The sequence below is a fragment of the Cryptomeria japonica genome, chromosome 2, assembly GCF_030272615.1.
Source record: "Cryptomeria japonica chromosome 2, Sugi_1.0, whole genome shotgun sequence".
NCBI classification, from domain to species: domain Eukaryota; kingdom Viridiplantae; phylum Streptophyta; class Pinopsida; order Cupressales; family Cupressaceae; genus Cryptomeria; species Cryptomeria japonica.
In genome coordinates this window covers 386,189,646-386,261,734 of record NC_081406.1, presented here as the reverse complement: position 1 = coordinate 386,261,734, position 72,089 = coordinate 386,189,646, and the positions used below count along the sequence as shown (strand labels likewise).

The 72,089-nt window shown below is 37.5% G+C and overlaps 1 protein-coding gene across 4 annotated transcripts; it reads left to right on the top strand.

The window, feature by feature from the left end:
- Window positions 1-32,919: 32,919 nt before the first annotated feature.
- Window positions 32,920-57,364, top strand: LOC131026888 (uncharacterized). 4 transcript variants are annotated; one of them, XM_057956918.2, is made up of 5 exons: window positions 32,920-33,147; window positions 53,441-53,548; window positions 55,889-56,428; window positions 56,537-56,743; window positions 56,841-57,364. In XM_057956918.2, exons 3-5 carry the CDS (start codon window positions 56,171-56,173, stop codon window positions 57,135-57,137), a joined length of 762 nt encoding a protein of 253 aa, XP_057812901.1. In that variant the 5' UTR covers window positions 32,920-33,147; window positions 53,441-53,548; window positions 55,889-56,170; the 3' UTR covers window positions 57,138-57,364. The 4 variants fall into 4 exon arrangements, with proteins under 4 accessions (XP_057812901.1, XP_057812892.1, XP_057812883.1 ...); XM_057956909.2 differs by lacking the exon at window positions 53,441-53,548 and adding an exon at window positions 35,090-35,464; XM_057956900.2 differs by lacking the exon at window positions 53,441-53,548 and having other exon boundaries at window positions 55,895-56,428.
- The last annotated feature ends 14,725 nt before the right edge of the window (window positions 57,365-72,089 follow it).

Below are 72,089 nucleotides of genomic sequence, written 5' to 3'. Positions count from 1 at the left end.
TGAAGTATAAGTTACCGAGGTTGAATCTGTTGATTTTATGGAAGATTAAGTTTGTATGATTCACCCGCCCCCCCCTCATCTTGTTAGCTATTGGCATCAGAACTTTACACCACATCCCTGCCTCACTGTAATTGCAACAACTCCACATCTATCTATGAATTGGGAATACATACCACCACATCCCTGCCTCATTGTAATTGCAACAACTCCACATCTATATATGAATTGGGAATACATACCACCACATCCTTGCCTCACTGTAATTGCAACAACTCCACATATATCTATGAATTGGAAATACATACCACCACATCCCTGCCTCACTGTAATTGCAACAACTCCACATCTAATCACCACGTTGTAATGCTGACAAGGCAATCACTGCTAATATAATTTATTTGACTACACACTTTCATTAAGATTCTAAATTACTTTGTTCGATCTAGCAATATGGTTTCCTTTGCTACCTAATGTGGCTATCTTCTTCGCTCATCGATAAGACCATATATCATAGATGGGATTCTTACTCCTTTAGCCATGGGAATTACAAGATGGGCCCCACACATCTTTTAAGCCTACACTACTTCATTTCTCAATTGGACTTCTTTGATTTGTAGAATTATTTTAAATGAATTCCCATTTTATCTTCCATACATATAGTCCCCCTTGTTTAATATTGTCAACTATAGAAATGATGACAAATTTAAATCATTTTAAAATTATTTGAAAGATTTTTTCTCTTTTCTCTAATTTTTTTTTAATATTATCCCTTTTCAATTTTGTGAGAACAAATATAGAGCCAACATGTCTTTAAACATACTATTATTTAAATCCAAATGATTTAAATAACAAAGCTTTGGAATTGAAATTAAGATTGCCTTCACACGTCATGATGTATGTCGGCCTCCCCTATGGACCCAACTATTTTTTGTTTTTGTTTTTGAACACTTGGCCCTAGAGATGCTTGAAACCAAAACTTTACACCCTCTGGATTCAAAATATTGAGTGAGTTGTCATTTAACTTGACATTTTACTCTGTGAGGGAAAAAAAGCGAGACTAGGCTAACATGTCCTAATCCTACCTTCTGTCACACATTACGAAATACGAAAGAGCCTAGAGGTATCGCACAATTGGCTACTTCTTTTTGGTGAAAGAGAGAGCCACGGCCTACCTATTAGGGTTTCTATTCCTTTGTTGTAATTGAAAGGTAAGATTATGCAAGTTCAATTCCTAACCCCGAAATGCAAGTATGAACTAATAACAAGATTGCAGAATTGAACTTAAACAATGAAAAGCTGCAAACACAAGGACAAGACAAGAATACAGATGCGTACCTGGAGCCAAAATCTAAGTGAAAATGTTCGAGACGAGGGCGCGGGCGCCACTGTCCTGATTCTGAACCTGAAACTGCACCTGAAACTGCCACTTTGCAACCTGGAAAACTGTCCGAACTGCTAAAAATTGTTGTCTGTCAGGAGGACCAAGGCGCCCAACGCCCCTGTCCCAGGGACCAGGGCGCCTAGCGCCCCTGTCCTAGCAGGACTAGGGTGCCCCACGCCCCTGTCCTGGTCTTCTGCTCTGAAACTTGGTGTGTGGTTCCATCTTCGTCTGCTTCTTTCGGATATGCAACTTGCGGCGTCGTCTGAATCCCAAAATCTGCACTTATATCTGAAAAAGGTGTTTGGGCAGCTATATAGGGTTTTGCCTTAGTCAAACCCCCGCTTCGGTGATTTCCACCTCCACGAATAGCCAAGTTGTATTGTAAAAGTAATGTGTGTGCAGACCTTGTGTGTGTGCAAGATCTAAAATGCAAGTAAGCAAACTAGAGCAACCTAGGAAGTAAACCCTAATTGCTTGTTAATGATAATGTAAATGCTCCAAATCAAGATGCCAAGTGATCTAAAGCATGAATGTAAGTGACATAATGAGGCTTACGCAAAGACATGAAAACAACATGAAATCATACCCAACCCCAAGGGAGGGGTACAAGCCAATCTTCAGTCGGTGATCCCTTATTGCTCTTCAATGCCTTCAAAGCCCTAAGTGAATGAATGGCTTTGATGAATGCTTGGAGGATGAATGTTGAGAGTGGTTGAAGTCTTCAAAGATCTGCTCATTCGCTACATATGAGGTTCCTGAAAACAAAATTCGGATCCTTTCTAATGAAGAAAGAGAGCTCTTATGTACGAAACCCTAGGTCTTAATTCCAACTTTTGGCCGACCTAGAGATTGAATATCCCGCCAATTTCTTGGGGTTAAGCTTTATTTTATGATTGGATCGTGCTCCTAAAAATTCGAGAAAAATGTCCAGGACCGTGTGCACTCCGGACGCCATGGTCCTGGCAACTTTTCACCAAATTTTCAGGGCCGTCAGATATGATGATTTTAGAGAGAATCCCGAAGTTACAAGTGATTTCGAGATGTTTTGACCCCCGAAATCAAGCCCCCAAGCTCAGAATAGGGCCTAATTAGGGTTTTTGATTAGATGATGCATTGGAGGAATAAAATGAAAGGGGCACGCTTTAATGGAAGGGCCCGACTTTATGATGTGGAAGATGATGGAATAGAACCTTTAGACCCAATTAATTTGATTAATTAAGTGCTAAAGGGGAAATGCAATGCAAAATGCAACTGCACCAAGGCGGGTGCTAAACTAGGTGTGAAATTGTACTGCTTTAGCAAGTGCATACAATTTATGACGTTACATTTACATCTCTACACTTTGACCAAAACAACCCAGGTAGCCTCCAGAACTACCCTAAAAAATTGATCAAATATTATCCTTGGGTCCCAAAAACTGACATAAATACTAAACCTTGCTCTCAAAAGCTGCCATTGGAGGAATTGATTCATTTAGGTACAAAGAGGATGTGTGCCAAGTAGATATTTCTAACTCCACCAAATTTGCAAAATATTAATTGTCAAAGTTGGGCTCTCTAAAACTTTTTGGAAGTGTTGATGTCAAATCCATGCAAAATTTGTTTTCTTTTGGCTTCGAAAAAATATCAAACTAAGTTCTAGGGTGTTGCAACCAAGCGAGGGAATACATGAATATACAAAAAATCACCAGGATCAATCCATTTGACATGTAGGTCATTTTGTCCCAAAATATTAATCAAGATGTAAGGTCACTTTGGTAGATTCAACAATGTACAAGCAATAAATCTAAACAAATCCCATTTGCTTTTGGCTTGGAAAAAATACCAAATGAATTACTTGTTGTGACGTTTTCACACATCGCCCCATTGCAAATGGAGACCCCCTACTTTTTAGGCCCTTCTGGTCTTTTGGCTTTGTTTTTTGGGTCCTTTTCATAGCAATCTCGTTAGTCTCTATGCTTTGCAAGTCTTTGGGGGTCATATTGATTAAGTTTGCTTTTCGTTTGAGCAAATTTGGTTAAGTCTAGGACTCGTTTCGTCAATTTAGGGTTTCTGCCTTTAATACTAGATTTTAGGGGTTTCTGTTAGGGTTTTGGAAAACTAAGCATACAACTGGAATTAGGACCCTTCAAGGAACCTCCCAGTAAAATTTGAGCGAATGTTGAGCACTTAATATTTTTAGTAAGTCTATTTTTAGTAAGTTTCACTGCCTCCCGGATTGGTCTAATTTTGCCAAAAATCAAACTTACTATTTTTAGTAATTTCTATTTTTAGTAAGTTTCTATTTTTAGTAAGTGCTTTTCTGACCTATTTTGCCCAAACCTTGACATTTTGAAACACTTACTATTTGGTAAAATCCTTTTTTGGCAGGTTCTTCACAGGAAAACACTGAAAACTAAACATCCCTGAAGACGCTAAAGGAATGAAAGTATATACCTTGAAAGTGACATTTGCATTTGTCACTTTGTTGATTTCTGAATATTGTTTATTGCAGCGGAGCCCACATAGCCATCATCATGCCTTCACGACGACCAGAGCGTCCCACGAGGATTAAGATCATGCGACAGGCCGTGATCGACGACGAGCCACTGGACGAGGTGAGTTGACTGAACTTTGACTTTTGATTTTCTGCATTTGACTTTTTGTGATCATTTGCAGGCCCTGGAATCTGACTCTGGGTCCCACCCAGGGTGCCATGGTCCCTGTGGGGCGCCATGGTCCCTTCAGGGCGCTATGGTCCCTGTGGGGCGCCATGGTCCCCTCAGGGCGCCATGGTCCCTGACAGGGCGCCATGGTCCCATACAGGGCGCCATGGTCCCAATCAGGACTTGGCGAGAGATGTTAGGGTTAGCATACGATGTTCGACAGTTTGCATGAATGATTTTGATGATTGAGTACTGATTATAGTTATGTTTTTGTGATGCAGGGTCTCCCGTACATGAGAGAGCACATGACGGGGCAGATTCTTTGCAGTTTGCGTGATCAGATTCCCCGACTTACTCAGGCGGAGAGAGACACATTGTCGATAGTAGGTTTGTGGTCTATGATTCTTATGCCGGCCATTCGATTTCATCCCGCGATGCTAATGGCACTCATGGAGCGATGGGCACCTGACACATGCACGTTCCAGCTTCCAGTAGGGGAGATGACGGTGACACTTGAGGATGTGTACCGCATTATTTGCCTACCGATTAGAGGAGCTACCGTGACATATGCGACTGATCGGTCAATAGAGGATCATCAGAGGGAGCAGGTATATTACATAGGGAGAGTCATGCCGAGTGAGACGAGAGGTTGTATCATGGTCAGCTAGCTCTTACATCCTATAGGAGAGGTGCCCCTCATGAGACGTCTTATGATAGCCATCATTGCACTAGCTGTCTGCCCTAATGGGCGAGGTACACACATGCATGGGGGTCTCACATGGTGCATCAGGGCTATGGAGAGACACAGGAGAGTATATGCCTGGGGTCGGAGTATGCTTGCACATCTCTATCATGACCTTGAGGAGTATGTTTTCGGACAGGGTTGTAACTTGATGACATGCACACTTCTGCAGGTGTGGATATTTGAGCACTTTACATGCACCAGGCCTGTCGGCTATTCGATGAGTGCGGCTAGTGAGCGACCTAGGGTATTTGCTTATCCATTTACCAGGGAGTGGATATTTGGGGATTTATTGTATTGGAGAGTGATGGTTGACAGATTGACAGCTGAGGTGACTGTGTGGAGACCATATCTGTGGATGCACAGATGGGATGGAGAGACAGTTAGCATGCCTACAGAGGAACCGCCTACTGAGAGGGCGATATCCACACATCATAGTCCCATTCTACTTTGACCGAGTACGGAGGCAGTTTGGGCTAGAGCAGCGTGTTCCAGCCGATGTGCCCATCTACACTCGACACTCATGAGTCCTTCCCAGACCCAGAGCAATAGCGAGACCCACGATAGATGATATCGAGATCATAGATATAGAGGGGTCCAATCAGGATGTGGTCGCTAATTATGCTGCAGACCCTGAGGCACAGCGCAGGTATCTCTCATGGTTTATGAGATCATACCCAAGGCCTATCTTTCCACCAGATCACCCGACAGGCCATCCAAGCCCATGGAGACATGGAGACCGAGATGAGGATCAGGGATCCAGGTCAGAGGAGCCAGAGGAGGGAGAGGGTCATGAGGAGGCAGGAGAGCCTGATCCACCCATAGGAGATCAACCTAGTGCCAAGGAGGAGGAGGACGAGGATGACGATGAGGAGGAGAGAGATGATGATGAGGAGAACGAGGATGCAGATGAGGATGAGGATGCAGATGAGGATAGAGATGAGGATAGAGATGATGAGGAGGAGTCAGATGCAGCTCCCCATCATTCAAGGGATGATACCGTAGCCTTAGATCCTCCCGTTATTCCCCAAAAGGGGGAACACGAGGCAATACGGAGACCTGTACCCATCGCCCACAGATCATTCGAGCGTGGGGAGCCTAGTAGTTCCCAGTCACAGATGCTACCATATCACAATCCCTACTGGCGTGAGGGAGATCCAGGTATAGTAGGTTTATATTGATTGATTGATGTTTTGATGATATAAAATGGTACTAACACAAAATCTGTTCTACTGGTACAGCTAATGTGCAGGAGTGGCGTTCCCTGATCCAGCAAGCAGTGACAGATATCTCCACGACAGCGCAGATCCCTAGTTCCTCACAGGTTGCTTATAGACCTCAAGGGAACGCGGGTCGGCATGATGATTTGTTTTCCCCATTTCGAGTACAGGTAGAGATATGGAGGGAGAGAGAGCGAGCATTATCAGAGGACCTTCAGCGAGCACAGCGTGATCTAGCAGCAGCTCAGGTCGAGGCTACCTCGTATCGCGCGATCCTTATGGATAGGGATCGTAGGAGTTCCTCTCGGAGCCATTCATGATCTATATCACGATATATCCCTATGGGTCCACCTGCACGGCTGGATCAGGAGGGAGCATCTAGTCATCACTCTCCAGCCACCAGCCCTAGGGATAGGAGATGATTTTATGATGTAGGGTAGGTCACATTTTGGATGTATAGTGACCTACCTTTGTATATTGATCCACACACACACACACACACACACACATATATATATATATATACATGCTTCTTTGTCTCAAACGTGTTATCTTTAATGCCTAAACAATGTGTATTGTGATTAAAGTTAATACATTTGGTAGATGTACATGTATGTCTGAATTTAATTTCCATGTGATTGATTTCTCAATGCTCCATGATTAAATTGATTAAAATATTTGATCAAGTACTACATTGATGATAAGGAAGAAAATATGTATTAAGCCTACGAATCATATAACTAATGTGATTTAATTTGAGTTTAAACACAACATGACATGATTCAACTTAACACATAAAGATATTGTATAATATGTCAACATAATGAAAAATGTAAATCTTTTGCAATTTACATAAATGAATTCAAGACAAATCATAAAGTAAAGAAACACGCTTGTCAGGAACGAAGCAACATAGATTAAACAAAACGTCATTTAATTCTATTTGCTCTAACAAAGATATGCTAACATATTATCCAATTTTGAGGAAATGAGAAAGGAAATAGATGGATGATAAGGAATGAGGAATTAAGCATAGTATCTGCGCAGATGCATAGCGTTTATAGGGTCTTTAAGAGGCGTACCGTCTACATCCGCTATTTTGTAAGCACCTGATCCATAATCTTCAATAGCGACATACGGTCCAAGCCAATTAGGACTAAATTTTCGCTTTTCTTCAGGTAAGGCATTCACATTGCGCTGATTCTCATAGAGCACTAAGTCACCCACTGAGAAGGAACGTTGATTAACCTTATCATTATAGCTTCGTTGTAGAGTTTTGTGATACGCTTGAATATGCTCAAGAGCATTTATACGCTGTTCATCAAGCATCTCAAGCTGTTGAAGCCTTTTTTCTCTATAAGATTCATCATCTACTATACCTTTGAGAGAAACTCTAAGTGATGGAATCTCTAATTCTAAAGGCATAATAGCATCAGCACCATAAACAAGATTATAAGGGGTAGTTCCTGTGGCAATTCGTACACTCGTTTGGTAGGCCCAAAGAGCATAGATTAGCTGAGTACTCCAATCCTTACCATGCTTATTCACGGTTTTGCGAAGAATTTGTTCAATTATTTTATTGGATGATTCGGCTTGACCATTTGATTGAGGATAGTATGGTGTAGAAAATCGATGTTTGATATGATATTTCTCGAGGAATTTCTTCACGTATTTGTTTTTAAATGATGTCCCATTATCAGAGATTATAGTGGAAGGTATCCCAAATCGAGAAATAATGTTTTCTAGAAGAAATCGACAAATCACTTCAGCAATAGTGGAGCGAAGAGGAACAGCTTCTACCCACTTTGTAAAGTAATCTGTCGCAGTTATAATGAAAGTATGTCCTTGAGATGAAGGAGGAGAGATTTTACCAATGAGATCCAACCCCCATGCAGAGAAAGGCCAAGAGGCTACCTGAGAACGGAGTTCTTGGGCAGGAGCATGAATCAAATTATTGTGTTGTTGACATTGATGACATTTCTTAACAAATGAAAAAGAATCCTGCTGCATAGTTTGCCAATAATATCCCATACGAAGCAATCTTTGAACCAAGGATTTGCCTCCGAAATGCCCCCCACAGGCACCTGAATGCGCCTCTTCAAGAGCAATAGGGATTTCTGATTTGTTAAGACAACGAAGAAGAAGACCGTTAAAACCCCTTCGGTAAAGAACATTAGAAAGAATGATATATCTAGCAGACAACTTGCGAACTCTAGCCCTGGTGTTCCTATTGGCAGAATCAGGAAAAGTACCATCAGTCAAGTATCTTACGATATGCGAGTACCATTCATCTGAGTCTATAAAGTCGCAACATGTCACCAGGCTGGAATCATCTACAATAGCTGGTGAAACGAGGTTGTGAATAACGAATTTAAGATCAACCACGGGGTCCTCTAAAGATACAAGAGAAGCCACACATGCCATTGCGTCTGCATGTCGATTATCTTTTCGAGGAACAGGTTCTATGGTGTAAGAATCAAATTTTTGTAACAAAGAGATAGCAAGGTCTCTATATTGTGATAATTTGTCTTGTTTTGCTTGATACAGTCCTGTTACTTGTCTTATAATCAGTTGAGAATCTCCAAAAATATGTATGTGTTTTATATTCAAAGCCAAGGCTGCCTTTATTCCTGCTATAAGAGCCTCATACTCAGCAATGTTATTGGTACATAGGAAATTGAGACGGTAAGATAAGGGAATGGACTTCTTTGTAGGAGAAATCAGAACAACACCTGCCCCCGATCCCGTACGACACTTAGAGCCATCAAAGTATAACTCCCAAGTTTCATCTTTCTCTGTACAAAGGATGAAGTCGTCAGGAAAAGACTCAGGGTTAGGGAAGGAGAAAGGTGAAGGGGCCTCAACTAAGTGATCGGTCAACGCTTGCCCTTTAATTGCCCTTTGTGAAACAAATTTAAGGTCAAATTCAGTTAACATCATAACCCACTTAGCTAGGCGTCCTGATAAATCAGTTTTAGAGAAAAGATGCTTCAACGGATCAAACTTTACCATGACGTGGACTTCTGAATTTAAGAGATAATGTCTCAATTTCTGAGTCGCAAACACCAAGGCCAAGCATTGTCTTTCTATCGCAGAATATCAGGTCTCATAATCGAGTAAGGTACGACTTATATAATAAACCGGACACTCCTTACCATCTTTATCATGTTGTGCCAATAATGTTGCAAGAGCATGAGAGGAAGTAGCTGTATAAAGAAGGAAGGGTTTAGAAGGTTTGGCCGGTCGAAGGATAGGAGGATTAGCCAAATACATTTTTAAATCTTCAAATGCTTGCTGACAATCTTCATTCCATTGAAAAGTGATATTCTTTTTGAGAAGTTGAGTGAAAGGAAAAGTACGATCCGCAAGTTGAGATACAAACCTACGAATAGCTTGAATCTTTCCTTGTAAGCTTTTGAGTTGACACACATTTCTAGGAGGTGGCATGTTGACAATAGCATCTATTTTCTTAGTATCCACCTCAATCCCATGATGCGAAACTATGAATCCTAATAGTTTTCCACTATCCACACCAAAAACACATTTTCGGGGATTCAAGCACATGTGATATTTACGAATCCTTTCAAAGATTTGACGAAGGATCTTAATGTGATCTATGCGGAGAACGGATTTGGCCAAAACATCATCAACATAATCTTCTAAAATCTTATGCATGTAATCGTGAAAGATAAGGTCATCGCTCATTGATAAGTTGCGCCAGCGTTTTTAAGTCCGAAAGGCATCATTACCCAACAAAACGTACCCCAAGGAGTGGTGAAAGCAGTTTTGAATTGATCTTGAGGATTAATGAAAATTTGATTGTATCCTGAAAAACCATCCATGAAGGATAACAAAGCATGTCCTGCTATAGAATCAACTATCATGTCAATGTTTGGGAGGGGAAAATCATCTTTCAAAGAAGCTTTATTTAAATCTCGAAAGTCGGTACACATTCTTATTTTATTATCTGATTTAGCCACAGTGACAATATTTGAAATCCATGGGGAATAATCAATAGGGCGGATAAATCCAGCCTCCAATAATTTTTCAATCTCAGCCTTAACAAGCAAAGCCACCTTAGGATTCATTTTTCGAATCTTTTGTTTCACAGGCTTAGCATCGGGAACTAAGACAATATTATGAGTAACAATCTTAGGATCTATACCAGGCATGTCAGAATATGTCCAAGCAAAGATCTCGAGGAATTCCCGCAATAAATCTTTATATTGTTTTTGTTCCTCTTCGTCCAGACATTTTCCAATTTTAATAACTTTTTCTTCATTGCAAGGATCCATCTTAACATCAATGGTGTCACTTATAAGAAGATTACTTTGTTGAGGAGTATCCTTTAACTGAGGGAATTCTTTCACAATCTCATCGTTATCAGTCTCTTTTCCAAAATAGGCTTTAGTGTTCAAACAATAAGGGAGTCCCCTATTGTGATGATAACGAGGAAGAGTATCATATGCTCCTAAAAACTCAGCTAAAGCATCATCGGTAGGAAAAACATCCAAAGCACAGGCATGCGAAGGATCAATATACTCAGGATGTCTCATTGGTAGAGATGTAGAAATAACATTAACACTAATACATGGTCTTCTAGAAGCTTTAGTGCACTTGCAGGGATTATAGCCAAGTCCAAAGGCATAATTGTGAAGATTATTCTCTAGAGGAACCTTTATCCCTTGTTCATGAGCACCACAACCATTTCCATGATACCCATGCTTAGCAAAAATGCAAAAACCACGACCATAACGATCAGCCATTTCAGAAAGAGAAGGTGGTTTTTCATAAGACAAAGAATCAAACCCTTCAGAATTGGAAGTGCGGGGAGAAGAAGTTTGAGAAGCGGCCATGAAGTTATTACTCATAGGTTCAGGTAGTGTTGATTGATTTTTAGCTTCTTCCTTCTTTTCAGCTTTAAGCTCTCTAGAAGGAACCTTATATTCACCTACAAAGGTGGGATTAAAATCAAGAGATCCCCAATCGTCTTCTGCGAGAACCTTCTCAGGATCAAAATCCTTCTTATGTGTAGTTTCAAATCGAGAAGAGTCTTCTTCAGGAGCTCCAGACTCATCCAAAGAATTTTGATCATTAGAGAGCGAGGATTCATCGATAGGTATCTTGTTTAAAGAGTCATCACTAGACGAGGATGGCTTAGAAGAACCCCCTTTGGAAGTAGATGTTTGTAGACAAGCTTGGAAGTTAGTATCACCTATCAAGGTATATGTCTTATTGTTATAAATAAATTTAACTTGTCTATGCAATGTAGAGGGGACAGCTTGCATACTGTGAATCCAAGGTCTCCCTAATAGCAAGTTGTATGTTAGATTTCCCAACATAACATGGATAGGAGTAGGCAAAGTAACAGGCCCCACTGTGACGGGTAAGGTGATAATACCTAATGAAGTTTTAGCCACATTATCAAAGCCTCGAATAGGACGCGAGTCAGGCTCAATTAGGGATGTATCCACATTCATCTTATGCAAGAGATTAATGCTACACACATTAAGACCAGAGCCATTATCTACTAGTGTTTGTCTTATAGCAGTATCATTTATGATAACCACAATCATCAAGGGATCATATTGATGTTGAATTTCACTAGTGGGCAACTCATCTTGAGTAAACACAATATGAGCTTTAGGATTCATCACAGTTTTAACCAAAGACACTATATTACTAGATGTATTCGGTGGAGGAACATTCGAATCTTTCAAAGCATCTTGTAACATTCCGTGATGAGCAGAAGAAGTTTGAATCAAATCCCAAAGGGATATCTTAGCAGGGGTAGCTTTAAGTTGTTCTATGAGATCATATTCCTTGCCAAGAACTTGTGAAATACGCGGAGCTTGCGGAAGAGTTGGTTGAGGATTAGGAAGAGAAACCGGAGTAACCGGAGGAGGATTAGGTTGCCTATTATTTCTAGTATGATAAGTATGGGCAACTGCATGATAACTCTCTCTAGTTAATTGCTTGGCATAATTATAAGGACTTATAGGTTTTCTTCCTTGCACAGCGATGATAGGTTTATATGGAGTAATAAAGGAATCATACCCTCCTTGGACAGTAAGGAGAGGTGATTTAGGAACTTGAAAGGTGGGAGAAGGACAAGCACCTTGGACTTCAAAGAGAGGCTTATTATGCTCATTCAGGTTTATCATGTTAACTAATTTAGAAGTTTTGTTCTTGTTTAGAGATTTCGATAAAGCCACAAAGTCATCAAGAGCATCATCCAACAAAGCATGATCATATCTATTAAAAGGTTTATCTTTTGATTCAAAAGGAGACATCTCCTCATAGAGGGGATTATTGAAAACAACCATGTTACTAGATTCAGTGGAAGAGTTGATAGGAATGTACTCTTGAGAGGAATCATTCAACTTATCTTTCTCACCACAACGAAATGGCATAGTAACAAGGTTCATGAGTTTTTGGTAAAATGACGGTTTGGCCTCTTTAGGATTCAAAAACTCATCTAAAGTTTCATCTAATTCATCTTGGCTATACTCACAATCAACATAATTGCATACATCATCATAAACATGAACATCTTGCAAATAGAAATCTGACATTTTGAAATAAAAGTTGCATAAAACTTAGACACACAATGCAAAGGAACAAAGAAACACACTCCTTTTTTTTTTTTTCTTTTTATGAAAATGAAATGAAAACACACTAAATCTAGATCTAGATCTAACAAATGCAATGCAAGAGGAAGCAATGATAGATTCACGTCGGGTTCACCAAAATGTGTGAGGGAAAAAAAGTGAGACTAGGCTAACATGTCCTAATCCTACCTTCTGTCACACATTACGGAATACGAAAGAGCCTAGAGGTATCGCACAATTGGCTACTTCTTTTTGGTGAAAGAGAGAGCCATGAGCTACCTATTAGGGTTTCTATTCGTTTTTTGTAATTGAAAGGTAAGATTATGCAAGTTCAATTCCTAACCCCAAAATGCAAGTATGAACTAATAACAAGATTGCAGAATTGAACTTAAACAATGAAAAGCTGCAAACACAAGGACAAGACAAGAATGCAGATGTGTACCTGGAGCCAAAATCTGAGTGAAAATGTTCAGGACGAGGGCACAGGCACCACTGTCCTAATTCTGCACCTGAAACTGCCACTTTGCAACCTGGAAAACTGTCCAAACTGCTAAAAATTGCTGTCTGTCAGGAGGACCAGGGCGCCCAGCGCCCCTATCCCAGGGACCAGGGTGCCTAGCGCCCCTATCCTAGCAGGACCAGGGTGCCCCACACCCCTGTCCTAGTCCTCTACTCTGAAACTTGGTGTGTGGTTCCGTCTCCATCTGCTTCTTTTGGATCTGCAACTTGCGGCGTCATCTGAATCCCGAAATCTGCACTTATATCTGAAAAAGGTGTTTGGGCGGCTATATAGGGTTTTGCCTTAGTCAAACCCCCGCTTCGGTGATTTCCACCTCCATGAATATCCAAGTTGTATTGTAAAAGTAATGTGTGTGCAGACCTTGTGTGTGTGCAAGATCTAAAATGCAAGTAAGCAAACTAGAGCAACCTAGGAAGTAAACCCTAATTGCTTGTGAATGATAATGTAAATGCTCCAAATCAAGATGCCAAGTGATCTAAAGCATGAATGTAAGTGACATATTGAGGCTTATGCAAAGACATGAAAACAACATGAAATCATACCCAACCCCAAGGGAGGGGTACAAGCCAATCTTCAGTCGGTGATCCCTTATTGCTCTTCAATGCCTTCAAAGCCCTAAGTGAATGAATGGATTTGATGAATGCTTGGAGGATGAATATTGAGAGTGGTTGAAGTCTTCAAAGATCTGCTCATTCGCTGCATATGAGGTTCCTGAAAACAAAATTCGGATCCTTTCTAATGAAGAAAGAGAGCTCTTATGTATGAAACCCTAGGTCTTAATTCCAACTTTTGGCCAACCTAGAGATTGAATATCCCACCAATTTCTTGGGGTTAAGCTTTATTTTATGATTGGATCGTGCTCCTAAAATTTTGGGAAAAATGTCCACGACCGTGTACACTCCGGGCGCCATGGTCCCGACAACTTTTCACCAAATTTTCAGGGCCGTCAGATATGATGATTTTAGAGAGAATCCCAAAGTTACAGGTGATTTCGAGATGTTTTGACCCCCGAAATCAAGCCCCCAAGCTCAGAATAGGGCCTACTTAGGGTTTTTGATTAGATGATGAATTGGAGGAATAAAATGAAAGGGGCACGCTTTAATGGAAGGGCCCGACTTTATGATGTGGAAGATGATGGAATAGAACCTTTAGACCTAATTAATTTGATTAATTAAGTACTAAAGGGGAAATGCAATGCAAAATGCAACTACGCCAAGGCGGGTGCTAAACTAGGTGTGAAATTGTACTGCTTTAGCAAGTGCGTACAATTTATGACGTTACATTTACATCTCTACACTTTGACCAAAACAACCCAGGTAGCCTCCAGAACTACCCTAAAAAATTGATCAAGTATTATCCTTGGGTCCCAAAAACTGACATAAATACTAAACCTTGCTCTCAAAAGCTGCCATTGGAGGAATTGATTCATTTAGGTACAAAGAGGATGTGTGCCAAGTAGATATTTCTAACTCCACCAAATTTGCAAAATATTAATTGTCAAAGTTGGGCTCTCTGAAACATTTTGGAAGTGTTGATGTCAAATCCATGCAAAATTTGTTTTCTTTTGGCTTCGAAAAAATATCAAACTAAGTTCTAGGGTGTTGCAACCAAGCGAGGGAATACATGAATATACAAAAAATCACTAGGATCGATCCATTTGACATGTAGGTCATTTTGTCACAAAATATTAATCAAGATGTAAGGTCACTTTGGTAGATTCAACAATGTACAAGCAATAAATCTGAACAAATCCCATTTGCTTTTGGCTTGGAAAAAATACCAAATGAATTACTTGTTGTGACATTTTCACACATCGCCCCATTGCAAATGGAGACCCCCTACTTTTTAGGCCCTTCTGGTCTTTTGGCTTTGTTTTTTGGGTCCTTTTCATAGCAATCTCGTTAGTCTCTCTGCTTTGCAAGTCTTTGGGGGTCATATTGATTAAGTTTACTTTTCGTTTGAGCAAATTTGGTTAAGTCTAGGACTCGTTTCGTCAATTTAGGGTTTCTGCCTTTAATACTAGATTTTAGGGGTTTCTGTTAGGGTTTTGGAAAACTAAGCATACAACTGGAATCAGGACCCTTCAAGGAACCTCCCAGTAAAATTTGAGCGAATGTTGAGCACTTAATATTTTTAGTAAGTCTATTTTTAGTAAGTTTCACTACCTCCCGGATTGGTCTAATTTTGCCAAAAATCAAACTTACTATTTTTAGTAATTTCTATTTTTAGTAAGTTTCTATTTTTAGTAAGTGCTTTTCTGACCTATTTTGCCCAAACCTTGACATTTTGAAACACTTACTATTTGGTAAAATCCTTTTTTGGCAGGTTCTTCACAGGAAAACACTGAAAACTAAACATCCCTGAAGACGCTAAAGACTGAACGCTCCTCAAGATCATTTCTAAATCCGGAAGAGTCAAAAGGCAGACAAGTTAGATAAAAAAAAAATTTCAAGTGTTGGCATCAAGTCCTGAAGTGGAACGCTCAAAAAATCATCCAAGTCTAGAAAACAACATAAAAATCCTTCATAAAATCAATTTGACATCCAAATGAAGGAGTCTGACATCAAGGAGGGAAGAAAAGATGAATTTCCTTCCCTCAAGCAATCCAATGCCCAAGCTAGGAAGAGGGCGCCAACAGTAAGGGGTCATGGAAAGATCAAAATGCATTGAATTCCAAGCCTAAGTCAAAATTTTGCCCTAAGAAAGTAATAGGGCGCCAAAACCACCCTGTCATGGAATTCATGAAAAGTCAGTATTCCTTCCTCCTAGCAAAATTCTGCCCTAGGCATGGCAAGGGAACCAATTTCACATAGTCTTGGAAAGAGTGCTCAAGGAAGGAAAACCTTGCCTTGGTCAAAATAGCGCCCAAGAAGGTCATAGGGCACTAAAGTTGAGGGTCCTTGGAATGCTTGGAAATATGATGAATCCTTGGCAATGATAAAAATCCACCCTAGGCATGGTGAAGGCACCAAATCCAAGGGATGGTGGAAAGTCCAAACGAAGTATGAATTCCTCCACAAGCAAGAATAACGCCTAAGAAGGTGATAGGGTGCTAAAGAAGGTAATCCATGGAGAGCATGGAAAATTCCAAGTTCCATGCACAATTAAAAATGGCACCCATGTCTTGAGATAGGCACTAAACTAAGGCACTCATGGAGAACTTTGAAAATGGTGAATTCCTCCCCTATGAAGAAATTCCGCCCTAAGAGTTGAAAGGGCGCCAAAGTGAAGGATGCAGAAAAAAGGTCAAAGTTGATGAATTCCTCCACACATGAAAAATCAGCCCTACTCCACAGGAGGGCACCAAACAGGGAGATAAGGGAAAGATTGCAAAATGAGTGAATTCCTTGACAGGCACAAAATTCCGCCCAACACTCAGGTAGGGTGCCAAAGGGAGGTGGTGAAGGAAAAGATGAAAAATTGCAAAATTCCTCCTTCATGGATAAATAGTGCTCAAGGAAGGATTAAGGCATTAAAGAAGGAGCATCAATCCAAGATGGAAGGAATTACATCACAGGGGAGAAATAGTGCCTAGGAATGATGAGGGGCACTAAATTATAGTGTTCAGGAAAAATGCACAAGGCATGGAATCCCTCCTCCAATTCAAAAATCTGCCCAAGGCATTTGCATGGCACTAAAGGAAGGTAAATGTGGAAGGTGGAAGGAATTATGAATTCCATGACAAGGTCAAAAATCCGCCCCAAGCCAAGTCAGGGTGCCAAATGGAGGTAGGAATGGAAAATATGAAAAAAGGATGAATTCTTTGCCTTATGAGGAATTGCACCCTAGGGAAGATTCAAAATCTAAAACTCCATTGTCATGGAGAATCAAAGAAAACCATGATATAATGAAATCCACAAAGATGAGCTTCAAAATGACTAAGGCATGGAAGAAGTGCAAAATGATGAAATTCCACCATGCAGAGTGAATTCCATAGCCAAGCTGAAAAATTGAGGAAATTGTCTAAGGCATGAAAATCCAAGGGGTCAAGGATAGGGATAACTTTAAGAAACCACCCCCCGGGCAACTATGTAAAATCCTGGCGAATCAAACATTATTTTCGGGGGGAAATTTTCATCTTGATGGTGAAATTTTTTTTCAAAATAGGGAAAAAAATTATTTTGTATTGGCGATTTTTTTCTAGGGTACAAAAATTCCATAAATTTCTGGCGAATGATACCTTGTTCTATGGGGAAAATATATATTGTAGGAGGCGAATAATTTTTGTTAAAAGGAACAAAAATATAATTGTATGGGTGAAAAATTTTACTCCGAAGGAAAAATTATTTAAATGTATCGGTGATTTTTATCCACTACTTGAAAATTATTTAATTTGTTTTGGCGAATATTTTGTTATTTATGGAAAAATATATAATTTATTGGCAATTTCATGAATTCATTGCCATTAATAGACAAGGCACATCACATCACATTGAGTCCAGACTCTACACGATGTATCAATAAGTGCCACCTCTTTGACACGTGAAGGGTGAGACATACCTAAAATCCATCAATGATTTTAATCTGTTCAATGATCGTAGATCAATGGTTGAAGTTTTATTTCGGCCCAATTTTCTGAAGAGAACATAGCTCACTAGAAAGTGCTCGAAATGGAATTGGATTCAATAGACATGTATCAAATGTCACAAATCACGATCGATAATTTCAGTCATTTAATATATATCTATTCACTTACTGCAATCCACTTCGTCCCCATGACTTCCAATGTGGTACTTGCCAAGTTGGTACTAGTTTATAGTTGTTTCCAATTTCGCACACTAGTGCATTTATAGGAAAGATTTGCAGAGATACAAAAGATTTAAAAAAATTTAAAGCAATTAATACGGTAGAGAAGTAATTATTACAATCAAGAGCTTCAACTATTTATATACGATCTCTGCTTCTTTCATCTTTAATTAGCTTTTGCCATTTAGTAGATAAATCGTCAGAGCTCATGGTATTTAAATTCTTCCTCTGGTTTAGGTTTATAGGCTTAGGTTGTTTAATTTGTTAATCTGATTTCTCAAGATGGACACTCCCATCCGCTTGAGAAGCATTTCTGCAGAGGACCAGAGGGCCTTTTTGGGCTCCGTTAGAGATCCAACCCTCCAATCAGTCTGCAAGGAGGTTGGGTCGTTCACCAATGAGATTGTGCAGATGGTGTTGGGCAGAGAGTTTCTGTGAAACGAAAATAGATACCATGTTAACACAGACATTACATCCCGGTTCTTGGCGTCTCTTCTGGACCTCAGAGGAGACAAGGTGGATATGCTGATGTTGTTGAGGAAGGTTTTTAAGGAAGACTTCCTTGGAGACGACATTACTGTTGTCGTCCTTACAGAAGTAGGGGTGGGGATCCCTTGGGCGAGTGAATTATCCAAGCTTCTCCTCCCTGATCAAATAGTGCCAGTGGCCAGGCGACCGTTTCTCCTAAACCTAAATGCGGAGCACTTGACGTGTCACAGGAAATGGGCGTGGATTGAAAGGGACTTCCTCTGAAAATGGTTGCTCCTGGACGACTTTCCAAACTACATGTGGCCTGAAGAATTCTCTCCGCTTATGCTGTCTAAAGAATTCTACATGGAAGGAGGGCCAGATTCTTAGGGCAAAGTTGTAAATCATCCACTACCTGTGCCCTAGCCTCGACCCCCTAGTAGTTTTTTTTTTGCCTATGTCCTCAAAACCTATCAAGCTCAATGGCTCACTCATTTTGGCTTTTAAGTTTTTGAGGGACTCAAGTATTAGATGTAAAAATTGTAAATTTCCAAAGCATAAATATTAATGATAATTTTTCAAATTCCAGTTTGTTTCAGTTTGCCTCTTAGAGTCTTATGGATATAAAAATGCTTTCTATAATTCTATTTCATTTTTATTAATGAAAGTTTTTCAAATGTTTTTTGTCTATGAGCTATGTTATTTCAATATTTTGTTAAACAATGGAAATAAATTTAATACTATGATCTTTTTTATGTAATGCTTCTTCCTCTATATTTAATATATATTAAAAAAAATTCAGTGTGTTCCATTAATTATTTGTACATTGATTATGGTTTATTACAATTTTATAAATATATATAAAAAAGAAGTTTATCTTGCGAAAAACAAGTGAATTAAAACTAAAAGACCAACTTACTTGTTGTTAAAGTTTTGAACTAGTGCATGTGTGGGTTGGTACTGGGTACATGCTATGATTTATAGTTAAGATTTTGTCATAATGAAGAAATTTGAGACATTTATGAAGGGTAGATGGGATCGCTTTCATGGAAGAGAACCAAGGGCAAGGATGTCCCAACTTCACACAAAATTAATTTGAAGTAGGTTTTAGGAATGATAGAAAAAATGGCATCTAAGCACTTAGTACCAACCTTAATGGGAAGAGTAATAGAACCTATAGTAGGACAAGAGAAACCATCTAAGATCTTAACCACTAAATCAAATTTATCATATCAATATGTTACTTCATGCAATTGTAAAGTACAAAAATATTCTTAACTTATTACATTCACCATACATGTTGTATCAATCATCAATGAGAACCCCTTGTGAGAGTATGTATTTGATCTTTGGAGGGTATCTATAGACTTATAGTGGGCCATCAGGTGTTTCAAATTTCAATAGTCTCACTAGGAATCTAGGATCAAAGGTAATGCATGTTGCATAGGTCCTTAGGAGGTGCAGGTTTATCAATAAGATTCACCACATTATTTATCAATAAAATTATATTAAATTAAAATTTATATTAAACTAAATTTATGTTTAACTTTTATATATATTTTTAGTATTTTATTATTTATTAAATTAAATTAAATTAAAATTTATATTACACTAAATTTATGTTGAACTTTTATATATATTTTTAAACTATTTTTTAAAATTATATATCGTAAACGTATTTTTAAAGAATTTTGTTAAACTTTAAATTGATATTCTAGATTTAATATTGAATGTTTTCTTTTTTATATTAAACTTTTACCTTTCAAATTGTATATCAAATTTTATATTTTTATTTAGTTATTTTTTTATTCTAGAAACTAAGTTTCAAGTTCTATACTATTTTTGAATTTCATATTTTTACAAATAATATTAACATTATATTTAATAGTTATCTCAAAATATTGCACATCTTTAAATGTCTCTTATTATGGGACCCACGACATCTGACAACAAGTACAATCGTTCGTTGGATGAGAAAATATCAACGGCTTAGAGTGGATTTCGGTCTGAATGTGGGAAGTGAACACATTTGTGAGAACTTCACCCGGAATTGAACATTTTAAATTTAATTAAATATAATTAAGTCTATAAAGCTCTTTTTGAGCAAAAGTTTAAAATTTTAAATGATTAAACAGACTTAAAAAATAGTCTCGAAAAGTGACACGAGTATGGTGACATGCCCGAAAAATGGCAGAAGTCGTGGGACCCACGACATCTAACAACATGAACCATCGTCCGTTGGATGAGAAAAGATCAACGACTTAGGGTGGATTTCGACCCGAATGTGGGAAGTGAACACATTTGTGAGAACTTCACCCATAATTGAACGTTTTAAATTTAATTAAATATAATTAAGTCTATAAAGCTCTTTTTTGGGCGGAAGTGTAAAATGATTAAACAGACTTAAAAAATAGTCCCGACTCCTGAAAAGTGACTCGAGTGTGGTGACGTGCCCGAAAAATGGCAGAAGTCATGGGGCCCACGACATTTGACAACAAGTACCATCGTTCGTTGGATGAGCAAAGATCAACTACTTAGGGTGGATTTCGGCCCAAATGTGGGAAGTGAACACATTTGTGAGAACTTCGCCCCGAATTGAACGTTTTAAATTTAATTAAATATAATTTAGTCTATAAAGCTCTTTTTCGGGTGAAAGTTTAAAATGATTAAACAGACTTAAAAAAAAGTCTCGACTCCTGAAAAGTGACTCGAGTGTGGTGACGTGCCTAAAAAATGGCAGAAGTCATGGGACCCATGACATCTGACAATAGGTACCATCGTCCGTTGGATGAGCAAAGATCAACGGCTTAGGGTGGATTTTGGCCCGAATGTGGGAAGTTAACACATTTGTGAGAACTTCGCCCAGAATTGAATGTTTTATATTTAATGTCCTCAAAATTTAGACTGAAAGTGAAGTAATGAATGTTTTGTCCTTCGGTGGCGAACAACATGATTCTAGATATTTTGCCCTAAGTATTACTTTTGTACTTTTCAGAGTTTTCAAAATAGGGGACTCAAATCATAATCGTATTTCATTTCACGGACAAACCAGTAAATCGAGGGAGATTTTGAAATAGCTACTAGATTGAGGAATCCAAGTTACAACAAAGACTGTCTGCGCCAATCTAGTGAAATAGAAAATTCGGGTAAAATCTAGAACACATCCCGCCTTTTTAAATTTTTTTAATCTCGTGGTCCAATTTGAGGGTTAACATTTTCAGGTTTGTATCTAGCATTATTTTGAATTATTAACAATAATAGCGATGGGGAAAACAGGAAGCAGTAGTTCAACAAGAAGCCAAGTGAATAAAAAAATGTACCTAACCAAACTGATTAAAACACCAAGTTTCATTGATGAATACCATGATATTTATGACCCTGCTATCCATGGTGAAAAGCGTATCATAGATATTAGATATGCATTATCCAATAAGACGGTAGATCCATCCAGGGCAAAATTTACTGTTTTCAACTCAATGTTAAAACTAAGAACAAATAAAATCACATCGTGGGATGCTGGATTGGGAAGCATGGTGTTACCTGAAGTATTCCCTTGCCTTGATTTTGTCATGCTCTGCGCCGAAAATTATGATGAAGATAAAAACACAATTGTCAATAAAAATACAAAAGAGGAAATTCTATCCATAAACGTGGGAGAATTTGCTCATTTGTTGAACCTAGGGTTTGAAGCACAAAACTCAAACGTTCAAATTGACCTAGGAAAGATGGCAGGGAATTATGAGAGCCTCGATTCAAGTCACAGAGATTCATTTATCAAAGCTCTAATAAAGTATTGTACTCAGTTGGATCAGAATCATAAACCTCCTTATGATTCTAACATTTTTGTTCCATGGGTTGGGGATACTATTTCCTTGCTATTGTTTTGCCTGGGATTGGAAAATGATAGGGAAGTGGGTGCAAGCCTTCTTGAAATGATTTTTAGGATCCATTGTGTAGGTCATCCAGTAAGATATAATTTTATTGAGCATATTGTTCAATCCATGCAAAAACAATTACTAATGATAAAAAAAGGTTCCTGTAAGACATTTAGGTTCTCATCCTACTTGTGCTATCTCCTTCTATCCAAGTATCATGCAATATTCAAGACCAACAATCTTCAAATTGTGAACTATAAGATTAATGAGAAGACTCAGAACAGAACAGAGTGTCCAATATATGAATGGACACCAAAGATAAGGATGCATGATAACAGAAAGAGCTACAACCATTTTGTACACTTCTTTTTGGCATCAATGTATAATGAAATTACAAGCACTCCAATGCCTAGATTGCTTGTGTCTTGTAGAGATTGCATTCAACTCAGAAGTCAAATACAATTGGCTAACTGGTTCTTTATGGAATAATTCACTGTGTTAAGGTTTTACGTATCAATAGTAAAACCATATAGACTTCCAATACATGTGACAGAGAGGGTATTTGCATTGGAATATGTACGACAGTTGGAGAGCACAGATAGGAACTTCCATGGTCAGCAAAAGAAGAGCATATTTCCTTCCTTGCTTTTCTCATGTGGAGTGTTCACATTTGAGAGAAAAGCATTCAACATGGCACATGATTTTTTGACAGTTTTTAGCTTTGGTGATGAGGGTCTCCGGTAGTATGATCCAATCAGTGTAGTTCAAGCAAGGCTTAAGAAAAATGGGAACTCTTTAGCATTATGTCAACATGAAAGTAAACCATTGCTAGAAAAGCTTAGAAACGTGGACTCTTGGGATGAGGTAAGAAAAGAGATGGAGAAAATTGCCTCTGACAATAACATTTCAACAGTAGAAATGTCATCACAAATTATGGCATTGCACATATAGAGGACAACAGAGGATGGCTAGGGCATCGAAAATAGGAGGTCTTACAATTTCTACCAAAAATCTGCTAATCCATCTAACAAATCTATTCCCAAATCAATTCTACAAGAATGTAAAGAGAGTTATTGGACTCAAACCAAAATAAATGATTTTTGGACTATGAGGAAGAATCTCGATGAACCAAAGACCAGTGCAAAATTTGAGACCATCGACGAGGATGAAGAGTTTAGCAAATTGTGGAATATGGAGCATCCCACAAAAACATATGACAGGAGTGAAGATGATGATGAGTATGAGGTTGAGCCCACTCCAACAACTACTACATTCCCTAAAATATTAGGTGGAGTCAATGAGTCCATGAGAGAAAAATATAGCAAAGGGGCAAACATTGTGGAAAAAATGGGTTTTAAAGGTGGTGGTCTAGGTCCTAGAGGAGAAGGCTTTTGGTATCAACTTGAGGTACAACTTCCATCATATTCAAAATCAAAAGCTCCTGTTAAACCAGTCATTGGACTTGATTCTTCAGATTCATCATGGAAAGTACTACTCATTACCCTCAGGGTCCACCTACATTTGTTTCAGGTTCAAATCCACAACCACCACCACATCATGGTATTCCCATTGGTGGTGAATCAAGTGCCACTGCCACTGGTGGAGAATCTGGGGATAGTATTCCTATTATTGTTCAGTCAAGTGCCGTTGTGATTGGTGGGGTTGGCATGGGTACTACTATTGGTACTAGTTGTCTTGGTGTTGGACAAGGGCTACAACAAAATATCTCTCCCAAGAGGCCACTAGTGGTAGATACTCAATCTTATACTATTGAGAATCCCATATCAAGTGCCACTGACACTACAAATCAATCATTTGCAGCTTCAGATCACAAACCTCAAAAGATTATGAAAAATACACATGAAAGCGTCAGTGGGACAGGATCAGGAAAGGTTGTTGGTAATCCTAGTAATGCATTAGTTAAAACCACAGGCATAAGTGGAACTGGAGCCTCTGTTATTCCTATGTCACCTTCAAACATTCAATTGCTTCAGCAAGCCCAGATTTTCAATTTCGTGATTACTATGAAAATTTTGAACACACAATAAATGCAAATAAAGAAAAAAAGAGAGCATTTCATAGGGTTGCCCTGACTGAAGTTTTAGACGAACAACCTGCAAGGAATAGGGTATTTCCAACATATGACCCACACAAAGATATGATGGAGTTCATGGTTGTTATGCCCTCAAATAAAGATAAAACTCCACCACACAGTCATATAGATCCCTCTGAAATTCAAGTTAGCACCCTCCAAATGGATTTTTCCAAAGTACATAATGTGGAGAAAATTAGTGTCACAAAGGACTAATGAAGTGGTCTACACTTCACTGCTAAAGGTGGAGAGAGAAAAAAATAAACTGGATAAACAAATAGAAAAGTTACAGGTAGACCTAAACGAAAAATCAAAGAGGAAAGCAATAGATAACAAGTGCAATGATTTACAGAAAAGGATAAAAAATTTAGGCTCTGCAGTAGAAATTGCAGAGCAGGAGAAGATGGATGCAAAATTGAAGGACCTAAGAGAAAAACTAGCTAAAAGCAGTAAAAAAATTGATGAGGAAAGAGCCAGTTTTCAAAAATTATACAAAAGTTATGAGTCTGCTACTGCCGAAATAAGAAAAACACAGGACCTGTTGGATCATGAGAAGGAAAAAGAAAAACATTTGCAAGAGGAAGTAGAGGAAGAAAGAAAAAAATGTGCACAAATGAAAGAAGACCTGCACAATGCAAATGATAAAATTAAAAATTTGGAGGATAGATTGAAAGATAATATGAAAAATACAACAAAGTATATACAAGAAAATATTTGGTGGCAAATAATGTAGAGGAGTGACAAGTTGTGTGAATGGTTTGAATTGAATGAAAGTCAGAGTAATTTATATGAAAATCAAAGGGAACTTTGAGAAGAGCATACATGTTTATTCAAAAGAGGATATGACAAAATATATTTTGCAAGTAGTCTACAGTACCAATGATAGCTACTTGGCATCCAAGGGAAGTAAGAGCCACATTGATGCCACAGTTAAGACATCATCTATCATTCAAAAATGTCAGAAACTAAGGGAAACATTAGAAGTTATGGATAAATGTGGCAAAAAGATATTGAAGCTGCAAGAAAAGAATACTAATTTGATTAAAGTTGGTTTGCCTAAGACCATTGACCCATCAAATAAATTCATTGGAAAAGAAGCTTACAAAAAAAGCATGGAGATTAAAATGAAGTCTGATTTAGACTTGCTTCCTAAGGACACAACTCCCCAACGCTTTTTGGAATTCATCCAACCATTTACAACTCTGAATTCAGTATTGGGTGAAATAGTGATGTCAAGTCACTCTTCTAAATATGGAATGTTGACGAAGTTGCAGTTGAGTTTCCATAGTTTAAAGAATATTGACCTTCCATCAGACGAAGAGTGGAGCACCCTACAAAAACTAGCACATAAATCTTAAGAATCATAGTATGTATTGCACAGTTTTCTTCTTTTACTCTTAATTTCAAGGTTTTATGTTTTTTTTGTTTGGAATTTGGCATCGCTTGAAATAACTTTGTTTTATGAATAGGAAAAAACCAACACTCGCTATTGCTAAATTGCTAATCCAGCCTATGAATCTATGATGCACAGTGCAAAACTTTAGCCTATAAATTTGTATTCTCAAATTCTCCCAAGCTTTAACATTTCTGCATTTCTCTATTTCTAATTACTAGGTTTTGGGCACTGTTATTATCTATATTTAATTTGTCATGGCGTGAATTAATATTTAATTTTGAACTCTATTTTTTGAACATGAGACATCACACATGTAGCAGTTTTTAAATTGCTAATCTAGCCTGTGATGGCCATGTAAATTTGTACCAAGTTTGTGATTTTGATGTTGAGTCTTCACATGTTGTAATTCGACCTAAAGTTGTTGTTGCTCCCTTGTTTCTATAAAAGAGAATTCAGGGTCATTTGCAAAGGGTTCTGAAACTTTGTATTGACTTTTGCATGGAGAATCACACAGATTGGTGTATTACTATTGAATGAATTGTATCATATGGCTATATTTTGAAAGAATTAATGAAAATCTAAGTTCTCGACATGTTACATTACCAGACATGGTTCTTAAATGTATTACTATTGAATGAATTGTATCATATGGCTATATTTTATTACCAGACATGGTTCTGAAATGTATTACTATTGAATGAATTGTATCAAGGGAGTTTGGTTTTGCATGGAGAATCACACAGATGGGTGTATTACTATTGAATGAATTGTATCATATGGCTATATTTTGAAAGAATTAATGAAAATCTAAGTTCTCGACATGTGTATTACTATTGAATGAATTGTATCATATGGTTCTGAAATGTATCACACAGATTTGAGACTCAAACATGTCTAAATAAACAATAAACGTCTCTGTATCAATAAACATATTATGGTCTTTTATTATGCTATTTTAAATCTAGAAATAGAAAGTTGAAAAATACAATTACAAATCAATATTAAATTCTAATTGCAAAAAGTAATATGCTTTTGTAATATGAATGATGAGATACAGTAATAAGATTAATAAATACCAATCTCTTACAGTTGCCATCCATCCTCATCAAATTCAGAGCTTTCTTGATTCTTGTCTGTGGTTTCTTCACTCTGAGTATGCATACCTTCGTTGAACTGCATCTCAATGCTACCAGTAGGTCCAATACATGAGTCAATAGTCTCACTGACACTTTGGTTTGAAGTGTTGCCCAAACCTCTTCTTTCACATTTGGACCTCCAGATTTGCAGTGCCCTATCGTAAGGAAAAGCGTGGACATCATACCTAGATGTATAGAGCCTCAAGCAATTTTCCAAATTTTTGTCTAGTTTGTTTCTTAGCTTTGATTTGAGGAACCCCAAAACACTGAAAATTCTCTCATCTTCCACCGAACCCAATATCATGGTAAGACATGAATCAACAAGCTTCAAATATTCTAGCATTGAATCATGCAACGCTGTGTTCTCAGCTATATATTTCCAAAGCCTTGTTACTGATCCCTCTTCGCGGGGGTTCTCCATTTTGCCATATTGTTCTCTCATAGTGTGTGCAAAAAGAGATGATTGCTCTCGAAGATGAGTTTCGTCTAATATTCCATTTATAGTTACTCCATTCAATTCTCTGGATATGCAAAAATGTTTTATGAAAGTCAGTAGCTTACTTCAAAAGTCAGCTGCATTGTTGAGGCTTCAATAATGAGGAAACACAATAGACATGGCTTCGAGTAGGTTGTCAGGAGGGAATCTGCTTCAAATTTGTGAGGAAAGATCATACACAATTTTCTTCACAGAAGTAGTTAAAGTCTCAACAATCTTGTCAAAATCTTCCCTTGTAACTCTTGCTAGTTGCTTCCTGGGGCGCTTTCCTGGTTCCTCGAGGTCGACCATGGCATAGAAGTGCATTGGTATCTCAACTCCCTGTACATTGGCACATACCTCCCCGTCTGCACCAATTTGTAAAAAGTTATCAAGATTGTTCAAATCTATGAGTGTCTGCCACTTAACAAATTTTTCATCAGATAGTGTTGGTTGATTTCAATAGAGATTGTCGAGGGTCATGCACGTCATCTTACACAATGTAGCATATTCTGCAATATATAGAGCTCTTTTTTGGGCAGCCTTCATAATATTCCTCATTTCCTCTAGCATGGGCATAAGAGCTTCTAAAGTTAAGAGTGTCTTTAGATTACTTAACCTCCGAAGAAGGTCAGGAAATTTTGGTTGATCTGATTCGTTGCTACTTGTGTGAAATAGTCCAATCAAGGATGGATATTCTAAAAAAAAATCAATGCGCTGGACCATCCAAAGAGATCCATCTGGTATCATTATCCTTGAGAAGATTGTTCCCATCAATTATTCCATCAGCAAAGTGTTGAAATTCCATAAATCGCTTGGGACTTTGAAAGAAGTGTGAGTAGAGCTCTCTGATTAAAATTTCAATTTTTTATTGAAGCAAACTTGCTCACAATTCCAAAAGCTAGATTCATTCTGTGAGCCATGCAGTGAATTGCAGTAATGTACGGTGCAAATGAAGTTTCAATCTTTGTACAAAGACCGTTCATGTGACCTTGCATTACTGAAGCTCCATTTGCTCCAACACAAACCAATTTTTTGGCTACCGTCATGTCATCCATACCTCCATATTCAATTAAACTTCTCTTTACTAGTTGAAATAAATTTTCTGCTGTCGCACTCTCCTTCATTTTAGCAACAAATAGTAGATGAGGTTGGTGGGTATGATTCTCTACAGTATAAACATGCATGCATACCCATGAAGTATTGTCTACTGCCATAACTTTGTCTAAAGAAAATGCAATAAAGTTTGACTCTCTTATTTTTTTCTTTACATCTTCTTTTTCAACCTCAGCAAGACAACTTGCCCATTCTCATCCACTGTTTACTAACCAGTGTATATTAGGATAGTTAGGAACTTTCAAAAAGTGTAATAAACCACTAATTGATGGGAAATCTATCATAGCACGCCCTCTGCTCAAAATATAAAAAACAACGCTTAACTGAACAACTTTTCCTTGTTGTTCTATTTGCATTGCTTTTCCAAAACTAGCTTCAATAGAACCTTTAACTTTAGCAGGCTTCGTCTATATTTTCTCATGAAAATAATACTCTTCGGCATTCCTCACATGCTTACATTCCTCCTTTGTTTTCCATCTTATCACTAATTTTTCAACCCCATCTATCATTTGTTTTTCATAAACTTTACCCATATTCTTTTCTATGGTGTCAAATTTTAGTTGCAACCTAATTTCCTTGTTATGTTTCCAAGTGCAAATCTTATACCTGCATTCTATTGGAGCCTCGCCTTCAATTGGATTCTCCACTGGTTCAATGAATGGATACTTTGATGCCCAATTAATTTGAAAATTCCTCAATGATGTATCACACTCTCGATCCTTTTTTATTGTGGTTCATCCTTTTTTGATCTGGCTTTTCTTTTCCCCTTCTGTGCATTGTCATCAATGACATTATCACCCAAGTCGATTATATCATTCCGACTAACTTGGGCATCTACCAGATAATCTTCTTCAAGATCATCCTGATCTGAGATATTAGGTTCACCACCATCTTCAACATGCGATGTAGGTTGGGAATTTTGTACTTGTACTTGTAATGATGTACCTTCCTGATTTTCACCACACTCTTTTCCAAAGCTAAAGTACAAAGACAACGTTCTACTTTTTGTTGGCCTCTCATGGCCTTCCCCACATTCAGGTTTCTTACCCTTCTTCTTGTTTGACATCTCCAACGAAATAAAGGCTACCAAAAAAATATCAATTTGTTGAAGAAGCAATAATAGACTATAAAGTATAATATATGTTTCATTGGCCCTACGACCTACAATCTAGATGTCTGAGATCTTAATGTCCCGACTGACCACTTGGCACTGACGGGTCGCCACTGAATAAAAATGAACTCAACAGTGAAAACAAATATAGATAAATTCAGAATAACATTATAACACTTCAAAAATATGATCGCTCACCTTTAGGTCACTAGCAGTCGCCAATGCAGTCAACAACAATGATTTTCCTTAGTCTGAAAAGTTCTCTATTGATTAGAATCCAGAGCCTAGAACCCACCAGATTGTGTAGAGATAGATCTGATCTTTGCATGTATTTATACCAATCCTTATATGGCGAATTTCATGGGACTTTATATGGTATACAAATATTTGGTGAATCCCACGTAACTATAACACGACTTATGTAATTTTCGAGGCGATTATGGGTCGTCCAAATAATTGGCAAATACAATATAGTTGGCGAAAGTTGGGGTGAATGGAGACACGCGCCGACAAAATGCCGGGCGAATTGGGTCCTCCCAGCTAACAAATCTTCACATGCCTATAGGCAAATTATGGTCATCTATTAAGGCAACCTCGGAGAGTGTAGGCGAAAAAATTAAATTTGCCATGTGTCCACCGTATATTGTATTGGCAAAATCCTCGCATAGAACCATTTAATTACATAAAACATATGGCGATCGGGCCGTGAATTTGACGGAAATTGATAATGTTCTGGCGACATGGCCACCCCCAGTTGGTACAAAATATTCGCCATTTCCCAAGTCGCCGACGTGAAAAATTCGCCATTGGTGAATATTCGCCACTAAAGCAATCGCTGGTCAAGGAAGAATGGAAAAGCGGAAATCCCCTTAGAAAAAAAAATGAAATTTCCATTTTTAGACACCAAATCTTGTCAGAATCCATTTTTTTTTTACAAATTTGGAATCATGGGAGAATTCTCTCCCTCCTGGACTTGAAACCCTAATTTGTGGAAAATTCCTAAAAAATAGGAAACATGCAAAATTGATGAAAAATCTTCTCCAAGGCAAGGAAAATTCAAAATCTTAGGAAATTCTTCCCAAATGAAGTTTTCTCCCTCCAAGGTTTTCTCGCCAAGTGGCAGTCGAGTCAACGCACATTGAATTGAAAAAGCATCTCTTTGCATGTAGCCGTCACATATATGGCATTATGGTAGATTCCTTTTGCATGCAACCGTCACGTTCAGAAGATGATGGTACATTTATGGCATCATGGGCAATTCTTGCATGAGGGTACATTCATTGCATAGTGGGCACTTTTTGAATGTAATGGTTAATGAATGCTTTGTGCGTGCCATTTCTAGTAGGATTGTAATTAATTGTATATGGGCTTTATGGGGTATTTATTGATGATTCCCACCTTGTTGCATCTTGAGTGGGGAATCTTCTAGGGAGAAACCCTAATTAGGGTTTGCATGTAGCAAAGGCTTGAGGCCTATATAAAGGAGTGACCCCCCTCATTTGTAATAGGAGGGAGACTTGTATGAAATTTTTGCAATAAGTTTTTGAAATAATAACAGTGAAACATTGTTCTTTGATGGTGTCCACTTAAGTTATTTTTTAAAACTTGCATGGTTTCACCTTCCTCACTTAGATTAGAAATAGTAAAGTGCTTTGATTTCAATGGAGAATGTAACGGTGTTTGATGAATTTCCATTTTTCATACTTTTGGCATCTTGTTGATTATAAGATGCTGTGTAAAGTTAGCCTAAACCCCTAAATTTGTGCTAAGTTCGATTGTGGATAGTCATTTGGATTGCACCATTTTTGGGTATTCAAATGCACTTTCTCGATTTGAAAATCCTTCAACATCCTCAGAAGATTGCACCGGTTCTTGTAGAGTTGCGGTTAAACTTGGCAAAGCAGAGTTTGGTTTATTTGGAATTCGTCCATCAAAGCATTAACTGTTGATATCACTGCCCTTAGGAGTAGATTTAGATCCTTCTAAAACCTTTTTCCCTTTAATTTCAGTTCATTCCAATTTCGTTCGAAGCAAAAGCATCACCAAATTGCTATATCTGATGATAAAGTTACAAGTCACAGTAAAGAAGTGAAAGAACGATCAAGCGTAAGGCCCCTTGGATTACCAACAATCACATCAGACAACTGAGTCGCGTCCACACATTGAAGGAACCTTGGAGTTAGCCGTTTGAATTTTTTGTGCAATCTTAGCATACAGACAAATTTTGATCAAGAGAGAGTAAGGTGACCGTTGGTAACTTTATTATGTGTTAGACGTAGTCATAAAAAACACGTCAACATTACTGAAGTTACCCAAATGGGCATGAGAGCACATTAATATGAGGACAATCACATGAAATAATTGTTTTGACATGACAATCAACTGGTAGCAAAATATCACTCTCTGGAAATGGCTACTCTGGCAAATTTAGTAGTGTGCAAAAAACAAACTTTCTCAAAACCCCCAAACTAGGTATTTCAAAAACTCATCATATTTGATTATAGGAAGTTGCAAATGGTCAGGGACATTCACCAACAGTAGATGAACATGGTCTTAAAGTGATTCATCATCATAATCAAAGGGGGTCAAGTTATTCACCCTCAAAGTGGGCTATCCAGAAAGAATTTGCAAGGGTATTTCTGAGTATTACAATCAATTTCCTTATCATGGGCCCTTCAAATCTTGCCAAATTTTGAAGGTCCCAACAAACCTGTTGAAATTGACTTTGATCCATCCCTCTCCTAGATACTCCCATTTTACATTCCTCACTTTAGTTGGAGTTAGATGAACCCAAGAGTGCCCATAAATAAGATATGATGATGCTTTTATATACATAACCCTAGGCATATAATTCAAACATTTGATGCCCATGTCTACAAATAATTATCATATCCAACATTGTTGCCTTAAAATTTGGGATTTAGAATTTAAGAAAATGAAGATGTGATGATGCCCTTATCCTTTTTATAGGATAGAATCATAAGCTAATTCAAAATATACAAGCTAATGAAAATTAGATTTTAAATATTTGAATAGAAATATTATATATCAATATATTGGATTCAAGCTTAAGATTGAAAAACATGTCAAAAGATCAAATTATTTACTAAAACTAATAATATAAGAAATGTAAGAATATTTATTTTCCTCAACTTATCATTTAAAAATTAAAAAGAGAATAAAATCTTTTATCTTGTCTTGTTTCTAGATTGAATAAAGTTGATTTTAATTAATAGTGGATTATCTCTCCTAAATGTGAAATTGGTAAAGATGGTTCACAAAAGGCCCATAAAAAATCAAATCAAACTCTAAAGGTCAAGCCCAATTACATTAAACTACTAAAATCAATAAAAAAAAAGTTTAACTACTCATTAAGACCGACAAAACCACTTCAAGACAGAAAGGAGAATGCCTTGTTCCCCTAGAACGGCGGTATCATGTTAAATCCAGGCGGTATGATTGATTTAATGTTTTACGGACAAATTTCTGGGTAGCTCCCCAAGTTTTTCGTCGTCCACAGTTTGGAGGATACAAATTCCACATTACCTATAATGTTCCGCTCTTGTTCAGCAATGAGAGAAAGAAGTTCGCTGTGAGAGAGAAATGCAAATCAGGTACGCCTGTCGCCGAATCCAAACCCTTAATCTTATCTAAATATTTTTTTAAATCTGAAACATTTGGGAAAGTATTGTTATCGTATAATATGCTAGAATGCAGAGTTGAGGCATCGGATTCTTCTCTTTCTCTTCCTTTTCTATATGTCCAATTCTGCATCTGATTTGATTTGATTATTAGTTATCAAATTTTTAGACAGGAAACGAGTTTAAACGAAAAAAGAAGAAAATGTTAATGTATACCTCTGAATGCTTGCAATAATGGTATATGATTGCCCATTTTAAACAGATATTTGTAAACGTTCACAGTGTCTTAATTCGCAGGGCAATGGCCTAGCGGCTATGTGCCTTTTTTCATATTGTAGATGGCATGACTCAAAATCTTGGTGCACTGTAGTATATATAGTATAAATCTTTACGCCAATGTTGCTGATACACAATACAAATTACCCTCTTATAACTAATGGAAGTGGTCTTCTTGCCATTAGATGAATTTCTACAGTTTATATTGTTTTTACTCTCCTGTTTGAGCGTCGCCCCCCCAAAATTTCTCTTTCATGAACTTGTAAAGCATACTTTCTGCTGAAATCTTATATGCTTAAGAAGATGTGTATATTAAAATTGATTCTAGACTAAAATATTTCATATGCAACGAACTTTAAATAAGGATTTTTACCCAAATGCGAGCTTTGCCTTTGCCAGGACGGATCCTTATATTTCAGTTGCACGCATTGTAACCATGATGAGAAAAATATCTAGGTAACTCCTTAAATGTGGGCCTAATATTGATCTTAAATTTTTTGTCTTGCCACCTATACAGGATTGTCTTCTGTTTGTCGCACAATTCTTGTGGGGACAAGTGTGCCTTGCTGATCCCTATTAACCTTGTAATCTCTTATTTGAGTATAGGTGTTATCCAACATAACTTATGCTTACTATGAATTTTGTTTGTAACTGCATGGATTGTGCTTCGATTGCTAGGAAGGAATTTAATGAGATTTCTTTTTTTATCATAAGAGCCAATCAAAGTTGCTTAATATGTAATAACACTGCTTGGGATAAAATTTTAGAATTTGAGAGTATCAGTGATTCATTAAGACAAGAAGGATGGCTACGACAGTAAGTCTAGCCAAAATGAAAATATATTTGGCACTCAGCTAACATTTTAAGTATCTCTTGATTGGAAATTTATCAAGACCTTAAAACTCATTAACCTGCAAATCGCCTCATGCAGATGATTCTATTGGTTAGTCTGTGCCACACCATTATTTCAAGTGTCATACAATTGGATAGTATTGTGGAGCATTTCAGTACCTCTCTAAGATAGCATATATCCCCATATGTACCAAGAAGGAAGATATTAACTGTTTAGGTCAACAAAATGCTAAGCTTCTTAGAGCAAATCCCAAGCTACCTTTGTTAGTGAACGCTTATCATTATCAACAAAGGTTTGATCACGAAAATATAAATGCTTTAGAACATGATCATAGTACTCAAATAGGATTTTAAATTTGCTCAATCTCTCCCGTAGAAATATGCTGGGAATCAGGCTCCCAATGGAATCTATATATTCTGATTGGTGTATAAATATTTTATATTTCCATGTTTAATAGCTGGGATGTAACTAGGAATTTTGTAGGTGTTATTTTAGGTTTTTTTGTTTCGCTCATTTTTTAAAGAGTTCATGTGTATCATTTCCATGATTCATGCGTTATGTAAAACCACTTTGAATGTCCCTATTTATATCAGCACATACTTAAGGGTAAAGTAAGAGAGATTCAGTATTTGAGAATGGCAGAGTTTTGGCAGTAATAATTTTTTTTACCGTTTTGGGTATTTTATCCGAAAGGACTTTTCTAAGTGAAAACACTGCATATTGTTGTTGCTTTCTATTTATTCTAATGTTATTTCAGACTGCATATGTGCTTTTTCTATTATACAGGTTAATTGGGCTTGTTTTTCTCTACATTGATGGTCCTTCTTGGCTGAAGAAGAGATGCTACTGCCATATGCTAATTTTCAGCTGGCAGTTAGCTCCATCCTTCCTATAGAAGCTAGATTGGAACTGCTACTATTTCTGAGGAAGGTTCCGAAATTCTACCTGCAATACATGTGCAATGATGTGATCCTGTGTGTCCAGAAGTAAAGAATAAATCTGAATCTCTGTAGAGTAGGTTTAATCTATTTATATGTTCTGCTCATTGATGGGATCATATCTACCACAAGGATGAGTAGGCAAGCTGCTAATTCAAGTTTTGGGCTCATTTTATGGCAATGCTGAACACCTTTGGTTGACAATACCATGGATATATCTTGGGTAAGAAGTGTCCTAGGACTAAAAGATTGAGGTGTTGCGTGCAGCAATTTCTTCAATACAAATATGGTATTGGTAACCCTTTTGTTATCCTGCACGGATTGGAAATATTTTAGAAATTAGTAATTACCATCTTCTGCTCAGTGTTATTGTGAATCCTGCTATCTTGGTTTTCATTTCTTTGTCTGCATAGATGGTATTTAATTTTTTGTTTCAATTCCCAGGCTTCATTTGGAAGATGCCACATTGAGTCTTGACGTTTCTTTCAAAGTAATATTGAATCATTAAGTTACAGTCTTCGAGGAGAGAATTTGCTAGCCATCTGATTTTTTTTAATTTTTTGGCATGTTGCATGCATACTTATGCGTGTGTGCATGTGAGAGAGAAACCTCAAACACTGATTATCAGTACCCTGCCACATCCACACCTGCGTTGACACCAACTCTGTCTATAAGGGAAAACACACTGACAAAGTAATTCAGTACCATTAAGGAGAGGAACTGTCCATTGCCCCATTGAATTGCAGAAGAGTGTTACAATGATTTTTGAGGCAGTGCTTTTATTTGGACTGATCTAGTTTACTTGGAGAATAGCAGGAAGCTAAGGTTTGATGCTTCCTGTCTCTTTGACTTCATTTTGCTTCTAGCATAGTAACCAAATCCGGCTGGATTTGGATTTTTTGGACGTGCTAAGTTTGTCTGATTCGGTCTGGACTTTTTAATTCTTGTTAAAATTTTAATGGTTTACTGTGATTTCTGAATTTCCAATTTTTTTTAATCTTCTTAATGAATCAAAATTTTTAAACCTGGTAACTATGGCCCCAAGGACCCAATATTGGTTTGTTAGGTGTTTTTGGTTCCTGTGGATTCTCAATTAAACTTCATAATTAAAAGTACCGAGAAAAGGTAATTTTGGTATTGAATAAGACATACGGTTACCTTTGATAATCACATAAGGATTTCTATAGAAAGGAATATATTTGTAAAGGAAAATAAACTTTCCTTGGATGTGATCTTGGCTACACTAGATTAATTCTCCCTAAAGTCTCTTTGTAGTCAATTTTATTTTAGGGATCTCTATTAATTCTCTTTGTAGCTGGTGATGGGTTTGCCTATTTCTTAATACAAAGAGAGATGTAGTTTGTGGAACTAGATTATGCAATATCTCCCTAAAGTCCCATGGATTTTAGGTGTTGATTTTTATATGCTAGAATATAGGGGTAAAGAAGCTGTATGGAAAGGGATGAATTGCATTTTTGATCTAAATGAAAAGTTCCTTAATGTTGTTTATCCCCTTGAAAGGAAAAAGGTAGTAACAAGAAGGTTTGTATCAGAGATTGGAAAATCGCCCAGGACTCTCCAAACTCGGCGAGTCCGAGTACGATTTATGCTCCCCGAGTCTGGCGAGCTCGGACTCGAACTCGTCCGAGTCCAGGGGGCGAACTCGCCAGACTCGCCGAGTTGGCGAGTTTGGCATAAACTCGCCAAACTTGGCGAGTCCCGTGCTTGGGACTCGGTTGGTGGCAAGGCCCAAAAAAGGCCAAAAAAAATGCATTTTTTAAAGTTTATTTAAAATGAATAATCTCGTCTTTGTTCACTACAACCTCTGCCTGAGAATGAGAAAAATTACGGTTACAACATGTTAGCCAACAAAAAAATAACACCTGATGCCTTTACTAAATAATAAGTGTCTTTTTGGCCTCACGGGGTGCTGCCCCTTGACCCCGCCCAAGGAGTGCACAAGGGCCGCTGCCCCTTGACCCCGCAAGGGGCGATGCCCCTTGACCCCACCTTGGGGGTGCTGCCCCCAAACCCCATTGAAAAATATGGGGGGAAATTGCGTCGATAGAAGTAGGGAAAATTTAACCTCAGAGTCTGACACTGATTGGATCGACCAAGTAGATATAGAGGCTGAGAATGTAGTCATGGCAGAGGAGGAGTGGAGAGCACGAGCAAAGACAGGAGATTCAAAGGTAGATAGTGACGCGTGTTCTTGATGTTGGTGAGCATGGCATGATGTCACGGGGAGCGGCTATGGTTGTCGAATCATCCGGGACCTACCTTAGATGCCTTCGCAGGGGGCCGGGGCTGTGTTGACGTGTATTTTGTACACAATCATACGTAGATTAAAATACCCAAGGGTACCTTATCCTCTCTTGAATAAAGTCTCTGATTGCTGAAGATATCGCAATAAAGGATCAATCAGGGTGACTCCAATGTTCTTTTATGTAGGGTCTCTACGTGTGGATAAGCACCAGTGGTCGTTGTGAATGCTGTTTCATCAAGGGGCCTTACGTCCTCCAAGCTGTAGGAACAAGATTTCTCTAAACTAACAAGTTCTCAAAAAAGATCAAAGGGTAGAGTTTGCAAGGGATAAATTCTAATCTAATCCTATGAATGACCTAATGTAGGCTAGACTTGGCAAGATTCTACCAATTTCAATATTGCCATAAAATAACAACCTAACTGAAATTGATGCGATCTTCTAAGGTAACAAATGATTTTTCAATTCATCAAGGATCATAGACACTACCACAAAGGCACATATCCAAAGCTCAATGACGATTGAAGGTTTAAGCAATTCAAGTCTCTCCAGTTGACCACACAAGGCATTCCTACAATCAGTAAGAAGCTAGTGGTTTGGAACGTGAATCTCACCAAAATCAAGCCCAACACTTAGTCCTTCAAACTTAAATACTACTTCGACTGAGAATGATTCAAGAAAACAAACAACCATGAAGATAGCCACAAGAATTGCAATAAAACACCATAACTTCAATATTTTATTGATCTCAAAGCCAAAATGGGCAACAATTGCTTGAAATTCTTTCTTCAAAACTCAATCTTGCTACAAAATAACTTTCTTCTCTCCAAAAGCTCTAAACTTCTAACTATTTCTTATTGCTCTATTTCTTATTACAAAATGAATATGAATGAGGGTATATATAGCATCCTCAATTACAATGAATGGCCCAGATCAAAAGAAGATCAACGGCTGAGATTCTGACACCTAAACCCTAACTAGGGTTTTATTACAAAAGTTCCCTTTTTATTGCACAATATTAAATGCATAGCCAAAATATTTAATTTGGCACAAAAATCTAGGAAACATAGACCAATGATAATTAAGGTGCCATGTCATCTATAACAACCTCTCTTCTAGAACCTTATTCCCTTTCCAATGCTCCTTTTTAGCATATGCAATGAATCTGGACACGATTCCCTCAATCTCAGCAATAGGAATCTCGGGAAGATTCCTCATTCGTTCCTCCAAGTGAATAATCTGATCAAAGGCCTTGAGAAGAGCTGCATCCCATTCAGGTTCGAGTTCCTTGATTTTCTCAATCAGGAGCATAGTAGCAAACATTTGATCTCTTTGTTCATCTGTAATAACATTCTCATCTTTGCAAAAGATGACCTTGGCCCTTTCTTCCAACTCTTGAAGATCCACATCTGTCTCAACTTCGATCCTTCTGCCAAGAATAGTACATAAAACCCCAAACACCTTGTCCTGGATTGGATGGATGACCTCCTCCACCTGATTGCATTTGGCACTAGTGTCCTCGAAAAGAACTTCCTTCATTTGGAGTAAAGTAGACCACTGGAGCAAATTATGAGCTCCTCCATCCATTATCTTTTCTTGTGCTAAGGTCTTCCTTGGTGTTTGCCTGATTACTTGAAGAACAGGAATGATAACATCTTTAGTATGAGAAAAGGCGGCTACTGTTATCATTAGGTTGTGGATGATCTCAAGGACCTGGATAGCCCGATGAATGGTCTGCATCATTCTTGTTGCAAACTCAATGGCAACTGAATGGGATTTGTCAATCCAAGAGCTCATAAGCTGGACCAAGCTCTTAACTTTCTCTGCTTCACCAACTGATTCAAGGGGAAGTGCTTGCACAGGAGATACTGCTGGATCCTGACGTCCCAAAGGCTGACTGAGGTGGCTAAAGTAGCCTCTCCAAGCACCGACCTCTCTCTCAAGTTTTCTATTCTTTTCCATTTCTTCCTTAAGTTTATCTTTAAGTGCTTCAAATGAATCAGTTGCCTCATCCATTGCCTGTTCGGTGGTGAGTGGACCAAGCTCAACGGTTTCTACATCATATTCTTCTGCAAGGATTTCACCCTCGTACCTGTCCACTGCCGGTGTAGCTATCTGCAACTTCCTGGACCCTGTCTCATCTCTGATCATCTTGGACATTTTGGTGGCCTTACTCTTTTCAGGTACTCCCTGAGAATTTCCAACAAGGCTATCTAAATCAATCACATTATCTTCGTCTTCGATCACAATCACCCTTGTTAGCCTCTCCTTCAACCAATCTGGAATGGCGGACCTTGTCTCTCTAACTTGTATTTCTTTAGGTAGTGGCTCTTCTTTCCGGAGAGGAGATGTCGCTTCATCACCATCCTTGTCTTCATGCAGTTCATTGACCTGGGGAGATTGACTTGATGAACGTTGAGATGCATGTCCTTCTTCATGTTTATCATTCTGAACCATTGACTCCATAGATTCCTCAACTTCAAGTACCCTCTTCTCTTGTCCTTGACTTGTCCTTTTTTCATGTTGGGAAGATGTGCTAGATGAGTGACCTTGATGGGCCTCTTGCTTCTTCTTGGAAGGTTCCCTTTTCTCAGGTCTTTCTTTCCTCTTCGTGCTTCTAGGATGAGGATTGCCTTCACTTACGCATCTAGGGTGAGGATTGTCTTCACTTGTACTCTTAGGATGAGGATTGCCTTCGCTTGTGCTTGCTCCTCCCTCCCCTGGCCTTTCCTCCAAAGTAAAAGTCATTGATATGTTCTGTTCTCTCAACTTTTGATGTTGTATATCCACCCATCTGTGAGTATAGGACAAAACTGGGGCCATCAAAGCTTTTAAGTCCACAACCTTTGGTTCATTCCAATCTATCTTTACTGCCTTGTCCTCTCTATCATAGGATGACTGGAGGTGTCTGCCACTGTCCTGAGCTTGGTCGGCCACTCTGTAAACTTTGCATTTCCTGATGAAATCCAAAGGCAATCTGGAATGCATCTTTCTTTTCACCTCTAAATCATTTGAGAGATTCATCCAAAAGTCCTCTACCTGACATTCATGCTTGTATTTTCTACCAACTGTTTCTTCTATATACCCATAAGGATCAAAATTCTCCCTCAATGAAAAGAATGAAAATGAATATAAGGCCAACTCTCTTTCCGCATCATCTAAAGCTGGAGCATTAGGACATACCTCAACTGAATTCCCTAGTATGATAGGTACAGGAATTCCATTTCCATGCCTGTGTCTGAATGCCTTTGCATAAGCTGCCAACTGCCTAGTTACCTCAAGTAGTACTATCTGGTCTGTCGGATATCTTGGCAACATGTATGGAGGTGAAGGACACCCATGAACTCTAATATATGTAAACTTCTGGAATTGGATAAACCAAGCACCATACCTCTTTACAAGCTCTTGTGCTTCTTGAGATATTCAATTGTGAATCCCGCCTTGCAGTGTCCTGGTGATGTTCATTGTGAAGGTATCATTGACTAACTTGTAGTTACTTCCTGGTGGATGATGCAAATGAACATAAGAGTCACAAACTCTGACTTCTCCAGGTCCTCTTCCAATCGCTCCTCTGTGAGGTAGTCCTGCATATTCAAAACTCCTGATCAAGGCATATATGATGTATGAGCTCATGTGGAAGGATTTAGTAGCTTTCAGTCTTCTCAACTGCACGTCCAAGCAATGGCTAATGATTCTAGCCCAATGAATTGTTCCTTTTCCTTGAACTATCACTTGGATGAAGAAGAACATCCACTTCTCAAAATAGAAGGCTTGAGGAGCCCCTGTAACTCGATTGAGTAAGGTTATTAAATCTCTGTACTCCTCCTGGAAGTCGATCCTATGTGGTGTGTTGGGAATCTTGCTCAGGCGAGGACGACTTTTGAGTAACCAATTCTTGTTGATGATGCTCAAGCAAGTGTCTGGATCATCTTCGTACATGGATCTAGCTCCTTCCAAGCTTTTGTAAATCATATCTTTATGTTCTGGTAGATGAAGAGCTTCACTGATACCCTCATCTGAAAGATAAGCCAAAGTGTTTCCTTCCTTGGACACGATCGATCTTGACTGTGGGTCATAATGGTGAGCACACTCGATCATTAGCTCATGGCACTGGACTGGTGGAGGGAAGCCGGCCGCCTTGATAATGCCACTTTCAATTATTCTCCTTGCGACAGGTGATGGCTTTCCAATGTAAGGGACCTCTCGAAACTTCTTCACACTGAAGTTTCCCAAGTTGGTATCTCCAATGTTGCTCCATTTTGACACGATCTTGGTCTCCATTTCTTCATTCCTTTGATCTTCCTTCATAAGGGCTGGACGACTGGTGGATGCTCCTGCCTTTGGGGTCGCCATCCTGACACCTACACAACATTTCATAATGAGCAATATACCTTGGAATGTAGAAATATAGATTGGATTTAAGCTTTAAATTTAGGAAACTTCATGATAAATCTTTGAATTATCATTTCCTAAATACGATTATGCAATTGGAAATTCAAAATTTCAAAATTTAAACAAGGGAGATCTTGCCATACCTCTCTTTGAGAACTAGCTCTAAAAAGCGATGCAAAAATTAAGGAAAATGAAGATCGAAGTCTTCTAGCAAAGGCACCTCCTTCATCAACTTCACCACCTTGGGTCTTCAACGTCTTGAGGGAAACTCGCTCCACCTCTAACCTCTAACAAAGTTCGCACTCCTTCTTGGATTGAAATTCACACCTCTCCTTGGATCAAAATTCGCACTTCTCTTTGGATGAGATTTCGCTCCTTCTATTGCCTCTCCAAATCGCATTTAAACAATGATTGAATGATGGATCAAAATGTTTCAAAATACCTTTCTTATATAGGCGCTCATGCATTGCAATTCCCATAGGCCGACTTGGAAAATAAGCCTAAAAATAAATAAAAATTAAATAAAGAGGAGGCCGACCTTTATTAAAATATTTAAAATAAAACCCCAAGCGCTCTCTTTTTTGTTTAATTTAATAATTAATTAATTTAAATGCCTTTGCAATTAAAATTTCGATTTTTTAAAAGGCTAAATTAATTATTAAATGCCTTATGCGAACTCATTAAATGCCCATTTTAATTAAAAATATTCCAAAGTTTTAGTGGACTTAGCATTTAATGCAATTCAAAAAATTTGGCGTCTAAGCATGGGAGGAATAAGGGACATCTATCAACATCGCTCTGGTCCCTGGGAGAGGGACAGGAGCGCCCATGCATTTTGGTCCTCTATCTTTCATTTTTTACGTTTGAAACTTCATCCTTGATGTTCGAAATGGCGTTTTCGCTTGGAATCTTGAGTTTGATTCATGTGATCTCTGGAAGGGGCGTACCTTGGAACATTTTCACCCTGGTCCCTTGGTGAGGGACAGGAGCGCCTTAGCTCTTATCTTTGGACTTCATTTTCCAAATCGCCTATTCATGATGTGAGGTAGGCAATGATCATCATCTCTCGTTGTATGCACGTTTTGCTTGTTTTCTCAAGGCAAAATTGACCTTCTTAGGATTTTCGCCCTGGTCCTCCAGTGAAGGACAGGAGCAATTTTGCATTTGTGCTTAAGTTAGTCAATTTTTTAGGGTTGGTTCCTTGTTCATTGCCCTTCGAAAGACACTTTTTACTTTGTACAACCTTGCTTTGGCATGGCTTTGGAAGGGAATGATTGTTTTTATGAAAATCGCCTTGGTCCTTGGGTGAAGGACAAGAGCGCCATTTAGTTCTTGGTACAAACCCTTGATTGTGTCAATGTCTAATTATCTTCAAGGCGTAAAACGTTGTTCCTTAATCCATCTTGAGTTTTGCAAACGAAAGTAACTCTCCAAAATGTTAGGCAATAAGGCAAATTAGAAGATTTCGCTCTGGTCCCTTGGTGAGGGACAAGAGCGCCTTGGCCATTATTCGTCCAGTTTTGTGGTCTTTGCAACTTTGTTTTCCCTTGAAGCTTTTCAAATGTCATCGCCAGCTTGTACCTTGGCCTGGATTCGACCAAATTTGGAAGGGAAGACTTGATAATGCATTTTTCGCCCTGGTCCCTGGGTGAGGGACAGGAGCGCCTTGGCCTTTATAGGCTTCACTTGTGTTTTGCAATCTTTCAAAATTATCTTCAATGGATCGATTATGCCTTCCTTTACTCATCCCAAACGTAAAACTTGCTTCACCTTTGCCGAAAACTTGTCTCTTGAGAAAATCGCTCTGGTCCCTGGGAGAGGGACAGGAGCTACCTTTGAAATTCGCCTTGGTCCCTGAGAGAGGGACAGGAGCGCCTTAGCCAATTTGGATCGATTTTCTCCATTGTGGTCCATTCAAGTTATATTCAATGAGCAAAACGTACTTTCCTTGTCCTTCTCAAATCGCGAAATCATTTAAATCTTGTAAGGATAAGGCAAACTTGGCATTCGAGCTCCGGTCCTTCAGTGAGGGACAGGAGCGATTTTGTCATTTTAGCATATTTCCTTGCTTGCCAATTACTCAAATTATATTCAATGGACAAAACATGCCCTCCTTGATCTCTTCCAATCAAAAAATTGTCTTGGTCCTGCAAGGACAGTGCAACTTTGAAAAACAAGCTCCGGTCCTTCAGTGAGGGACAGGAGCGATTTTGGTCCTTAGGGTCAAATCTTCATAATTATCATCTCAAATTTCCTTTGCTGGGGAAGATACCATCATTTCACAAGTTATGAACAAAAGTCTAAATCCAAAAAATGTCCAAGAAGGTGTGTTTGAGGAAAATCGCTCTGGTCCCTGGGTGAGGGACAGGAGCGAACTTGTCTTGTTAGGCCCAAAGCTCAATCTTTTGTTGCCAACGACGAAGTCTGGATACTCCTTTATGCTCATTTCATCTTTCATTGCGTCCTTGATGCTCCATTTCGATCAACCAAGGCCCAAAATGACCTAAGAAAACCATTTCGCCCTGGTCCTTTAGTGAAGGACAGGAGCGATTTGGTCTTAAACTTTAAAACTTGTCATTTTGAGTCTTCAAAATCTTCAATTCACGTTCGATCATATCCCCTGGCGATCCTGCACAAAACAATTTAAACAAGTCAATAACCAAGATGCACAAAATATCACTTTCGCCCTGGTCCCTGAGAGAGGGACAGGAGCGATTTTGCCCTTATAAGCCAAAATACCAAAAATTAGGTCTTCAAATCACTTCATCATGCAGGGTTAGGTCGTTTTTAAGTCCAGGAATCGGTTACCTTGCTTCCAAAATTTTGGTTAGAGTTTGCCCAGACAAAATGTATAATTCCATTAAAATGCTAACCCCTAGACCTAACTTGAATTTGCCTTTAAAAAACTTGACTGGACCCATCCTGAGACATCTTTGACTTCCTGGCAGGCTCATCCTATTTTAGAATCACAATCACTGTGAGGATGCTTAATAATCTTACAAAATTTGACTGGACTCGGCTTGAAAACATCAAAAGGCAACTCCTAAGGCCTAACCCTAGTCCAGACGACTCACTCACTTACTCAAAACCCTAAAAGCAGAGAGAAGAACAGGCAAAACAAAAGCAAAAAAGAGGGGGTCCCCATTTTAATGGGGCGATGTGTGAAATGGTCACAACAGGCTGGAGGGTGTAGGTTCCTCTGAGCCATTTGTATGGAACATTTGATGATGATCATACGATAACATGGATTTTTTATTCCATGAGTTTTGTAATATTGTATACATTTGACAATATTTATAAATCTATGTTTGTTATTTCCTTCACCTACAATTTGCATCTATGCTTATGTGATTGATGTATACTTGTGTATGTAATCAAATGAGCCGAGTTTGATGATGTTATTGTCTTTAAGATGTATTCAATAAAGGGTGTATGAAACAAATTTTAAATTTTTAAAAATCTCTAAATTTCTTGAGTTTTTCACTTTCCCGATTCCCGTCGAGTCTGAAGCTGAGTTTGACTCCGAGTCTCGAGTCTAAGTCCGGGTCGGCCTTGCCGAGTCCGAGCCGAGTCCGAGTCCCGTTTCTTTGGTTTGTATAGATGGTGTAATAACCAAGTACATGGTAATATAGTGTATTCAATACAAGATGGATTTTATGCTAATAAATATTTTTTTCATTTGTGTGTGATGAGGAGAGTAATCTAGTGCAAGTAATTCCCTCCATTGAGATATCTATCAACTTTGAACATATAAAACATGAGAAAAAATGCAAGAAAAGTCAGTTGTCTAAATTTAACATCTCTCTTCTTAAATACAAAGATTGTTTAGATGGAATACTGATTATCAAAAACATCAATAAGAAAATTTGTAGAGGTAACTCTGCCATTGAGAGTTGGGAAAATATGCTTTCTTCTTGAGAAGCCATGTTGGAAGTTATGGGCGAGAAGAAAGCACTTAATATGAGGAAAAAGGAAAACAAGTTTGAAGAGAAACTTTTTCGATCTTGAATTGAAGATGCAAAATAAGCTTGATAGTGAGAAGATTTAGGATGATCTTCTTAAAACTAGACATCAACTAAGATGCATTCAAAATTACAAAAGCCAGGGTGCCTAAATTAGAGCCAGACTTAATTGGTTAAAAGAAGGGGATATGGAGACCAAATGCCTCTTTAACATTTTGAAAGCTAAAGATAATAGAGAGGAAATTAGACCTATTGTTGTTGGGGATTCTCAGACTAATGAGCTGAAGATTATGAAAGAAGCTTTTCAAAATTTCTATTAGTCTTTTTTTTGAATTCATTGAGTAGAGTTATCTGATTTATTTAATTTGTTACCTGCAACTTCTAACCCCAAAACTCCCGAAACCCACTTCCAAAACTCTTGTGTGCCAACAATGAACAGTATTTTGCTGCCTTAAAGGGAAGATATAACTTCTACAATCAACCAGAAGCTAAAAAGAGGAATGGTACAGCCCTACTTGGTGCTACTGGCAAGATAAAATCAAGGAACACTTAAAAAACCCACATATTATATATCATTTTCCATCAACCAGCTATGGTAGAAAGATTGCAATGATACCCAGAACTATATATATCTCACCCAATGAGATATATGCCAAAATGTGATTCTTTTAATCTCTGAAAATAAGGACTAACACACTGAAAATTCATCCAATCACCACAAAACTCAAACAATACTCTAAGAAAGATCACGCCACACCAAAAACTCAATATCCATATCAAAATACCTCATAAATCCTCGTCTTTTTCAAACCCATATCACCAAAACAAGCCAAAATCACTGTCAAATTGAAGCTAAACACACCAACCAGCTAGGGTGGATGTTTTTTCACTGAAACTAGCAATAGAGAAGAGAGATTTTTTGGCCTCAACCAGCAATGAAGAACTCTCAGAGTTCATCCCAGAAGCATCTCCTTAAGTTGTCAAATCAATATGTCCAAATGATAGCTCAAAACCCATATTTATAAGAAGAGGGAAGAATTAGGGCAACACACTTTCAATTTGAATTCATTTCCCTCTCATTTAACCTTTTAAAACGATAAAATATTTCCTTTCCTTGGCATCCCTGTTTGACCTTATAAAATAACTTTAAGATCAATTAAGTTGGTCACTTCTCTAGGCGTGACATCTTAAGGGTCTTTTAAAAACTTATACACTTTTTTTCACTTCTTCAGTTATAAATAAAGTGACTTATAAAGCACTTAAGTGAAGAACAAAAAAAATATTATTCTGTCAACCTTAGAACTCACCAAGGCACAAAAACTGAAAAGCCTTTTTCTCTGAACTGAGAGAAGACAGAAGCCAAGATCAAGTGCCATAAATAACACTTACTAAAAATAGCCATACACTAAAAATAGAAACTGTCCTGGAAAACACTGAAATCACTTGCTAGAGCTCTCCACGGGACACTGAGTCTCCTAACCAACCCCACTTAGCCTACAAGAACCCGGAAATAGACTAATCGAACACCCAAATTGACTAGGTGTAAGAAGGGGACATTACAATGCATTATTGAATCAGGAGATAAATATAGTATTATTGATGTGATAAATCTGCTCCTAAATTTTCTCAAGGAGTGGTGACCAATGAAGGTTTAGGACCACTATGGTGTGTGGGGGCGTACGTATGAGAGGTAAAGTGGTGGATGAAGTGATAGCTTGGGATAATTCGGGACATTACAATGCATTATTGAATCGAGAGATAAATAGTATTATTGATGTAATAAATCTGCTCCTAAATTCTCTCAAGAAGTGCTGACCATTGAAGGTTTAGGACTACCATGGTGTGTGGGGGTGTATGTATGAGAGGTAAAGTGGTGGATGAATTGATAGCTTGAGATAATTTCAGAGAGGAAGTAATGTACTTAAGGGTATTAAAAATATGCGATACAATATTTGGTATTGAAATGCTTGGCTGGGCGGGGTAAAAATAGGCCTAGTGATCTTTTTGTCAGTGAAATTCCCTGGAACTTGCATTGAATGTGTACTCTGTTTGGGATCAAGTCCATGGGTCTGGGTGTTGTTGATTCATCCTCTACATTTGGATTTGACCCCACACAATGTGAATCTATGCTCTACTGTTTGCTTGACTGATGTTTGTCTTTCTGCCTTTTTCTGATAGAGGGCTAGCAGTATGTAGAATTACCTATAAAGGGCAGTCGTCATGTTGCAAGGAGATGTATTCTCCTAGGTTAACCTTTACAAATCTTTGTAAAGGTTCAAAAACAGCAGGCAAGGACCCTAGAATGATTTGTGCAGATTTGTTACTCTTAATATATCAAATTCAAATGTTCTACTATTGATTGCTCCATTAACGAATGCTCTAGGATGAGAGAGGATGTATGGGAGATGAGAGATGCAAAATGAGTGCCTTTAAATACCAGCACATAGCAGGATATGTCTACTTAAATGGCTTAGGGTGGCAAAATAAAGGGTCCAGTTGGCCAAAATTTGAATTTTAGAAAGGCAAGGGTCAAGTCTGCAATCGTGGAAATGACCCTGATTGGGCAAATGGTCATATTTGGGTGGACAATGGCTATATAGGTAGGTGCATGGAAAAGTGTAATATTTACTGGGGTTGGATGAATTTATTAGATTATGTGCTTGTAAGTATAAGGTGGGGGCTTGTTGACGTGTATTTTGTACACTATCAAACACAGAATAAAATACCCAAGGGTACCTTATCCTCTCTTGAGTAAAGTCTCCGAATGCTGAAGATATCGCGAAAAGGATCAATCAGGATGACTTCAAGGTTCTTGTATGTAGGATCTCTACGTGTGGATAAGCTCTTTGTGGTATGATGTGATTTTGCTGGAATCACAAGGGGACTTACACTTAATGACTGAACTTCTGATTTGCTTTGAATATTTGTTGGAACACAGGATTTTACTAGCTTTGACTTGAAAAAAGGAAAAAAGATGAGGGTGAGGAAAGGATCTAATTCTGATACTAAGAATGTAGGAGCAATGAATGATCTTTGATGGAATTCTAACTAAGTCTTGTTTTGACATCCCAGGACCATCTCCACAAGGTTAGTGCGATCTTCGAAGGAAAGCTTTATGATGTTCAAATCACCACTGCAGGCATAGACACCATCAGGTTGATGCATATCAATGAAGAAGCGACAATTGAAGTTAAGCTTAAGCTGAATGATTCCAGTTGACTACACAAGGCAAGTCTGCAATCAACAAACTGCTAGTAGTATGGATATACGAATTCCACCATCAATCAAGCACATTTCTTCCACTCATCTAATAACATGAAATCAAATATGAGAAGTATAGAGACCATGCAAATTGTCGAATCGACCTATAAATTTCACCATTTCTTCAATGAAGTTACAAGTCTTTTACAACAACATCTTGGCAACAATCTTTGCCTTCTCTCTCTACCTACTCTAATTGCTATTCTATCAACTAGCTAGCTACTCTCTATTCACTAACTCCTTTCTAACTCTCTAACTTACTGCTTCCAACTATTCCCTTTCTATCTATTGCCTTTACAAATGAAATGCCAGGGCTTATATAGTGCCCTCAATACAATTCGATGGCTTAGATCAATTCGAGATCAATGGCCAAGATTCAATAATGAAAACCCTAATTAGGGTTTGTTACAACCATTACATAACATTTAATGCTTGACCAATGATAAAATTGTATTGCTTGGACACATGTCCTCTCTGGAAAATTCAACCAATAGATAGCCGGGGTAGGTACATCGGAGTTTGTGCCACATTCCATGAGTTAGGTACATTGAATTTGGACATGCTGAGGTGGACCACACCGACTGGAGAAGTGATGACTAGGATGCCACCTCGTCTGACACTCGTAACTTGGTAGATATTCAACTTGATGTTGTTGAGAAGCTAGCTTTAATTAATTCATATGGAACTATCTGCTTCTTCAACGAACCCTTGCTCTGACTTCTTTCGTCTTTGATGTGCAGGATGATTGATGTACCTTGCCTTGTAATGCTGGATTGGAAGAGGTCGCCCTTATCCTTGCTTGATCTTCTTGGAGGAGACCGTCCTTGATCTGGCTTGATTTTCCAACTCCGGGATCTCCATTTGATGCCTACACAAAATATTAAAGTTAGTCTTTTGAGCATCAAACTTTAAAGTATGAAATTTAAGACCTTTCAAAGGTAAAACTTAAGATATTAATTTGAAAAAAGTCCTGATAAATCAAGAACTATACATTTTCAAATTAATAATGAATGGAATTTGGATCTTCAAGACTTAGACTTTACAAAATTGCAATGGGATCACAATAAGTCTTGAGTGAGATCTTCAAAAAAGTAATTCTTCATACCTTCCCTTGAGTATTAAACTCTAAGAAATGATGCAAAAATAGATGAATTTCGCTAGGCAAAGTGTAGATCATAGCCTCCTCTTGGATAAATTGCGCCTCCTCTAGCTTGGAAAAGAACTCCACCTTCCACTAGCTTCTTCAAGATCTGGAAATTCGCCTTCAAATGTCTTCAAAAAAATCTGGAAATTATCCTCCAAACTAGCAAGAAATACGCCTCTCCAATAGCCTTCAAGATGAATTTTGCCCTCCACTAGCTTCTCCACAGTAGAAATTCGCTCCACTCCTCTGGATTTCGCTCCTCAAATTGCTCTCCAATTTCGCACTTGAAAGGATGATTGAATGATTTGAATTGTGAAACAACACCTCCAATATATAAAGCGCTCACCTTCCACTTACCCATGAGGCCGACCTTGCAAATAAAAGGTGAATAATAAATAAAACCTCAAAAGGAGTAGGCCGACTTGTCAAATAAAGGCAAAATAATGCCTTGTGCGCTCAACTTTTAATTTTAATTTCACAAAAATTAATTTTAAATGCCTTTATAATAGAAATTCGATTTTTTGAGGCTCAAAATTAATTTATTAAATGCCATGCGCCTTTATTAAATGCCAATTTAATTAATTCATTTTTTTTTACTTTCGAAGTTGATGATTTTGGCATTTCATGCGATTTGGAGGATGTCAACGTTGGGATATGGCAAAAATAAAGAATGCACATGTTAAGCACTCTGGTCCCTTGGAGAGGGACAGGAGCACTTTTTTATTTTCAGGCTAGGATTCTCAATTTTTTGAAGTCAAACCTTCGTTCACCATGCTTTAGAAGTTCTTTCCTATCTCACACAACTTTGCCTTAGCATAATCTCGGAGGGAATTAGTTGTTTTCATAAAAAGTGCTCTGGTCCTTCAGTGAGGGACGGGAGCACTTTTGAGTCCATTGCATGAATTCTTGATCACATTAATCTTCAAATTACCCTCAAGGCGTAGAATATCACATTTCACTCCATCTTGAGCCTTGGTAATAAAAATATCATTTCAAAATGCAAGGTAAATGGTCATATTTGGAAAAAGCGCCCTGGTCCCTTGATGAGGGACGGGAGCACTTTTGCCAGTTGTCGTCAAAATTTGCAACTCTCGCATCTCAATTCCACTTCAAGGCATTTTAAACATTTTTTCAACCTTGCGCCTTGGCCTCAATTTGTCCAAAATTGGCGAGAAAGGCGAGATAACATGTTAAGTGCTCTGGTCCTTCAGTGAGGGACAGGAGCACTTTTTCAACTTCAAGCTTATCCGTCCTTTGCTAGCTTCCCAAATTATCTTCAATGGGCTAATCATGTCCTCTTCCATTCATTTCAATCACAAACTTGCCTTGGCCTTGCAGGAAATTTACACTTTTTTGGAAAATCGCTCTGGTCCCTTGGAGAGGGACGGGAGCACTTTTTGCATCTTCGCATACTTCTTTGTCCTTTAAACCTCTCAATTGCGTCTAAGGCATAAAACATCATTAGTCCTTCCCATCCAAGTCAAGTTTTGCTGTAAAATATCAAACAAAGAAGAGAAACTTGAAAAAGTGGCATGGTCCTTCAATGAGGGACGGGAGCACTTTTTGTCATTTGGGTTGATTTACTCCTTTGTGAACCGCTTAAATTATATTCAATGGACAAAACATGCTTCCCTTGACCTCTTCAAATCATAAAATCACTTTAATCTTGCAAAGGCAGTGCAAATTTGGAATTCAAGCTCCGGTCCTTCAGTGAGGGACGGGAGCACTTTTTGCCCTCTAAGCCAAATTGTCTCACTTTTCACCTCGAAATTCTTTTGCTAGGGAAGATTTCATCTTACTTGACGCTATGAATAAAAGTTAATGACCAAAAAAGGTCTAAATTGTGCATATAAAGAAAAGTGCTCTGGTCCTTCAGTGAGGGACGGGAGCACTTTTGACCTTCTAGGCAAAAACTTCATCATTTCATTGTTTTCAATCAAGTGTGGATGCTTTATCATGTTCATTTCGTCCTCCACCATGCCTTTGATGTCTCAATTTAACCAAACAAGGTCAGGAATGGCTCCAATAAGTCTTTTCGCCTTTGTCCTTCAGTGAGGGACGGGAGCACTTTGCCTTGGTCCCTTGGAGAGGGACGGGAGCGCTTTTCGCTCTGGATCCTCAGTGAAGGACAGGAGCGCCTTTTGACTTTTTGAACTCTCTATCAGGATTATTTTTATGGAATATAACATTCAAGTATAAGTGACATTTAAGTTATATTCCATATATACTTTCAGGATGTTTGAGAGTGGTTTCAGACCTCTAGGAGTTATATTGCAAAATCTAGTTTTTGGAGGTTTTTCAGTTTCCAGACTTAGTCAAATTTCAGGATCAGGACATTCCAGACTTAGCCAATTTCAGGATCAGGACCTCACTCAAGCAAGACTTGCTATCCTATTGATCTCCCTACAGCACTCAAAAATGCAAAGGCTAACAGACAAAACCCTAAAAGACCTAGAAAACAAACCCTAAAAAGCAAAAAACATGGGTCCCCATTTGCAATGGGGCGATGTGTGAAAACATCACAACAGGGCTAAACATGCAGAAATGTGTATGCATAGGGATGAATAAAGGCTAAGGGAATGAGCTCAACTTTACACAAGATCCGCCATTTGTTGATTTAGACACTTCTCAAGGCATTTCCTCAAAATGGACCCAAAATTAAATGGGAAATGATATGGCTATGCAGATTTCACTGCCACAATATTATAGACAATGCATAATTGACGATTGTGTTTTTGATCCTCCAAATAGACCATTCTGTGCATCATACAATAAATACATTCAGAATGCATGGTAAGGATAAGATCATCCCGAAGATAAGAGTTTGAATAATAGCTGCAACATTTTTTAGCTTTGTGAAATATCTTATTCTGCAAAAAGTACCAATTGATGGATTTTTTCTGGTAACATACTCTCTTGCGTGTTTCCTTGTTCATGGATACCAATAAATATTATTTTATGCATTTTTTATTAGATGTACACCAATAAATATTATTTTATGCACTTTTTATTAGATGTTCCCACAGTTGCACTTGGTTCTCTTTCTTTTAGCGAATGAAACATTTTCCCCTTTTTTCATTTGAGTGTTTATAGATAGGTTGATGCCATTGAATGCATTTGCATGTGAATGTTTCTGTCTCACTTGTTAGCCTGATCCAAACTTGTATTCCTGGATAGGATGATATTATTGAATGCGCTTGTTTTAAATGCTTCCACCCCTGATAGTTTGGAACATGTCGTATAGTGGATGAGATAATTTCAGTCCTCGTTTCACAATGCGTCCAGGTTGGGAAATAATAACTTTTGTTCTGTCATCATTATTTTCTGTTTCAAATTTAAGGTTTTTGATTTACAGAGTTGGAGCTAATAAAAATGGGCTTGTACAAAAAGTTCATATGTTATATATGATGAAAGAAATATCGTTCTCTGTTTTAAATCAACTATTGAGTATTATATTGCATTATCTAGTGTAAAAGATGAATCTGCTAAATTTATATGTAATGTCGCCTTTTGGGATGATCCTGATTCTTGCCCTAGAATCACAAGTCCAATAAAATAATTTAACTCAACACGGTTAGAATCATATTTTTCCAATAAAATGTCTTGATCAAGATTAAAACCTGGTTTTAGGTCCTGCAATCATGTTAGACAAGTATCGAAAGTATAATTCATAGAGCAATCATTTTAACTAGGGTTAGATAGCATATATTCATAACTACTTCAAATGTAGACAAACTATACAATATCTATAATGCATAATTGGAGTTCAACCATAGTAGGGCTTGAATGAAAATGATAGGGTGACCGAAGCCATCCCCACGTTACGCCCAAGAGCGGATATACCATTCCTCTTGGCCCCATGTGGCAGTTCACCATCCATATGAGGTAGTGTGCTTAGTGGTTAAGCTTATATCTGCCCTCCCTATTCATGCCGCCTTATCCACCCTTATATTATTGACGCCTCTTTAATCCCATTACAACAATCAACCATGGTAGAGGTTAGTGGGGAAACCAGGATAGGGTTTATGGAGCATCCTTCCCATCTAAGCCTAAGGGCAGGATACACCTTTGCGTCCCTTGACCCACATGTGACAGACACGTCAGTCATCCACCATGGGGTGGTGTACTTAGAAGAGGATCTCATCACAGTACCCCCTCCTTGTATTCCCCTATTAACCCCCTCATGATTTATTGCAGCAATTTAAAAATCCAGATATTCAATGTTATTGTTCCTATGCAATATAAGAGAGGTTATGGATCAAATATAATATTGCACTGCCTATTGTTGTCTATGTCTATATGAGAATAATTATTCATAAGAATACTGTTATGCTGCATACATATCATTGCATATACCAAACATATGAAGTTATATATTAAAATACTCTCACATTGCATACGACAGTATATAATATATCATCCAAATTGCTATAAGAAAGGGCAGGTTACTTATCTCAGAGATGATCTGATCTGAATTCCTGGATCTCATTCAATGTCTTCTGCTGAATGGATTTCTGCCTTATATAGTCCTAAAGGGAGGATGATGATTCACAATTCCTACCTCTTCCCAAGAGAGGTGTCTTTCTCCAAACTAACTGCTGCCTCCTCAAGACAAATCGCATGCCCCTTCATTAGCATCGTGGCTGATGTGCTTAAGGTTGGTTAAGGACTAAAGATCGTTGATTGTGGAGTCTTTTGGTTCGCAGCAAAGGAAAGAGTATTGAGGAAGGTTAATTCCTTAAATCGGGCTTCATGATTTATAGAAAATTGTGAGGTCTTATTAAAAAGACAATTTTCTGGATAAGAGTAATATATCTATATCAAAATCTGATTTTATTTCATCAGATATGTCTGCTATTTCCCTACCTAACTTCTTCCTGCTCTACCCCAAGCAGGTCTGTCCCATTTATATGACATCCTTCTGAAAGGTGATGCCCCTTTAAAAGGACATCTTTTGTTAACACTTATTAATCCTGGTCTATTGTTTATAATAATCGATGCCTGCCTTGGAAAGGCGGTGTCAATGCAGCTAACAGAATGGCTGCTAAGTTTTATATTTGTGGACTTTTAACAAAGAACAAGTAGGCCATTTTGTCGGTTGTATAGCCATTTTGCCTTGGAAACCATATTGATCTCTGCCTTGTTTGTTGCTGTTCCTCCCTTTAATCACTATCGCTGCTCATTATAATTATTGAGTCGGATCTATATTAAAGTTTATTATTAATAAACACTAGTTTATCGCTGCCATTTTTTCTTTTTTTATGAAGAAATCGATATCTTTGATATTAGCATACTTGTATGATTTCATTTCCTCTGATATTAGTTTGCATAGCTTTTTAGTTAATGAACTATGTCTCTGTATCCCTTGTGTAAAATATGCAAGTCCCGTGGGTGGTTGGATAAAGTTCTTAATCGCAAAGAGGGAATATTACATTATATGGTGTTGCTTTTTGTACCTCAACATGCTTGTTTGCAATTCCATGTTTTTGATGGACCGTTTTTGAGTTATGTAAAAAGAACTCTTGCCTGTTTTGTAATATTTAGTTTCAAATTGGAGAATTAAGAATAAAAAGCAAACTTATGCTCAAATAATATCTTTTTTATGGATCTATATTGCTGTTTTAGTTGCAGATTGAATATGCCAGAATTCTTGAAGGGTACACATGGAAGGAGAATTCCATAGGTCTTTCTGGCATGTTTTCAGAAGTTCATATTCAACAAGGCAGTTGAATATTTTATGGATTGATACCAAATTGTCATAGTGGGTTCTGGTTATCTTTGACAAGGAAATTTATAATCTCAACAACGGATTGATCAGATTTTATATTAGTTGGGCACTTTTTTGGATTTTCGTCCCGTCTTGTCAACACCTTAATGACTGAAGCTTGAGCGTGTTATAAACGAAAGATGGCATTATTACCAAAGTTGCGTTGCATCACTGTAGATGTCACTGGCACATTGATAGCTTATAAAGGGGATCTTGGAGATTACTATTGTTTGGCTGCAAAATCTGTGGGCTTGCCTTGCCCCGATTATCAGCGTATGCATGCAGGTTTCAAAGTAGCATATACTAATATGGCAAAACAGTATCCATGTTTTGGACATGCTGCAAAGATGCCTAACATAACGTGGTGGAAAACATGTGTTAAAGATTCTTTTGAGAAGGTGTCCACAATTTTTGTTTTTCATATTTCCTGATTTTATCTATTGGCTTAGGAATCTGTGAAGATAATTGTTTATGCTGACATGTGAAGAAATCTTTTCATGAAACAGGCTGGGTATAAATATGATGGCGAAACTTTTGAGAAGGTGTTTAAACGCATCTATGCTGTTTTTGGTTCTTCTGCACCCTACACTTGTTTCTCAGATTCACAGCCCTTCTTGAGATGGGCTCGCGAGAAAGGACTTCTTGTGGGGATTGTGAGCAATGCAGAATATCGTTATAAGGATGTCATCCTTCCCGCCCTCGGCATTAATCAGGTCAGGGTGATCAATAATTAACAAGTTGAAAAATAAAAGGCTAGTGCTACTAGTAATAGTACCAGGTATGACATAAATGTGACGGTGGTGGTGGCAGGGGTCAGAGTGGGACTTTGGGGTGTTCTCTGGTCTTGAGGGTGTGGAAAAGCCTAACCCCAGAATCTATGAGATAGCCCTCGAAAAGACTGGCAACATTCCTGCAAATCAAGTAATGCATATAGGTGATAGCATGCGCAAAGATTACGTACCAGCCACAAGCATAGGGATGCATGGCTTGCTCTTGGACAGATTTAACACGCCCGACGCACCCTCTTGGAGGAAAAGTGGGGCACCAGTATTGCCTGATTTGCATTCTGCAAAGGATTGGATTCAACAAAACTTTTCTATTCAATGATTTCACAAGGAAGCCTTAGCTGAATGGACTGTAGGTTTGCAATTTCCTTTTATTAAAAGAAATTACAAGTGTTTTCTAACACTTTCACCCAGTTTTTCAATTTCGGATGATAAGATCAAGTAAAATTTTGATTTATTTACCACCATTATGGATAATATTCCAAAATCAGATAAATTACAGCATTCTTATCATTTCGTTAGAAATTTATAATCGCAACCTTCTTGTCATCCGTTATATATATGTTTTTTTCACCTCTATCCAATTCGCACCAAAATGGTCAGTCCACGATGATGGTAAGACGACGATGACTATGAACATTGTTTAGAATGAATTTTTCTATCGGTATCACAAATTCTATTCTATTGGCTTGACTTATAAGTTGAGCAACGATCTTTTCATGATGTGAAAAATTAATTTTGGTCAATCAAATTAAGACTAATAAATCTATATGATTTGCATGGCATACTTCAATACACTTCATTCATCTATACTTTGTCTCTTATTACTCGATTACATATGAATTTATCATGCATCTGCTCAAGAGTGATAATATTATCTGCCTACATGTTGAAATCTTTAATCTTTCTTGTAGGTGGGTGAAGGAAAGTGGCATTGTTACAATCTTTATTCTCTTTTACACGGTTGAAAGGGAAATGAATTGATATGTTTTGGAAACTTATATGGTTATTTGTTTAAGGTTATTTCTATGCACATCAAGAATAGGTTGATTACTTTGAATACAACAAGGGTTTGGATTCAACCAACTTCAAGTTGAAGCTGATGGTTAGTGATATTAATTATAATTTATAAAAAAATGACTATGAAGTTCTATTAAAGAGCCTTATCCTCTTAAAATCAAAATAAATTGAAAGCTTTACAAATATTAAAGTCTTGTGCAAACCCAAGTTTGGATGATAGGTTCCAATTTTTTTTTTAAAAATATAATGAAAATGAGAAAGTTATGAAAGCTATTTACTACTAAGGTTGAATACTATCTGGCTTGCACCAAAATAGATGTCTATCATGCTATAGAAGAAAAGACCTATAAACACAAATACTTAAAATATCTACTCAACCATATTTACACAAAATACCAACAATCATAAACACCCCATTGTTGTACACTTGCACTCTCATATGAATGCTAAACCATCTTTTCCTTGCTTTGGTCGTCACTCCCTTGTAAGATGTCAGGTCTACCTCCCCATGGTAGGAGAGGTCATAGACATTTGCAAGCATGCCAACTTGATGCCATCTATTAATGTTGTTCATTGAGCTACATGTATTGATTACTTCTAGTATCTTATTATTATGAGAAGCAACCAAATGTTCGATAACCATTCTAATACCTTGAAATGAGTCCATGTAGATTCTAACATCTGGATCGAGCATATGAAAATTGGTCATTGACAACTCATTTTTTTTAATTCCATAAGAACAATAATATAAAAAATTTAGGTAGGTGGCATCAAATCCTCCAAACCCTTATACACTACTAAATTAAAGGGCAAGAAATCTAGATTATTGTGACAAACCTTTGCATTGCATACTACTTGATTGTGAAAGTTAGCTAATATAGTGGCATATGACCTAATTTTACATGTATCAACCATCTCCTTTGGATGCAATGGTGCTTTGATTAGATTAAGAGCTTCCACGTTTGGACAATAACACTACTTTTGAGCTGAAAGTTTGAAACTTGCCCCTTCCACAATGGATACCTTGGATGTTGAATATTATAACCCACCATGATAAAGAAGCCAAATAAAACAAGTGTCCTCTCGACCAACAATTTATGGTAGAACACCTAGCAATACACCATACTACCATCATAATAACATGGAAGACTATTAGTTTTGAAAGAACAATGAAAGCTCTTGCCCACAAAAGTGTTTTGAAAGCTCCCGCTCACAGGATTGTTTCAAACCTAGTGGCTCATGCATTGGGCTTGGAAATGGTTATTACCTTTGCAATGATTATTGTATCAACGATAATTGTTGCCCTAGAGGCCCCTGTGTGCTCTCATGCTGGGGTTTCTGCTATTAGGTTATGTGGTGCCTGTAGCGTCCTAAAATTGCGACACTTGCAATTTCGACTGCATTTCGGTCTTCACGATGGCGACGCAACACGGAACCTGAATGGAGACCCCGAAACCTGATTATGACACCAAAAACTGCATTTTCTTGCACCCTGGCCTGAACCTCCTTTGCACCCTGCTGTCCCGGGAGGTGGGACCAGAGCGCCCAGCGCCCTGGTCCTTCAGGACCAGGGCGCCCAGCGCCCTGGTCCGTCAGGACCATGGCGCCCAGCGCCCTGGTCCGTCAGGACCATGGCGCCCAGCGCCCTGGTCCCCCAGGACCATGGCGCCCAACGCCCTGGTCCCTGGGTCCTATTTTGGGCCCGGTCTCTTTTGGACTTCGGGTCTTTATGTTTGCAAATTGGAAAATTATCTTTCCTGGTCGGCCTAAGGTCGGGAAAATCAGTCTATTAGCCCTAATTGACAAGTATATAAACTACATTTTCCTCTTTCATTCGACATGATGGAAAAAGCGTGGAAATTATACTCAAGCATTCAAGCATTCCTTCAAGCAATTGATCATTTCAAGTCTCCATTCAAGGCTAAGTGTTGCATTCAAGACAAGGATTCAACCATTGAAGAGGAGATCACTTACTACATACTACTACAACATACAACATACAACATCTATACCTTCGCACATAAGGATACAAACATCCTTACAACAAGGTATTAGTACTTGTTTTACATTATAGACATTTACATTTACAGCATTGCTCATTTCTTGGTTAATTCCAAAACCGGGGTTTGACCTAAAGGCAAACCCCTAATCCCTAACCCCCCAATCGTCTTCGCTTTTCTGTGTGTAGGTTGCAGGTACGCGGCTGAAATTGAAGATCTGGAATCCTTGTGCAGAGACGAACAGATCCCCCTTCGTTTCGCGGATTTTTCGGAGGACCGTGGCGCTCGGGCGCCATCGTCCCGACAACTTTTGCTCAAATTTGCAGGACAGCGCCGTATCGACATTTTACTGCTAATTCCAGGTCCGCAGCTTCATACTGTATTCCTATCTCAGTTTATAAGCGAATCTTTCTCACTTTCTATGCATTCCTAGCTTAATTCTTCTATCAACATTCTTTACAAAAGAGGGTAGCCTTGCTTTCTTAACCCTTGAAACACATTTAGCATCCAATCTTGCATTGTGTGGGATTGGATCTTGTGGGTTTCAACCCCTCTTTTGAATGTAAAGTCTCTCCCCTAAGTGAAAACCATCAACCCTAGTGAATCTCCCTTCTCTCTCCTTGGAGTTGGAAGAGGGGAGAGCAACTAGGGTTCGATCGCGATTTTCCGCTTTACAGTGCCCTTACTACTTGTTTGAGGGAGGGTGACGTTGCTTGTGAGGGTGTTTTGCCCCTTTGTGTTGGGGTCCCCCCTCCTCTAGGGCCTTCTTCTACTACTGGTGGATGAAGCTTTGCTCGTGTTGCTAGATCTATTGGTGCTCTTCCTCCCAAGGGGAAACCTCATCCTCTTGTGTGGAGACCTCCCCTATTGTGGTTTGTGGCCAAGATGTGGTGGAAAATGTTGATTTCTACCAATGTTGCAGGTTGGCATGTAGATTTGTTGGGTTTTGGCCTTTTCTCTAGGATCTTCATTGATGGGTGACTGATTCTTGCAAGCCTTTAGTTGTCGATAACATTGAGCTTTTCCCTTGTGCCAAGGGTGTTTTTGTTGCTTCTTTTGTGTTTGTGATTTGGTTTTGAGCAAGCTGTGGGCTTGGGGTGTCCATTCTCTCTTGACCAAACCATGAGCAACCTCCTTCAACCCTCTTATTGAACCACCCAGTGTGTGTCCAATGTCGGTTCATCTTCCCAACCTTCCCCTTCTTTTTTGGGAGAATTCTTCTTTGAGGCCATTAGCGACTCTATCGATTGCTTCCTAAAGGTTGATGATACCGCTTCCTCCATGGTTCTTTCTACATTCATATACATTTTGATTGATATTAACATCTCCATACCTCTTCCTGGGGATGTGGTTCTTATGGTTGGGGATAGGCCATGGACTCAATCATTGGATTATGAGGGCCCCCCTTCTGTTGTTGTCGCTACTTCTCTATTGGCCCCCTGGCCATGAATTGTTCTCTTTCACGCCATAAAGGTGTCGCCACTTGGTGGAAGGACGCTCATGGTGATCACTTGGTTGTCCTGGCTTTTGATTCTTTTTCTGATGACTCTTCACATGATGGTAATGTTTCCTCACATGATGATCCTCCTGCTACTGGTGTGGCCTCTTCAGGCCCAGTGGATCCTCCTTCGCCTCGCGCTACTAGTGTGCTCCTATATGGACCTATGGACCCTTCTTTGCCTGCTGCTCTTGTTCTACTCTAGCCTCGAGTGATGGATTTGTCGCTTGGTCAGCATTCTACTCTTGGTGTTGGCAGTCCCACGAAGGGGATTCCTCCCCCTTGTGTTGGTGCTCGAAATGATAGCATTGTGTGGCTGTTGTATGTTGTCAGAGGAAAGATCGTTCTTCCTCTTCATCCCAAACTCTTCCCCGAGTTGTGAGTGAAACTTCTACCCACACTTGATGTGGGTTACTAGTTGATTTGCTAGTGTGTTGTAATTGGGTTGTTTTGGCCTTTGCTATTAGAGGTTTGTTCTTGACTAGTTGTTTGTTGCCTTTTTGGCTTGTCTTTGTAAAGAACCAACACCCTTGTTTTGCTGCTTTTTTAATAAAAAACATGGAAGGCTATCTACCTAATAATGTATGGCCTATACATTGTAGGATGGTTCTATCATAATCCCTATACATGAACTCTATTGTTCTAAGATTACCCATTACAAACCATCATAAATGTGCATGTGGCCACCATTACTATTGATACCAATGCCATTTCATAATACACAAGAATATTTTAAAGAGAAGACTTAACATCTCATTCCATGAGAATATTAAGGCCTTTTCAATTATCCATATCCAAACTCTCTATTCCTATTATGATATAATTTGTGACATCCTTGCTTATTAGGAAATAAGCTTCATACTTGTGTTCTCTAAAACAAAAGATATATTTTACCATCTTGAATTTACTTATTCATATACTTGCCTCATTTGTGTAAAGACGTAAATCGTTCTAACTTCAACAATAAAATGAAATACTCTTTACTCTTAAATAAACTCATAATTCCTTTAAAAAGTCTATTTCATTCCACTTTTCCTTCCATAGCTTCATTTGATCATTCTATTTATATCATAATAAACACAAAATTTCTATAAATACATAAAGAATTTTCATAAAATAGGAAAATTGTAGAAGTATCTTAATCTTGTCTTCATACAATAGTTAGGCTTTTCTAATGCCTTAAGTTTAAATAACAAAACATAAAGAAAAGGAAGAGATGCGTCCTTTGATCTGCAATCCAAGCTATCTTGAATATAATCTTTATAATGAAGATGAGAACAAGATTCAGGTGCTTTTTCCGCCCAACCTTGAAGTTTACACTTCTCCGGAATTCTTGGTCAATCAAGAATACCCGACCCTGCACAAATTGCTTAGCAAAACGAATTCGATAGACAAGATGGAATTTGGTGTGTGCCTAGAATGATACATGCATTTTCAATTTTCTAATTCAATAAAGAAACAAGCAAGTTCAATCAAGGATATGGTAGAGTGGATAAATAAATAAATCCATCTATTTCAATGGTCAATTGGTTACTCGATCGAGTTTAATGCCATGCATAGCAATAAAATATAGTTGGGAAAAAGAAATCTCTCTCTCTCTCTCTATAACCCACATTCGACACCCGTTCTAGAAGCTAATCTTTCCAAACACACAAGCATATCTAGCTTTTCTAATTTTCATATGAGATCAGAACTAAGTACACAAAAGACAATCTTTTCTTTTCTCAATTCTAGCTTCCTATTCCTCACATGATAAAATTATAATATTTAAAGAAAACAATATTTCTTTAATTAGATATATAAGAAACAATCTTTCGTTTACAACCAATTTTATCTGGCAAGAAAACAATCTTTCATGGACAAACAAATATATATCTGAAAAGAGAACAATCTTTCACTTCTATCTTTTCAAGTAAATAAAAAATAAAAAATACGAAGGTGTAACACATGTACGTATCTTTACATAAATATTGAATAAAAAATGACTACACATTCTTTTATTCATTTATCATAACATTTAAATAGCGTAATCATTAACTTGCATTCTATTTCTTATGGTCGAATTTCCACGTTTATATCATCTAAGTTCTCTATCTTTCCATGTGTTTTGGTTTGTCTACCTCTTTTCTCGAATAACATATTTAGTTTGATACTAATATGTGGTTTCATGATTTATGAATTCAACTAACTGATTTTACTAATTTTCCATAACAATATTTATCATGATGAAAATTCATAATGCTCATACCTATATGACTTTTCAAATGAGATACCCAATAATAATCTTAATGCAAGGATCAAATTCGAGAGTGTAACTCTTTTCTTCACGAAATCAAAATAAGCTTCAATATTTAATAATTCATTATCCTAATATTTCATCTTCTCTGTGGTTCAAATTCAAAGTTTATAATGCACAAACTATCTCTATCCACTTGCTCTGTTTCTAGAGGATTTTGTGATCTAATTTCTATGAGTTACACTATGTTTATCAACAAACCTTAAGAAAATATTTTATTATTTCATCTTTATTTACATGAACATCTTTTAAAGCAATTTAAAATGGTTTCATATCAGAAAATCGAATATCATAATTCTAATTCCTTCATTTGATTATTGTATAAATCTGAACAAAATAGAACATTCTTTTATCTTTTAGATCTCTACAACAAAACATGCTAGAATAGAGCCTACCTCTGGAATACGATCCAAGTTTGTTATGATCACTGATAACTTCTCCCAAAACTATCTGCAATACGTCCAGATTCCAATGCTTTTCTCCTGTACACTATTCTATCTCATGAGCTCTCTCTTCTCTACTTACTACTCTATATTTCCATTCTCTATTCTTTAGTTCTTATTTTTTCTATATTCTCTGAAATTCGACACTAAATCTGAGATGATCATCACCAATCTTTTAAGACCGGTCGTAATACTCCTAAATCTCCAATACTTTTCTCATCTACATTCTATTCTCTAATCCTTTGTTGTATGTGTGTTCTTCTCTTCCAATCAATGGTCTATATATAGTGTTTTCATCTACCTTCTTTCCTATTTTTGGGCCCATCTCTCTTAGTGGTGGACTGATTGTAAGTGACACCACACATTGTTTAATTGCAACATCATAGTCCTAGATGGTTTCGAACACTTATGTGTTCTCCATGCAATGATATTTATTATCCTTGTTGTTGACACCAAACTGCTCAAGTCGTTTAAGTGCTTTATTATCGGTGTTATTATGTGGACTAATTACCACGTAATTCTTCAAACACATCGTGGTGTTCTTTGCAAAATCCATGCTCATCTCAAACACTTCATCATGGTTAATATTCCTTGCAGAATTCGTGTTCATTTCAAACACTACAAGTCTGTTTGACGCATGATAGATTTATTATCAACCAAGTTATTAGTGGCATTTAAGTCTTATGCCAAGTCGACTTTACTAGTAACGACTTCCATATAACATGCACAATTTATTAAATTAATTCCCAAACTGCACGTATTGTTTTTCGAAGACCAAGAATTCGTTATACCTACCACGTACTGCATTGTCCATGTCTTGGTTGACGTGGTCAAAGGAAAAAAAATCTGCAACGTTGTCGATATGAAAAGTATTAAAGGGGAGGAGGAGTGGTTGGTGGTAATACTGACCCCTCCCTATAAATATGGGGAGTGGTCGATATTGCTATCGACCTCCCTCATTTATTATTTATTTTGCATTAAATAAACCGCCAACCCTTTTGGTTATTATGTTTTCAATTAAGTCGCTTTTCATGTTTATATATATATATATATATAACGACTTTTCATAAAACAAAATAATTTAATTTCAACAATATATTTACATATATAGTAATTACAATATGTTCGAATTTTTATTCGAACTCATATATATAATACGTATAATTATATATATATAAAAATATAACTATAGTGATAAATAAATTCAAATTTTAATTATCTTTTCTTTTTCAAGACATAATATAATTCATATGCGTATATATATGAATAGATGGAATATCTCGCACACCACATTAGAGTTTATAATTTGCATCTTGTAAAGATGGATGATTTAAATGACCTTATTTGAGTGTTTGTTTAAATTGGAATGATGAATTTGGAATGAGCAGTTTTAATTGATACATTGATTAAAATGTTTATAAATGTATTTTGATGTTTGTATGTGCATCCTGTGAAATGGATTAAATATCGCGTTTATATTTCCACTTCTTGATTTATGATAATGATGTGTGTGTGTGTGTGTGTGTGTGTGTGTGTGTGTGTGTGTGTGTGTGTGTGTGTGTCCTCACACACACACACACACACACACACACACACACACACATCATTATCATAAATCAAGAAGTGGAAATATAAACGCGATATTTAATCCATTTCACAGGATGCACATACAAACATCAAAATACATTTATAAACATTTTAATCAATGTATCAATTAAAACTGCTCATTCCAAATTCATCATTCCAATTTAAACAAACACTCAAATAAGGTCATTTAAATCATCCATCTTTACAAGATGCAAATTATAAACTCTAATGTGGTGTGTGAGATATTCCATCTATTCTAGCGAAATCTAGGAGCTAAGATAACTCTACCTGAACCCTGTTCTCGCCTTCATCTATGTTCACCTGTTCCTTCATTCACTTGTACTCAGTTGCTCATTAGCAATGACAATCCCCAATAATAAAAATATTATCGATCATTTAATCACACTTACAGAAAAAATATAAATCATTTCTTTGCATTTGAATTTATTTCACATTATCATCTAATTCCTCTAAAATTTTCCATTTCCATTTCAATTTCATTTCATTTGCCAAAAGTAAACATTATTTTCTCAATTAAATAATTATGGATAAATAGGATTTGTGACATCCTTCCCCTCTTAAAAGAGACATCATCCCGATGTCTTATTATTCTATCAATAAGCACATACTTTCTCAACATCATAAACATTAACCATACATAGTGGTCTCAAATCAAATATAACAGAAATAGTACCACCCATACTATCCAAATTTACAACATGTAAATGAAAAATCAGAGTATCAAAGTATCTCATGCATAAAAAAAATACTACTCTAAGAAATCAAAAGAGGAATATGACAATCAATCGTCACATCGTCCTCCCAAGTAGCACTATCATCATAATATTGGTCCCACTGGACCCAATACTGAGTGAAATCTCTGCTATGTAGCTTAACGCTACACTAATCAAGAATTTGGATGTGCTCCACTAGCACCATTCTTGGATCATGTACCCATAAACAACTGGATTCATAACTTTCAACACATTGAAGGGTCCCACATATCTTGGTACCAACTTTGATGATTTCTTCGATAAAGTAGAGCTCTTATGAGGCTTCTCCCTTAAAAGAATTTCATCTTCAATAACAAATATCTGAAAGTCTTGTTTCTATTATCATAGCTTTTCTTGTCTATCGACTGTCTCTTTCAATATATTCTTGATCAATTTCATCTTCTCATCCATTTCCTTAAGCATATTTGAACCAATGACGATCCTATCTTTATTCTATCCCAATTGACAAATGTTTGTCATTTCTATCATAGAGCGCCTTAATGGGTATCATTCCTTAAAAATGCATGAAAAGATTTGGTTGTATGCCAACTCAATCCAAAGGCAAATACTTCTCCCACTCGTATTTCTAATCCATGCAATACATCAAAAAGAATTCTCCACTACCTGATTGACTCCTTTCTGTTCGATCATCTATCTGAAGATGTCATGCGGACTAAAATTCAATCTAGTTCCCAAAGATGTATTCAATATTGTCCAAAACCAAAATGTCATCCAGACATTCCTATTTGATATATTTTTTTTGGAACTCCATGCAATCGATAAGTTGAGTGAATAATTTTCTTCACAAGATTCAATGATTCATCTTTAAATATGTCAAAGTATGAAATGTGCAATCTCTGTCAATCTGTTGACAATAACCAACTATGATATCATGCTTGTTCTTACTCAAAAGAAATTCTTGAATAAATTTCATATTGATTTCCTACCACCTATACTTAGGTTTGATACAAAAGTCCTATTAGACGATCTTTCTCAACTTTCACTCGCTAAACATTGTACCACATACTCAACTACCTTTTCCAAAGTTCTTAGTTTCATCACATCTTTATCAACAATCTCTAGATTAAGTAGATATTTCCAAATGTTCTAAGTAAGATGCAATATTAACTTCCTCAAGTTTCCTCGTCTAAGTGAGTACATCCTTCATTGACGTTATTAATTACCCTCAAGTCCTTATTTCAAATTTATCAAATCTATGATCCATAATATCTACTTCCAAAACTTGCTTAACCCTTAGATAACGTTTTGCTTCCAAGTGATTCCACAACTATTGTTATCTCAAGTTTGACCTTATAGTAACCACGGTAGATAAAAATTTCCTTGATCTATGAGAAACCATCATTTGACTTCCTTTTTATTTCCAAATATTCCAACCAACTAAATCCGCTTCATACCTCTGACTTCTATCAATCCATTAAGATTTCCAAACTACTAGGTATACTTTTAATCGACAAATAACAAGGCAACCATGACGACAAAAAAATCTTAACATCATAACATATGTTATACAACTACTAGCGCAACCTTATACTTAAGTATCTCAAATGTGTCTTTATGCCAAAGACCATATATTCTTGGATGTTCAAGACTCCAAAACCAACTTTTAATAAAATACATCTTACATGGTCACATGATCTCGAAGGTAAAACCAAGGAAAGTAAGATCACAAAAAATTGATGAACTAATTCGAATTTGTCTATCTACTATCTACTATATATATATATATAGGAAAGTAAGATCACAAAAAATTGATGAACTAATTCGAATTTGTCTATCTACTATCTACTATATATATATATATATATATATATACCTTTGCAAGGCCTATTCTCTTATTCCACACATTGAATTTACTCAAACTAAAAATTACACATATACACAATATTATTGCCCTAACTGACACAACACCTATGTTTTGTACACTCTTTGCTTTTTACTTTCTTGGACATACTATTAGGGGTTCGCTATGAACATGATAAGGAAGGAATGCAATATGCAAAACAATAAAAAATTTAAACATTAAATCAACCACCATAAAGTTTAAGAGAAAAAAAATGATCAATTTCAATAGTAAATCATAAAATGTGCATAATGAAACATTAAGTCAAGTGTGACCAAGGGCCACAAAATAGAAAACTGGTGACTCATCCAAAAAGAAAAAAAAAATATAATCAAGTTAAGAAGTCAAAGCTAATCCAAAAATCAATGATCAAATAATTCATCAATAAACCAAATAAAGCATCAAACTGAATACATATCAATGTACTGAGTGACTAGGAGTAGTCACATATGAGGGGGTGTTACAACACCTTGGGGTATCTTTTCCAAAGTGTGCTAAAGAGAGTATCAAACATAGTACCAACAATTTCATGTTTGAAGATGAGGACACAAAACTAGAATACAAAATTCCTATGAAGATTTCTTCATATCATCCATAATTCCTATCCATATAGTACCTACCTCGTACACTATAGAAAGAGAATAATATCTTTCGCAAGAGACAAGTTAGAATAATTACCAGTCTAATAAATCAAGTATCCAAAGCGTCTAGGTTCTATTAACAACCATCATTTTTATATCAATTAAGTCTCAACTACAACTTTACTATATAAGTGCTCAACTCTTACTCAATAAACTATCATCCAACAAATGTCTCCATTAAGTATGCTAATTCTAGGAGATACTCTTTCTCTGCCTATCCTGACACCATGTTAATTTTGCAAAAAGTGACTTTATTTATCGATTATTCATAAATGGTATCACCCAAATTTATATCTCTTCTCATGGAGTCAATGGGGTATGATTCATCTAAACTAAATACAGTTGACTTAATAGGGAGATGCTCATATAGATATCCTTTGTCTTCTTCTATCTCCTGAGTAGAGTAGTCCAACTATTCTTGTCTCCCAAGGGAATGGGGTAGGTGAGATTTCCATTACCTTACTCATCTTGATTAGCTTCTTCTTTATTGGTTTAGGATTTGATGCCTTTCTTCATTCATCCTAAAAGTAGACAACTGCCTTCCTTGACCTTATCATCCTCATCTTGAATATCATGAATTCATTTCATAGTAGGAGGGAAATATTTCTTCCTTAGTCAACCACCCTCCTTCTAGGTTGTTGTCATCAATTCACCTTGTAAAAGATTTGTACTCCTTAATTTGCAAGTATTATGCGTTAGATATCCAATAACAAGTTTGTTAAACACATGATTTCATTCATGAAGTGAACCCATAGGCCCTAGAGTTATAAACCGTTCTCTGATACCAAAATGTAAAGACATAAATCGTTCTAACTTCAACAATAAAATGAAATAATCTTTATTCTTAAATAAACTCATAATTCCTCTAAAAAGTCTATTTCATTCCACTTTTCCTTCCATAACTTCATTTCATCATTCTATTTATATCATAATAAACACGAAATTTCTATAAATAGATAAAGAATTTTCATAAAATAGGAAAATTGTAGAAGTATCTTAATCTTATCTTCATACAATAGTTAGGCTTTTCTAATGCCTTAAGTTTAAATAACAAAACATAAAGAAAAGGAAGAGATGCGTCCTTTGATTTGCAATCCAAGATATCTTCAATATAATCTTTATAATGAAGACGAGAACAAGATTAAGGTGCTTTTTCCACCTAACCTTGAAGTTTACACTTCCCTGAAATTCTTGGTCAATCAAGAATACCCGACCCTGCACGAATTTCTTAGCAAAAAGAATTCGACAGACAAGATGGAATCTGGTGCATGCCTAGAATGATACATGCATTTTCAATTTTCTAATTCAATAAAGAAATAAGCAAGTTCAATCAAGGATATGGTAGAGTGGATAAATAAATAAATCCATCTATTTCAATGGTCAATTGGTTACTCGGTCGAGTATAATGCCATGCATAGCAATAAAATATAGTTTGGAAAAAGCAAACTCTCTCTCTATAACCCACATTCAACACCCGTCTTGGAAGCTAATCTTTCCAAACACACAAGCATATCTAGCTTTTCTAATTTTCATATGAGATAAGAACTAAGTACATGGAAGACAATCTTTTCTTTTCTCAATTCTAGCTTCCTATTCCGCACATAATAAAATTATAATATTTAAAGAAAAAAACTTTCATTTTTTATTAAAGTAAAAGCAGGTTTTGAAGGGGCCCTAAAACCCTTTACAAAAGGACCTTACAAGATAAAAACATTAAGAAACCAGGAGGAACAAACATAGGAAAACCAACAAAATAGCTAGAAAAAATCAGCTAAAAGCCCCAAAAAACCAGCAAAAACTAGCCAGACCCGACAAAAGGAACTAATTTATATTTTTCAGGGTATTAGCCAAGTTACTACTAATCCCATACAGGTCTTTGATATTATCCCTAAGATTAGGGATATACTTAGCAGAAGCAACAACAACTTTCTTTACACTTGCTCTAGTTCTCTTTGCTGCTCCACTAGGTGTAGCTTCCCCACTTCCAATCTCGATTGTATCTTCATCCATGTCGAGGTCCACCATCGGTTTGGGAGAGCTGGAGTTATCGAGGACCTTCAAAATATCCTCTAGGTTCTTTGTAACTATAGACAGGATATTCAGGATAATACCCAATAGGTTTTTCATTGCCACTTTCCCTTCTTCCAGCTGGTCAATCTGAGCTGCCATTTTTTTAACTTTTTCCTCCATTTCCTGCTTCCATTGCTTCTGAATCCTGTCATCTTCCTTCCTTTTCTCAACCATCTGTTTCCCATTTTTTTCCAAGTTCTTCAATAGTTCATATGTCCATCTGTCATAACCCAGTCTAGCCTCAGTGAGTTTTTTAAGGTTATCCAGGTATAACCCTTCTTCAGCGCTTTCCTTATCCTCGTTCAAACTATCCTTAGCCATATCCTTCTCGGTTTCCTTGTTCTTCTCCCTCTCAAAATTCAAATCTTTTTCCTCATTATCCTTATCATCCAAATCCACCATAGGTTGGCTGTCGTTGCCTAAGCTAGCACTGTGAATTGGGCTATTATTGTCGGACTCGTTATCACCTTCTTCATCCTCTACACCCACATTTTCATCTTTCCAACTATCCTCACCCTCTGATTCATCCGTTTCCATTTCACTGGCCTCTTTTCCAGTTTCCTCTATTTCATTCTTTTCATCCTCATGGGCTTTCAACCCAGTGGCACTCTTGCTTTTTTTTTTTTTTTTTCTAGAAGTAGCCTCCTCCTTGCTGGGTTCTCCTTCCTCCAACTTTCTCTTTCCTTTCCCCGGAGAAGTGGATAACCTCTTGTTTTTGTGCATGGTAAGGATTTTACAGTGCTCATAAATGAGCAACAGGATCCCACAATGGAGCACCGGATTCGAGGGATTCTTGCTGTGTTTATTGAGTGACCTAGAAAGGGACTTGAAGAGATAGTAGGGCAGGGATACCCTTTTCTCATGCCTGAAGTGGTTTAATAACACAAAGTGATAAGTGTGGGCCATGGAAAAGCTGCCCTCAACAGTTATGTATTCCATTATGGCATTCAAAACCCAGGCCCAGATTTTCTTGATATTGGAGGCTTCATAATAACCCCCAGTGGCTTTTCCAATTTTAGCCCTCTCCTTTTCCTTACGCGAGAAAAGATTTACCGCATTATTGGAAACTTTAAGATCTCTAAAAA

What these genes read in the sequence shown, in the direction of transcription:
- LOC131026888 (XM_057956900.2), top strand. Translation starts at nt 56,171, where the DNA reads ATGGCATTATTACCAAAGTTGCGTTGCATCACTGTAGATGTCACTGGC. An exon ending in TTAAAGATTCTTTTGAGAAG is followed by an intron (nt 56,429 to 56,536) that starts GTGTCCACAATT and finishes TTCATGAAACAG; the next exon opens with GCTGGGTATAAATATGATGG. An exon ending in CCGCCCTCGGCATTAATCAG is followed by an intron (nt 56,744 to 56,840) that starts GTCAGGGTGATC and finishes TGGTGGTGGCAG; the next exon opens with GGGTCAGAGTGGGACTTTGG.